The sequence below is a fragment of the Notolepis coatsorum genome (genome assembly GCF_963971535.1).
Source record: "Notolepis coatsorum genome assembly, chromosome: 13".
NCBI classification, from domain to species: Eukaryota; Metazoa; Chordata; class Actinopteri; order Aulopiformes; family Paralepididae; genus Notolepis; species Notolepis coatsorum.
This window is the reverse complement of record NC_140177.1, coordinates 101,569,069-101,641,157: the sequence shown is the minus strand read 5'-3', so window position 1 is coordinate 101,641,157 and position 72,089 is coordinate 101,569,069.

Here is a 72,089-nt window from a genome sequence, read left to right as displayed (position 1 = left end):
ACTCGACGAGACTGGAGCTGTCACTTATATACACAGGTCCGTAGCGTCATATAGTAAGCACAGAAAAACACTCCTCCTTCCAACTTGTATCTTTGCCATTGGCTCCTGTCTACTCCACCAGCCAATTAACACACAATTCAGCAAGGATGAACTCTCCTCCCCTTCTAGTTGTTACAGTAACTGGGAAAGTTATAGATTCCTTGTGGCTGTGGAAAGCCCCTATTACGTCATGTTTTATGCATATTTGCAATGATCTAAATTTTACAGAAAGCAGATATAGCATATATATACATGTACAATTCAATACTCATATACTTAAACACTGATTGATATGTTCACACATCATATATGTATTTTGTAGTTTAAAGTGTATAATAGCTCTCTGCCCCATAACTGCAGTGGTTAAAACCATGCAGCATTCCCTCCTCTGCTCCTCTGCTCAGAGCCGTTTTCAAGGCCAGATTCCTGGCTTTACTAACAGTAAGATAAGAGGCCTCTTCTCTTTCCATTCTTCAGGATTACACAAGATATGGTAAAAGTGGTAAAAAAAAGTGGTAAAAAAAGTTACTGTTTTTAGAGTCTATAGTTATAGTTCTTACAGTTTTACACAAGTAGGAGGAAGAATATTCAAAGACATTCTTCATAATCACTGACGCTTAAGTCATCTCTTAACATATGCTTAGATTTAAAACAGATATATACAATAAACATATGCTTAATCCTTTACATCCTACAAGTGACAGAGCGAACAGGATGTCATAATAAAAAGTGTCACTAGTTGTTTGTGGGACTTCAACACCCCCTCTGTCATCCTGGTCGGTCACTTTCCACTGTCCTAATAGCGTCTGTACGGGGGGACGAGATGACAATTGCGGGGTCACGATGGCTGTGACTCTCAACACCCCCTCTGTCATCTTGGTTCCCTGGTACCCTGGCTGGACGGCCCGACAGGATAGGGGCCACGTCGTTGCTTGGTAGCCGGCGGGAAGACTTGCATCTGTTGTTCCCTGGCTGGACGGCCCGACAGGATAGGGGCCACGTCGTTGCTTGGTAGCCGGCGGGAAGACTTGCATCTGTTGTTCCCGGCCAATGCACCCAGTTGTTGCCGTCTGAAGAACACAATGTCATAGTTCTTATGGTCAACCCCTCTCTCCCGTAATTTGAGGTAGGTCGAATTGTCACTTCTCGGGCGACCCCACGGGTCCCTGAGAATTGTAGCAGCAGTCCTCTATTGAAGCGTGGTTGGCCTGGTCATGTGACCCTGTCCGTAGGCCACGCAGGACATCACAGATACAGGCCACAGAGGACTCATCTCTTTTCTATCTTCCAGGCCCATTCTGGGCTCTCGTCGCCGTTTAACTTGGGTCCAGGCCGATGTCTCTCTGTCTCCATGTCACAGGATATGCGGGCATAATATCCCCTGTTTCATCGCCTGCCCATTCTCCTTCACCTTCGTCAGAGACGTCCTCCAATCCTGAGCTCCTGGTCGAGCCCGAGAGTGACTGAAAGGTGGTGCCTTTCAGAGAAGGCCACTTGCTGATAAGTCTCAGTTTGGCCGGTTTAGCTCTCTCGTTCCGAGGTCTAGGAGGTTCGCCCCTTGGGTACTGAACTCTCTCCCTAGATCTTGACCTAGATGAGGACCTTGAGGATGCTCTGGAGCTTGACCTATCCCGGTCTTCCTCCATTTCTGAGTTCTGATCTGGATCAGTATACTCCTGTTTGCTACTTGCTGCGTCGTCCACCGACTCCGGGGGACAGCCCCCCCGTCTAAGAATGCTCCTGGCCTGAGATAGGGCAGGTTCTGATCCTTCAGGTCCGAACTGTACTGTCGGTGTCGTTGTGTTCTGACGTAAGCACTACAACAGTGAGGTCTCTCCTCTCGCGGATGAAACTCCCAATCCATCATCCGAGGGTGAATCCTCGTCCTCGGTGACGTGGGAATGATTGTGAGACATCCTTAGGCTGCTATTAGCTCTGGCTCGTTAGCCTGCTGTGAGCTCTTATTAGCTCTGGCTATTTAGCCTGTTGTGAGCTCTTGTTAGCCCTTGGCTATTTAGCCTGTTGTGAGCTCTTGTTAGCTCTCGGCTAGTTAGCCTGATGTTAGCTCTGGCTAGTTAGCCTGATGTTAGCTCGGGCTAGTTAGCCTCCAATTAGCTCTGGCTAGTTAGCCTGATGTTAGCTCTGGCTAGTTAGCCTGCTGTATACTCAGGCTATGTAGCCTCTTGTAGACTCAGGCTATGTAGCCTCTTGTAGACTCAGGCTATGTAGCCTCTTGTAGACTCAGGCTATGTAGCCTCTTGTAGACTCAGGCTATGTAGCCTCTTGTAGACTCAGGCTATGTAGCCTCTTGTAGACTCGGCTCCTGCCGACAACGTGAGAACAGTGTCTCCTTGTGTACTGGTCTCTCCTTGTTGAGAAGGTCTCTTCTTTTGTACCGATGTGCTACAAGACGGAGGTCTCCTCTTGTGTTCTGACGTAAGCACTACAACAGTGAGGTCTCTTCTCTTGTACCGACGTGCTACAACACGGAGGTCTCCTCTTGTGTTCTGACGTAAGCACTACAACAGTGAGGTCTCTTCTCTTGTACCGACGTGCTACAACACGGAGGTCTCCTCTTGTGTTCTGACGTAAGCACTACAACAGTGAGGTCTCTTCTCTTGTACCGACATGCTACAACACAGAGGTCTCCTCTTGTGTTCTGACGTAAGCACTACAACAGTGAGGTCTCTTCTCTTGTACCGACGTGCTACAACACAGAGGTCTCCTCTTGTGTTCTGACGTAAGCACTACAACAGTGAGGTCTCTTCTCTTGTACCGACGTGCTACAACACGGAGGTCTCCTCTTGTGTTCTGTGAATTGCTCCTGTTAGCACTGGCTGGTTAGCCTGCTATTAGCTCCTGTTAGCAATGGCTAGTTAGCCTGCTATTAGCTCCTGTTAGCAATAGCTAGTTAGCCTGCTATTAGCTCCTGTTTAGCAATGGCTAGTTAGCCTGCTATTAGCTCCTGTTAGCAATGCCTGGTTAGCCTGCTATTAGCTCCTGTTAGCAATGGCTAGTTAGCCTGCTATTAGCTCCTGTTAGCAATGGCTAGTTAGCCTGCTATTAGCTCCTGTTAGCAATGGCTAGTTAGCCTGCTGTAGACTCATAGAGTTTAATCACAAAGTAGAGCTTTCTACTGAAGTGTGAGAGACTGATCCTTCCGTAGGGTGATAATCACAAAGTAGAGCTTTCTACTGAAGTGTGATATTCCCAAGTAGAGCTTTCTACTCGAGTGTGACTTTAAGCCTTTTTTTTTTAGGTTGCTAGTCGCTAGTAGAGCTTTCTACTTAGGTTTTGACTTTAGGTAAACATTACGTTACCTTTTAGTCGCGAGTAAACGTTACTTCAATCACAAAAATAGAGCTTTCTACTGAAGTGTGATATTCCCGAGTAGAGCTTTCTACTTGAGTATGACTTTAAGCCTTTTTTTAGGTTGCTAGTCGTGAGTAGAGCTTTCTACTTAGGTTTTGACTTTAGGTAAACATTACGTTACCTTTTAGTCGCGAGTAAACGTTACTCCAATCACAAAAATAGAGCTTTCTACTGAAGTGTGATATTCCCGAATAGAGCTTTCTACTCGAGTGTGACTTTAAGACTTTTTTTTAGGTTGCTAGTCGCTAGTAGAGCTTTCTACTTAGATTTTGACTTTAGGTAAACATTACGTTACCTTTTAGTCGCTAGTAAACGTTACTTCAATCACAAAAATAGAGCTTTCTACTGAAGTGTGATATTCCCGAGTAGAGCTTTCTACTCGAGTATGACTTTAGGCCTTTTTTTAGGTTGCTAGTCGTGAGTAGAGCTTTCTACTTAATTTTTGACTTCAGGTAAACATTACGTTACCTTTTAGTCGCAAGTAAACGTTACTTCAATCACAAAAATAGAGCTTTCTACTGAAGTGTGATAATCCCGAGTAGAGCTTTCTACTCGAGTATGACTTTAAGCCTTTTTTTAGGTTGCTAGTCGTGAGTAGAGCTTTCTACTTAGGTTTTGACTTTAGGTAAACATTACGTTACCTTTTAGTCGCGAGTAAATGTTACTTCAATCACAAAAATAGAGCTTTCTACTGAAGTGTGATATTCCCGAATAGAGCTTTCTACTCGAGTATGACTTTAAGCCTTTTTTTAGGTTGCTAGTCGTGAGTAGAGCTTTCTACTTAGGTTTTGACTCAAATCTGTAAAAAAATGTACTCCAGAGGCACCTGACAGCAGTCATTTAAGTTCATATTCTCTTGGCTGTTAATACCTATTCAATTAGTATAAAGCCCAACTCACGGATGTTCTAAGCCCCAGAACCTCCGATCCGTTTTGACAGACCTATAAACCAGTGACTTGGCCGCCTAAGCACCACAGCGTCCTGTATGCTGAAGCTTCCAAGTCCCCACAAATCTGATAGGCCCGTCGGATATAGAGACCCTGATGCTTGCTCTGTCCCCCCGCGTCAAGGTGCTAAGCTTGATGAGAGTTTGCAGAGTCTCAATTTTTATCCATAGGCGCTGGTGAGTGTACATCTCATGCAGCTGATATGGTTGGTACGGGTGTAACCTACCAAATGGTTACTGTCAGGAAATCCCCTTTGCCTTGAATGAAATAGATTACAAATTCTTTCGTCCTCTTTACTCTGGTTTACAGAAAAGACAGACATCTTTACATAGTATACCTAAAATCTATATATTATTCCTCTCGAAAGATGAGCTGAATGTCAAGTGCCGTTATGTAAAACTAACGTTTAAAAAATGACAGACTACCATCGTACATAACTGGTCTCGTGACCATGCTGCGCATCTGGCTGCCAGTAGGTTACCGCTGCCTTTTGTCAGGTATATTCCTGAACTTAGTTTGACTTCTGCATGGTCTTTGCATTTGGCCAGAGCATAGCCCAGCCATGAGCATCCGCACCTGGACGCTAACTGTGTACTCATAGGAGGGTACGCTGCCAGCACTATACGGGGTCCGTATTTGATATAACATGCCTGGCAGATGATGGCTCTGCATCCCCTCGGGCCCTCCTTCGGCCCAAGGGTGTAGGTGTCATCGCCGGGGCGATACAGAGGTCTGTGATCCGTAGGGACCCGTTCGGGGTGATTCCGTGACAGTCCGTGCCACAGTAGGTTAGTCACCTGGACGAGGCACCGGGTGCTTTTATCCAGGTTGTGTCCCCCTTACCAGCGCACATTGTTCACAGGCCTTTTGGAAGCTTGTTTGCAAAACCTTTTGGACTGCGTTAAATAGTGGTATTTTGGTGAAGATGTTGAGTAATCAGAACTGTGTTCAGTTTCAGAGGTACTTAGCTCCCCATCATCTTCAGGCTCAGACTTAGTTTCACCTGAAGGTGTCATTTGTGGCCTCGGGTTCTGATCCCCGATCTGAATGTCGCCATCCTCCTCCTCTGGGCCAAAGAGAATGGGATCATCCCGCGTCGATTCCAGCTCGTCCCAGGTAGTGTGTCGAAGTGTTCTTGAGCGAGACACATAACCCCTGACTGCTCCCGTTAAGCAGGTTGGCACCTTGCATGGCTGTTTCCGCCATCTGTGTTTTTTAAGTTCCGACTTTCTCTTGAAGCTCATGTAACACTGGTCACAGTAGTAAGGTTTCTCTTCTGTGTGAACCATGTGGTGTTGTTTAAGGTATGCCTTTCTCTTGAAGCTATTCCCACACTGGTCACAGCGGTAAGGTTTCTCTCCTGTGTGTACCACGTGGTGTCTTTTAAGCTCTGTCCTCGTCTTGAAGCTCTTCCCACACTGGTCACAGCAGTAAGGTTTCTATCCTGTGTGTACCATGTGGTGACTTTCAAGAGATTCCTTTACCTTGAAGGTCGTCCCACACTGGGCACAGCAGTACAGTTTCTCTTCTGTGTGCACCCTGTGGTGTCGTCCAAGTTTTGCCTTATTCTTACTCCTCCTGAGCTAGCATCTCCTGTGCTAGCTTCTCTTGAGCTAGCATCTGCTGCGCCAGCTCCTCCTGAGCTAGCATCTCCTGTGCTAGCTTCTCTTGAGCTAGCATCTCCTGCGCCAGCTCCTCCTGAGCTAGCGTCGGTTGCACTAGCATCTGCTGTGCTAGCATCCTCTGTGCTAGCATCTCTTGTGCTAGCTTCTGCTGCGCGAGCTCCTCCTGAGCTAGCATCTCCTGTGCTAGCTTCTCTTGAGCTAGCATCTGCTGCGCCAGCTCCTCCTGAGCTAGCATCGGTTGCACTAGCATCTGCTGTGCTAGCATCCTCTGTGCTAGCATCTCTTGTGCTAGCTTTTCTTGTGCTAGCTTCTCCTGAGCTAGCGTCTGTTGCATTAGCATCTGCTGTGCTAGCATATTTTGTGCTAGCATCTCTTGTGCTAGCTTCTCTTGTGCTAACTTCTCCTGAGCTAGCGTTGGTTGCGCCAGCATCTGCTGTGCTAGCATCCTCTGTGCTAGCATCTCTTGTGCTAGCTTCTCTTGTGCTAGCTTCTCCTGAGCTAGCGTCTGTTGCACTAGCATCTGCTGTGCTAGCATCTTCTGTGCTAGCATCTCTTGTGCTAGCTTCTCTTGTGCTAGCTCCTCCTGAGCTAGCGTCTGTTGCACTAGCATCTGCTGTGCTAGCATCTTCTGTGCTAGCATCTCTTGTGCTAGCTTCTCTTGTGCTAGCTCCTCTTGAGCTAGCATCTCTTGTGCCAGCTTCTCTTGAGCTAGCCTCTCATGGGCTAGAATCTTCTGTGCTGGCGTCTCTTGTGCTAGCTTCTTTTGGGCTAGCTTCTCTTGAGCTAGCATCTCTTGTGCTAGCATCTCTTGAGCTAGCATCTCTTGTGCTAGCTTATCCTGAGCTAGCGTCTCTTGTGCTAGCTTCTCCTGAGCTAGCGTCTCTTGTGCTAGCTTCTCCTGAGCTAGCGTCTCATGTGCCAGCTTCTCATGAGCTAGCGTCTGCTGTTAGCTCCGGCTATTTTAGCCTGCTGTTAGCTCGGGCTAGTTAGCCTTCAATTAGCTCTGGCTAGGGCCAGTTCACTTCCAGTTAGCTCTGGCTCATTAGCCGGCTGTTAGCTTCTGTTAGCTCTGGCTTGGTAGCCGGCTGTTAGCTTCTGTTAGCTCTGGCTTGGTAGCCGGCTGTTAGCTTCTGTTAGCTCTGGCTTGGTAGCCGGCTGTTAGCTTCTGTTAACTCTGCGATGCAGCTGGAGCACGGCTTGGTGGCCTGGATCAAGGACTACCTCACTGAGAGGCCACAGTACGTCAGACTAAAGGACAGTCAGTCTGACGTACTGGTGAGCAACACCGGCGCCCCCCAGGGAACTGTGCTGTCACCCTTCCTCTTCACCCTCTACACCTCAGACTTCTGCCGCAACTCCAGCGGGTGCCACCTGCAGAAGTTCTCAGACGACTCCTCCATCGTAAGCTACATCACCGACGATGATGAGGAGGAGTACAGAGCCCTGGTGGAGAGCTTGGTGGGGTGGAGCGACAGCAACCACCTCCAACTCAACACCAGTAAGACCAAGGAGCTGGTGGTGGACTTCCGGAGGGGCAAGAAGAGGCCCCCCCCGATTCCCATCTCCATCCGAGGGGTGGATGTGGAGATGGTGGACTCATACAAGTTCCTTGGGGTACACCTGAACAATAAACTGGACTGGTCGGACAACACAGAGGCCCTCTACAGGAAGGGACAGAGCAGGCTGTTCTTCCTGAGGAGACTCAGGTCCTTCAATGTGTGCAACAAACTGCTGCAGTCTTTTTACCAGTCTGTTGTGGCCAGCATCCTCTTCTATGCTGTAGCATGCTGGGGAGGCTACATCAACTCAAGGGACACCAACAAGCTCAACAAGCTGGTGAGGAAGGCTAGCTCCGTGGTGGGAGTCAAGCTACCTAGACTTGAGGTGATGGGAGAGAGGGGGATGATAAGGAAGCTGGATGCCATCATGGAGAACCCCTACCACCCCCTCTACGACGAGCTAGTCAAGATGAGAAGCTCGTTCAGCCACAGACTCATCCCCCCCCGACACTCAACTAACCGCCTCGGACAGTCCTTCATACCAGCGGCCATCAGGCTCCACAACAGTGGGCAGCGACTAGCAGCCTCCAGGCCCCACAACAGGGGGCAGCGACAGCGACTGCTACCAGACATTGACCTGGGACTTATAGGAACCCAAGGGGGACAAAGTAGACTACCCTGGTACTTTGATTAATGTACACTCAGTAGATAGTAAATTATAACACTACCTCTTGCATACTGCACCTCATGTGACACTGTGAATAATGTGAATATTCCTCAGCTAGTCAGATAGTAAATTATATTGACCATATTGATCAAATTGTTTACACTGCCTGTGTTGTCTTTTACTACCTGTATACTGTGTTGTTTTACTACCTGTACCCCTCCCCCCCCCCCCCCCATGCTGCTATGATGCCTGAATTTCCCCAAGGGGATCAATAAAGGAATATCTTATCTTATCTTATCTGGCTTGGTAGCCGGCTGTTAGCTTCTGTTAGCTCTGGCTTGGTAGCCGGCTGTTAGCTTCTGTTAGCTCTGGCTTGGTAGCCGGCTGTTAGCTTCTGTTATCTCTGGCTTGATAGCCGGCTGTTAGCTTCTGTTAGCTCTGGCTTGGTAGCCGGCTGTTAGCTTCTGTTAGCTCTGGCTTGGTAGCCGGCTGTTAGCTTCTGTTAGCTCTGGCTTGGTAGCCGGCTGTTAGCTTCTGTTAGCTCTGGCTTGGTAGCCGGCTGTTAGCTTCTGTTAGCTCTGGCTTGGTAGCCGGCTGTTAGCTTCTGTTAGCTCTGGCTTGTTAGCCGACAATGCCAGCCTGTATGGCTGCGCTGATGTCTCTTTAAGCCGTCTCCAGACATTAGAGAGAGTTCTCTTGTCTGTCTCCAGTGTCATTAGAGAGAGTTCTCTTGTCTGTCTCCAGTGTCATTAGAGAGGATTCTCTTGTCTGTCTCCAGTGTCATTAGAGAGAGTTCTCTTGTCTGTCTCCAGTGTCATTAGAGAGAGTTCTCTTGTCTGTCTCCAGTGTCATTAGAGAAGGTTCTCTTTTTCTTTAATCCAACTTTGCGCCCTTAACCGCTCCACCAGCAATGCCCACAAAAACGCAGATGCCTTTTAATTTGCCACTGCTTTCCACTGAGGGCCATACAGATCAATATCCTTTGTCTGGCGCATTCTAAAGTGGAAGGTTATGGCTTCCTAGTGCTGATAAGAGCACATTCAAGTAAGGTTTAAACTCACTTTTGTAATCTGTTCATTTCAGGGTTCTCCGTTATCAATATTCTAGTTTATTTTATTTGGCTGTATCTCATACCGATCTCAGCCCGAACTCAGGGACGCCATGTTGAGAGCCGACGGGTGTCTCTTATCTATCTCAAATCACCTACTCGAGATAGACCCCTGTGGCCGCCCGATATCCCCCAGCGAGGTGCTAAACTCGCTAAGTTCTCGGGTCAATTACTATTCCTAATCACGCTTACTTCATAGTCACTAGTTAGTTATATCCAGTTGATATGAAATATAAGCGTAGAAGAGTTGTTAATCTCGTCTTTGTTTGTAATAAACCGAATGTATGTCTGGGAGAACTCCCTTGCCTATGGGGTCCACAAAGACGACTTCAAACTTGAAATGGTAACAACCGATGAGGTACTCAAAAAATTGAGCGCCCTCCAACCTAACAAGGCCACTGGCCATGACAACATCCCCTCCAAATTCCTCAGAGACGCAGCAGCCGCCATCACCCCAGTCATCACACACATAATAAACCTCTCTATAAGACAGGGGCACGTCCCCAAGGACTTCAAAATTGCGAGAGTGACCCCTCTACACAAAAAGGGCAGCAAATTAGACCCAGGCAACTACCGCCCTGTTTCTATTCTTACCTCCATCTCGAAAGTCTTGGAGAAAATAGTCTACGAACAGGTCGAAAAGTACCTGGCGGAAAAAAACCTAATCTACGAATTCCAATCTGGCTTCAGAACGTCCCACTCCACTGACACATGCCTCCTCTATTTGAACGACCACATCAAACAAGAGGTGGACGCTGGCAAATACTGCGGCATGGTCATGCTGGACCTACAAAAGGCCTTCGACACTGTCAATCACTCCATTCTAATGGACAAGCTAAAAGCAATTGGTTTTGATAGCCTATCAGTGAGCTGGATGCAATCCTACCTGGAGGGGAGAGAACAGATGGTAGAGGTAAACGGTACTCTATCCCCCCCCCTCACAGTGAGCTGTGGTGTTCCACAAGGAAGCATACTAGGACCGCTACTCTTCCTAATTTATGCAAATGACATGTTGTCAGCCTGTGACTGCAACTTGTTCCTGTTTGCGGACGACTCAGCCCTGCTGGTCTCTGACAAGAACAAATTGCAGGTTGAAAAAACCCTCAGCACGGAACTACGCAAAATCTGCATATGGCTCGCTGATAACAAACTATCATTACACATGGGCAAAACAGAGTCCATTCTCTTCGGTTCAAATAACAAACTCAGCAAGACCGACGGCTTCTCAGTTACAGTGGGTGACAATATTGTCACAAGGAAAGACGAAATTACCTACCTGGGTTCCATCCTAGAGGCAAATCTTTCCTGTGACGAAATGGCATCCAATGTAATAAAAAAAGTCAACCAACGAACTAGATTCTTGTACCGGATCTCCTCTCTGGTAAACAAGAATACCCTGAAGACTCTGGCAGGAGCACTCATTCAAGGGTACTATGACTATGCGTGCACCTCATGGTACCAAAGCACCTCAAAGGCGCTTAAAACAAAATTACAAACATCACAAAACAAACTGGTCAGACTACTACTTGACCTGAACCCCAGAACCCACCTCACCCCTGCCCACTTTGCCAACCTAGGATGGCTTAGAGTAGACGACAGAGTACAGCAACTTGCAATGGGCCTGGTCTACAAGATACACTATATGACCGGGGTGCCCATGTACATGTCAAAATACTTCCCAAAGGTCAGTGAATACCACAACCACTACACCAGAGGAAGCTCAACAAATCATGTTAAACCCAGATTCGGCTCAAACAAGGGACTAAACACGTTTCGCAATTATGCCACAACAATGTGGAACGCCCTACCCAAAGCTGTAAAGGAATGTGAATCCCTGCCCACATTCAAAACCGCCCTTAAAGAGCACCTACGGGAGGCTGCAATTCGAAACTGGCCACCGTAAATGCCCAAAACCCCCACCACCTCCTAATAGACAGTCTCCTCCCCACCGCATGTATATATTCCCTCCCCGCCGTATGTATATTTCCCTCCCACCCACCCACCCCCTCCTAATGTACAGTCCCCTCCCCATCATATGTATATACTCTGTCAGGATCTAGGGGTAACAGTACTGTATATTTGAATACCGCCTATGTCACAAATGTATCAGTACTAAATACCTATATGTCCCTATGCCATAAATGTCATGTATGTTGTGTATGTCATAAATGTCTATATGAATTGAAAATGGGGGACCCTGATGGAAACAAGACAAACGTCTTTCTCAGATCTGCATCCCCTTAACAATTGTATGTATTGAGCCGTACTGTATTGTACCCATTCTGCAATCTGTTAAATAAAGTTTTCATTCATTCATTCATTCATTCATAATAATAATAATATTATTATCATTATCATCATCATTATCATCATTTTAGGAAAGGCCTGTAATGCTAATCATTTGAAAGCCTGATGATATTACTACTCTTTTAATAAGTATTTACTACTGCTAATAGTGTAATATTAGCGTACTAACACTAATAATCATTTGCAAGCCCCATAACCTCTTATCAGTTCGACAGGTCCATCAATCCGTGGCCCGATCGTCATGCCCTGCAGTGGCTAGACTCTCAGTTTCCCACAAACCCAATGGAGCCCGTCGAACACAGTTGTTACCGGCGCTTGCAAACAACAAACAGTGATATATATTTATATATATTATATCCTTTATTTAACTTTAGCTAAAAGCAGTAACCAGCAATTGATTCGATCTGCATGGATTCCAGAATATAGCTATACCGAGTTACCTCAGATGAGAGCAGAGCGAGGCCAGCGTCGTGACACATTGTGATAGAACGGCACGAAGGAAAGCAGTCCACGAATTGGTAATAGTATTTTAACAAAGTTGCTTTAATTAGAAAAAGTAAGTTACAAAGAGACTGCATTGGAAATGTCCAATCCAGGAATAATAAGTATAAAACAAAGCATCTCTCTCTAGCATAGTATAGCAAAAACTCTCTTGGTCGCTATCATTTAAAAGATTTAGCTAAGAGCTTGGCATAGCTCTTAAAAATCTAAAGAGTATTCTTCCTAGGGAGGTTTACTCAAAAATTCCCAGGCTATGTCCCATACACCGCTCGACATTGCCTGGGGCTATAAAAACTCTTCTCAAAGTGAAAAATTTAAAATCTCACTCGACGAGACTGGAGCTGTCACTTATATACACAGGTCCGTAGCGTCATATAGTAAGCACAGAAAAACACTCCTCCTTCCAACTTGTATCTTTGCCATTGGCTCCTGTCTACTCCACCAGCCAATCAACACACAATTCAGCAAGGATGAACTCCCCTTCTAGTTGTTACAGTAACTGGGAAAGTAATAGATTCCTTGTGGCTGTGGAAAGCCCCTATTACGTCATGTTTTATGCATATTTGCAATGATCTAAATTTGACAGAAAGCAGATATAGCATATATATACATGTACAATTCAATACTCATATACTTAAACACTGATTGATATGTTCACACATCATATATGTATTTTTTTGTTTAAAGTGTATAATAGCTCTCTGCCCCATAACTGCAGTGGTTAAAACCATGCAGCATTCCCTCCTCTGCTCCTCTGCTCGGAGCCGTTTTCAAGGCCACATTCCTGGCTTTACTAACAGTAAGATAAGAGGCCTCTTCTCTTTCCATTCTTCAGGACTACACAAGATATGGTAGTTTACACAAGTTACTGTTTTTAGAGTCTATAGTTATAGTTCTTACAGTTTTACACAAGTAGGAGGAAGAATATTCAAAGACATTCTTCATAATCACTGACGCTTAAGTCATCTCTTAACATATGCTTAGATTTAAAACAGATATATACAATAAACATATGCTTAATCCTTTACATCCTACAAGTGACAGAGAGAACAGGATGTCATAATAAAAAGTGTCACTAGTTGTTTGTGGGACTTCAACAGTTATGTAGTGTGGTAGTGAAAGGGTTAACATGTAGTGTGGTAGTGAAAGGGTTAACGTTATGTAGTGTGGTAGTGAAAGGGTTAACATGTAGTGTGGTAGTGAAAGGTTAACCTTCTGTAGTGTGGTGGTGAAAGGGTTAACCTTCTGTAGTGTGGTCGTGAAAGGTTAACCGTCTGTAGTGTGGTAGTGAAAGATTAACAGTCTGTAGTGTGGTAGTGAAAGGTTAACCTTCTGTATTGTGGTAGTGATTTCTGAAGTGTGATAGGGAAAGGGTTAACATTCTGTAGTGTGGTAGTGAGAGGTTAACCTTTTGAAGTGTGATAGGGAAAGGGTTAACATTTTGTAGTGTGGTAGTGAAAGGTTAACCTTCTGAAGTGTGATAGGGAATGGGTTACATTCTGTAGTGTGGTAGTGAAAGGGTTAACCTTCTGTAGTGTGGTAGTGAAAGGGTTAACCATCTGTAGTGCGGTAGTGTTAACCTTCTGTAGTGTGGTAGTGAAAGGTTAACATTATGTAGTGTGGTAGTGAGAGGTTAACCTTCTGTAGTGTGGTAGTGAAAGGTTAACGATAGGTTATGTACTGGCTGAGCGTCTTGCTCTTCGCCATCGAGATGTACCTCATCTCCAGTACCTACTGTACTTCATTAACGAAAAACAAATGCACCCAGCATCTGACCAGGCCCCGCCCCAGTGCCGTACTATAAGGCAGCAGGCGTGGTCACCACTCGCCCTTCCTCGGAAAAAGTTTCCATCAGAAAACCCCTCCCAAGGGACCTCAGGGCGCACTAAGAGCAAGACGCTCAGCCAGTACTCATATAACTAGGTTATATACATAACCTATTGTTATATAGTCGTACTGGAGAATCGCGTCTTGCTCTTCACCATCGAGATATGGGGACAGAGCAGACGCGAGGACCGACAAATGCACCCCCTGAGGACCCGTACGCCCACATCAGGAGGGAGGGGAGTCCCGTCACCCCTCCTTCCTAGTGAAGAGGGGGCGGCAGTCAACTCCACCCAAGTGCGAAAAAGAGGGAACTAGAAACCTCTAAACGCACAGCACAGGCGGGACCACGTGTGACACAACACCTTGTGGTCGACACCCACACATCCCTGCTAACCCACCGAAGGTGGGAAGCAGGGGAGGTTCCAGACCTCAGAACCGCCTGGGAGACAGAACCCCCGGTCATGTCCACGAGGTAAAACCTTACGAAGGGACCCGGGGAGGACCATGAGGCCGCAGCACAGATGTCCTCCACCGAGGCCCCTCCTCACGAGGCCCCTCCTCCTCCTCACACCCCCAGGGGGGCCAGCCCAGCCAACGTGTAGCAAAGGGCAATGCCCTCGCACAACCAATGGGACAGGCGCTGTTTCGACAGTGCCTTACCAGCGCGAGAGCCACCGCAACAGACAAAAAGTTCATCGGTAGCCCTGAGGCCCTGAGTACGGCTGAGGTAAATCCCCAAGCCCGGACCGGACATGACAGGTGAAGGCTCGCCTCTAACTCACTATCGTGAGGAGGCGGATGAAAACGCCTGAACCACAATATCCCCGGAGCAAAAGAGCTTCGGATATTTTTTGGCACGAAGACTGGGTTAGGCCTCAGAGTGGCACCGCTATCGAAACGAATAGACAGACACTCAGGCCGCACCGTGAGAGCACAGAGCTCACTCACACGCTTAGCGGAGGTGATGGCCAGCAGGAACGCAGTCTTGAACGACAGCTGTTCCAAAGGCGCTTGCTCAAGAGGCTCAAACGGGGCCTCAGACAACCAACCGAGGACCAATTGAAGATCCCAACTCAGAGCCAGAGAACGTTTCACCGGCTTAAGGCGCAGAGCACCAAGCAGGAAACGCTTCACAAGAGGGTGGCCTTACACCACTCTTGGAAAATACGCCACCTACCCGCGTAACCCGTGATAGTGGAGGGAGCATGCACGTTCCGGATGGTACCAACCACAGAAGGATCCATCCTCTCCAGACTCACCCTCTCACCAGCCAAACCATCAGCGGCTGGCCCAGCACAGGGAACTAACACAGAGACCCGTGCGCTTGAGAGAGGGCCCGCGATGACCAAGGAACAGGCCACGACGGGGCTACCAAGAGCTGGATCAGGACCGGGAACCACACAGCTGCGCCCCGGTCCGGCGCAATCAGGATCAAGGACCTGCGCTCCTCAACGTACCCGCCCCAACAACTGACCTAACAGATGTATGGGGGGAAAGAATCCCAGGCGGCACGGCATCGGTCCCAGACCTGCCTGACTATGTCCGGACGTTATCCCCACCCATCAGGGTGAGGACCGCCCCGCGACATCACACCTGTACCCACATTCACCCTGCCGGGGATGTGGAGAGCCCTCAGGCTGCGCAGATGGAGAACGCCCATAGCCAGCCGCCTGCCGCCCGGTGCAGACGGGGGGAGCGTACTCCTCCCTGTCTGTTGATATACGACGCTGACGTCGTATTGTCCGTCCTGATCAAACACCGTTTGAGGACCAGAAGGACCGCCTTCAATACCAACACATTGAACGTAGCGCAGACCGGGCAGCATGGCTTGCCAGCTGCCCCCTACTGCGTTGGCCCGACGCGTCTCCAGCGAGGGAGGCGTCGGTGAAAAACGTGATGTGTGACAGCCTACTGCCCATGGGGACCCCCCTGGTGAGGACCCCAGGCCCTCCCCAGGGGGTGAGGTCCCCCAGTACTGACACGGGAACCGTAGCCGCTTCCACTTGCCTCTCACCGGGTCTATTTCCATACTGGAAAAAAACCACCTCCGTAACCTCCTCCTGGGGTGAAGAGGAGGCCAAGAGGGACCATGGAATGAGCAGATGCCATCATACAGAGCAGGCGTATCACGGACAGCGCCGTAACCGTCCTAGGACGGAACCTCCCGAGCGTGTCGACAACACGCTCTGAGAGGGATGCCCATAGCACTCCACCCGTTGACTGGGAAGAGGAGTACTCTACTTCCAGTCTACAGCAAACCCCAGGCTGGTAGGAATTCCATCACCTGCCTGGTATGAGACCTGACGATCCACCTTGACCGCCAAGGACCAGAACGTCATCAGGGCAGAATACACTCCGTAACCCCTGACGTGCGGCCTCCACGCACTTTGTGAAGATGCGGGGAGCCAGAGAAAAGCCGAACGGCAGCCTCTGGTACTCATACGCTAAACCCTGCAAAGGAAGTGTAGGTAAGGCCTAGGATGGAAGATTGGGGATGCGAATACGCATCCTACAGGTCTATTGAGGAGAACCAGGCCCCCACCTGACAGTGTTCAACAGGTAGGAGATGATCCACAAAATGCTGAACTTTCCCATGGGACAGGACCAGCATGGGTCTGACACCCCCCCCTCCCGATTTCTCGGGCACCAGAGAATACCGGGAGGAAAACACCACGATGATGGCTTGCTTCGTCCACAGAGATTGGATCTCGTTGACCAGAGCTGTCACTGCTGGTGACCCTGACAATAGGGTCTGTAGCAAACCCGAAAACGGGTGGGGTTGTGTAAATACAAGTCCCCGCCACAGCGTTCTCTCCATCCACCTCGACATATGGTACTGCTGTAGCCATATGTGATGATACTCCCAACGCACCCGCCTCCATTTGGCGCAGGTCCGCTAGGAACTGTAGATAGGCGGCCCGGTCCCACCCGCTGTGCGTAGCCAACCCTGGACCCGTGCGAGCAGAGCGTTCCGTGGAGTCGGGTCGGACCCTGACACTACCCACGAGGCAATCGCACCCAAGGGGGGGACTCCGATAGAAAGGGCCGGTTTGATACGGGGGAAGCTGACATCAGTCTAGGTGACAAAAGCTCCCCCACTGGAGTTGTTCTGCAGCTGGACATGCAAGGTGTGAGGCCCCCATGGGTTCCTACACACCGTAGCCCTGCAGTGATATTACTACAACCCAAATCACGCGCGCCTGCGAGACCACTGCCAATCTTTCAGGAGTGGGAGGCACCAACATGATACCCGGCCTGGCGAAGGCGAGGTCGGGGAAGCCCGCACTGTGTGCCTCAAAAAGGTCTTGAGCCCCCCTGCTGACAACACTTGTAGTTGACAGACTTAACACCAGGCTCAACCAAACACAGCTTATGGTGTGGGAGCCGCTTGACAGCACAACATTCTCACGGACAGACCCAGGCTCAGCCATCAACTGGGTGTCAGCCTCTGTCCCCATGAGAAGCGAAACGTGGGGCCGCATGCGCTTCAACGAAGGCTTGCGGCCCGCAGCCAAAGGAAACAAATCAGAGCCCCTTTTCTGCTGGTGTTGGGAGAGGGAGCGGGCTGCTCGTGGCAGGACTACGATGGTTTCTCAGGCCGTGCTCATCCAACATGGCCGATCCCTCGGCCGCCAAGGCTGTTGGCCTTGTGGACACCTGTTGACTCAACGCCCAGGATACCTCTGGCGGGGGAAACATGGCCGCCTGTCGAGGGCCCCGCCATAGTCGCTGACGAGGCCGTGCTCTCACCTCTGGCTGCGCGGCGTGAGGCGGTGTGGGGCCTAGGACAAATACCGCCCGCGCTCCAGCGGAAGACCAAGATCCTCTGCGGAGAGGGGAGCCCTGAGGAGGGAACATCCCTGCGGTTATAGCTTGCAGCTAGGTCAAAGCTAATAACGTCAACAACCTCGCGCGATGTTCCGACGTCGGCTGGCCCTCAAGGCCCCGGCACCAGACACCATTTTTGACAAAAAAAAAAACAGCAATTCGAACACAGTTACTAATCGCTGCCAATTCCATACCGTGGCGGTACAGGCTTTAACAGCCCACCAGCCACTCGCCGGGCCGACCCACCTCATGCCGTCGGCCGGGCGGGGCACTGTTCCAACATGTCAAAAGCAAAGGACTGATGCTAAACAGGGAGCACCAGTAGTGGTTGCAACCAGCAACCTCCACTGTGGTGTGCACCATGAAGGGGTTAATGAATAAATTAACTAAACACCACCAATATACTGTAGAATGGGCTAGCCCATACACACAACGTTAAGGGGATGCGGACCAAAGAACCAGTCCCGCATTCATTCATAATATTCACAAACAGCACACCAGCCCTAGACCTCAGCCCATTTACCTGTAACGTTCCTAGGGCCGGCCCTGGCTGGGCCGGTTATGAAAGGAACAGTGAACATTTCCTCCCTCCTAACATTGGTCTCCTACCTCCTAGTGGTCAGCATCAGATGGGCCAGATGAGACAAGCCACCATTTTGTGTTTCTTTGTTATTGTTGATTTGATTGCTTCATGTTTGCTGTCCTTGCATTTTCCTTTCCTTGTGTAATGGTCTTCCCCTTGTCTGGTTGTGGTTTGTGATATTGCCTTTGTTATTGTTGTGTATTGATTTAGTCTAGTTTGTGGTTTATTGTTTCTGTATGTTTGGACTGGCCTCACCAGGTGTTGTCACTTAAAATTAGCATAGTATTTAAGTAGGTCGTCTTCCTCTGTTCTGTGTGGCGACATACTTCCTGTTCCTCCCCGTTCCTGCCCTCGTCATGTTGCACTGTGTTGTCATTCTGAGTAAGTGTAGTGTTTTGTTGTTTACTGTTATTTTCCGTATTCTCAAGTTCTGTTTCACTAGTACCAGCACTGCTGCACCGTTTATGTTCTTTTGTTATTTGTAGTTTAGTCTTGCCTTCTCTGTTCTGAAATAAATAGAACACCACCTTTGTGAAGAGCAACCACCGTCTCGTTCTCTGTCATATTGTAGTTCTGGGGTTCCTCCATCCTTCTGCTTACTGGGTTCTGTTCTCCCCCTATTCGTAACAGAATGTCGCCACCAATACTGAACCCAGCAGAAAGAGTAAAGGGGACAATGAGAGTTATCCTCAAGTTAATGGAGGGGGATCTGTCCACCTATGCCCCAGCTAAATGGTTTTTTTTACTTAAGACGATCCGGTCCGTAGCAGACCAGGATCCGGATCAGGAGGCAGAGATGGGGGTGTTGGCCAACAAGGTCGCAGTCCTCATGGAGAGGTATAATTTCCCTTCACCCTCTGATCTGTCTCTTGTTCGTGGCCCTGCAGCTAACCCGGCCTCCCTAGCTAGCATTGTACCTACAGCTAGCGAGGTCTTCCCTACTGCCATTAACCTCACTGTTAGCCTAGCTCCTAGGGCTAACAGGATCTTCCCAGCTAACATTTCCCCTACAGCCAATCCAGGCCCCACTGTTAGCCCAGCCCCCGCAGCTCGCAGACCTCTGAGAGCTGGCAAGACACGGAGGGCTAGCGTGGCTAGTGCAGCAGACAAGGCCTCCACAGCTGACCCGGCCGTCGCTGCCAGCCTGGTTCCGCTCGGTGTAGCCCCGGCTGTCATCACTCCCCCTCCGGCTTCCACGCCCAGCCCAGCCTCTACGCCATGCCTCGCCGCCGAGACCGGACCGGTCTCCACGCCCAGCCCAGCCCAGCCTCTACGACTGGTCCGGCTGCAACGCCAGGTCTCGGTTCCTCATCTCCGGCCTCTACACCACGCCTCGCCGCCGAGACCGGACCGGTCTCCACGCCCATCCCAGTCTCTACGAATGGTCCGGCTGCAACGCCGGTTCCCGGCTCCTCGACTGGTCCTGGATCTGGTCTTCGCCGTGGTCTACGGTGGGTCCTGCTCCGGGGGTCGCCGCCGCCGCACCTCCGTTCCGGCTCTCCTGGACCGGTCCCTGGTCCGGTGGTTGGAGGGGCTCCCGTCCGGGACCCTGCTCCGAGGCCCAGCCTCCCTCCCCGGGTTTTGGTGCCCATCCCCACCCCCCCTCGTCAGGCCGCTGTTCCCGGGTCTAGCCCTCCTCCCCGGGTTTTGGTGCCCGTCCCCACCCCCCCTCGTCGGGCCGCTGCTCCCGGGTCTAGCTTCCCTCTCCAGTAGTGTTTTGTTGTTTACTGTTATTTTCCGTATTCTCAAGTTCTGTTTCACTAGTACCAGCACTGCTGCACCGTTTATGTTCTTTTGTTATTTGTAGTTTAGTCTTGCCTTCTCTGTTCTGAAATAAATAGAACACCACCTTTGTGAAGAGCAACCACCGTCTCGTTCTCTGTCATATTGTAGTTCTGGGGTTCCTCCATCCTTCTGCTTACTGGGTTCTGTTCTCCCCCTATTCGTAACATTTACCCATGAAAAGGTAAACAAAGCCCCCCCGCAGGGCGGCTACGTGGCGTAGTGGGCAAGGCGCTCACCACGAAATCTGGAGACGCAGCGCTCCACATTTGCTTTCAGTTTAGCTGGTCGTCCGTACTTTTTTATTTGTATTTTTTTTTTGGCCCGGGCTAGACGCGATAGCGCTCTGAGTGCGCGTCACGGTTTGATCGCTGTATCCGTCGCAGCCAATCAGTGCGTAACGCGGTGTGCGTTGAAATATGACTATTATGTTGGAATCCGGGCGCGATTTGAAGCGGTCTAGGCAGCAGCGTCAAGAATTTCTGTAGCCGCATTTCGCGGAGACGCTCTCTGATTGGCCGACGCCAGTATTTTTTTCCGTAGCAGAATTTCGTGGAGACGATCTCTGATTGGCCGTATCCAATTTCTAATGTTCCAATTCTAGCTTATTCCTAGGTTGGTGGTAGAGATACTAGTTGTGTTGTTGTGAGATGCAGCTGTTTGTCTTAGAGCGTGACTGCAAGTTCTTTAGACGGTTAAGCTTAGGCACTCTTTCAAAGTTGGTTAAGGTTAGAGTTTGTCTTAGAGCATGGCGATAGAACGCCAGGTAGTTTGCAGTCTGTTCGACGCGGAAATGGACAAAGAAATGTACTTGTGTTGTGTGGTGCTAACTGCAGTGCTAACAAGCTAACACTTGGCTAACAAGCTATATGGCGGATGCAGTCTGGACACAGTGGACAGTGGTCTGGAATACATCAACAGTGGATTATACACTTTATCAAGCGAAGCCCTCCTGCCCTGGACGTTTCAACTAAACAGTGAGTCTCTCTCTCTCTCTCTCTCTCTCTCTCTCTCTCGCTCTCTCTCTCTCGCTATACACAGCTGTCTCCGCGAAATGCAGCTACGGAAAAAAGTATTGACTGTGCTTGCTGAGACGATAATAGGCTAGCGATTCAAAACGCGCTGCTGTGTTGTGAACTATAACATTAATTTAGCTGCTGCTGATGCATAATGAATGAATGGTGAGTTGTTTAAAATGACAACATACATGTGTTAATTATTTGATTTGATTGATCCGAGAGACAGAGAGAGAGATTGCTCCAGAGCATCTCAGAGCATTACATTTTCAACTCGACCTCCTAACGTGAACTGCGACCCACAAGGCACCAGCGGCACCAGCCGCTACTGGTGCCTGCGCAGTAGAATCAGGAAGTGTCGGGGGCAGCGTGAGCCTCCCACGCGTTACTCCTCGCCACTGAGAGATCGAGCTGCGCAGGTGAAAACATGCGACTGCTGTTACCTCAAGTACCGGAGGGGACTTGTGCTATGTATGACTTAGTCCACATTGCAGCCGGCTTGTGGGAGGCAAGAAACGGTGTTCGCGACAGGGGAGGGTTGAATTGGATGATACGAAATTGGGATGGGAGAAAATATAGAAAAATGGGAGAAAAAGTGGATACAAAAAAAAAAAAAAAAAAAAAAACTGCAATACTCCCCAGTAGACACCGATTGACCGTCAGCATGAATGGTTAAGAGGAGGGAAGACTGTAGACAGAAATCCCGCAGCGGGGAGACAAAACAGAAACAGTAGCCCAGCATAGCATAGCGTTAGCCGCGCGCTCCAGGGTAACGGGGAAAACAACAGCGTTTACCCAGACATCCTGCCCCTGGCGCCGATACACAACTCGGTTGTCTCCCGGGACAACCCGAGCAACATCACCAACGCCAGCATTGTTATGCATCCCACAGCGGGGAACATTAGAACAGTGACCCAGCATTATAGCATTTAGTATTAGCAGCGCGCTCCAGGGCAGCCTGGAAAACGTCCAACTCAGGCCATGGTTAGACTAGTGTTTTTGTGGCTCGTTTTTATACGTTTTTGAATACGTTTGATGTCCCTATTACACAGAAATGCGTTTTTTGGCGGATACGGCTAAATTGTGTTTGCGTTTTGGAGAACCCCTAAAAAACGTGCCGACAACAGCCGTGTAGTCAGCACGGAGCCGTTGTTGCGAAAACGCCCATGCGCAGTAGATACCATCTGCGTGCCCTTCCGGTGACAGCAGAGCTGTCCCAAACCAAATAGCTGCAGCTACTATGTGTTGTCAAGTTATTGTTATAAGGACCCCAGTCCAAGCTACAACAGTCTGCATTCCCTTAACAATTGTTTGTATTGAGCCGTATTGTATTGTACCCATATGCAATATGTTAAATAAAGTTTACATCCATTCATTCTGCTAGCATTACCGATTGGCACTGCCACTGGATAACATGAGCTAGTGTTAGCTATCAAACCCTGTTAGCTCAAAGCTCCTCTTTCAACTTAACAAGCATTAAACAAAATGGCCCAGTCATCTATTCACCTTTGTTTAATACACACAGCGTTGTCTCTAATGTTATCTAACTACTGATAGCTCCCGATATCATCAGTTTGGTGCTGGCTAAGTAGCGTGAGCTAACGTTAGCTTCTAGCCACAATGCTATACTGTTATAATGGCAAATTCCATTGACGTTAGCATGCAGCTAACAATGCTACCGATCTTTTTTTAGACTAAACTATCCGCTCTTGGTGGTCACTTGTGTTGATGTTAGTTTTGTTTCATCAACAAATGACAGGCAGAACACACAGTGAATGTATCCGTTTTGTTTATTGCACTTTTATTAGGCTTTGCTGAAAAAGAATTGCTGCATTGAGTAAATAGGCAAGATGGTGGCGCGGCATAGGCGCCTGCCTTGTTGACATTTTCTTTGTTGTAGCTTCCAGGAAGTGTATTGGCACATTCAAGTTATGATTGGTTGAAATTGCCTTCATGTTCGCCACCTACTGCCACCTACTGCTTTGGCAGTGTACTACATCACTGTGCCCAGGTGACAAAAACGAAAGTGTGACTCGAGGCTGCCGCGTCGCGGCGAAACTCGTATGACAATGAAACGAAAATGAAACGAAAGGTGTAACCGCCGCCTCAGAGGGACGTTCATCCAGACATCCTGCCCCTTGCGCCGATACACAACTCGGTTGTCCAACAGACAACAAGCAGCATTACTAACACCAGCGTTAATGCCTGATGGCACAGAGCCTACCTGGTGCAAGTTAGCTCGATAGCTAAACATCGCACGCTGTCCCTCAAACCGCAGCCAAGAGACGAGGAACACCAGGACAGACCCGACGTGCCATTGGAACATGCCGAGAAGATTCCAGGGGCTGGCAAATCTTCGGCGAATACCCAACATTGCGCAATTTCTCTTATACTTTTCATAACGCTAGTTCACAGGGTGCAAGCATCCGCCATGATGGAAACGAAATAGAGGAAGGGCGAGTGGTGACCACGCCTGCTGCCTTATAGTACGGCACTGGGGCGGGGCCTGGTCAGATGCTGGGTGCATTTGTTTTTCGTTAATGAAGTACAGTAGGTACTGGAGATGAGGTACATCTCGATGGCGAAGAGCAAGACGCGATTCGCCAGTACGACTATATAACCTTCTGTAGTGTGGTAGTGAAAGGGTTAACATTATGCAGTGTGGTAGTGAAAGGGTTAGAAATTTACAAATGAGGGGCACTGGCGCCCTCACACCTCTGAAGTCTGAACTCCTTCCTTTACCATTAAAAAGGAAAAATCAATCAAAAGATTATCTTAAATAAATGATGATGATCAGAATTCAAACCAGATACCTCACTCTCCCTATTTAACCAAAAACGAAAGAAACTCATTTTAAAATGATAAATGAAATGTATCCATGTAACTATCCATGACTTTCTGAGACAAAGATTCCACATTGATAAAAGGTCGGGGGTCAAGGACTACAGCCCCCTCAGCATCGACGGGGCACCGGTTGAGAGAGTGAACAGTTTCAAGTACCTCGGAGCCCACATATCCGAGGACTTGACATGGACCACACACATTGACAGTGTTGTGAAGAAGGCACGACAACGCCTCTACTTCCTCAGGCGCCTAAGGAAGTTCCAAGTCAGTCAGAAGATCCTTAAGAACTTCTACTCATGTACAATAGAGAGCATCCTGACTGGCAACATCACCTCCTGGTTTGGGAATAGCACTGCACAAGACCGAAGCAGACTACAAAGAGTGACACGTTCAGTGGAACGCACAATTGGAGGGGGGCTTCCCACCCTCCAGAACATTTACAACAAGCGGTGCAGGGGCAAGGCTAAGAGAATCATCAAGGACTCCAGCCACCCGAACAACTGCCTCTTTGAACTGCTGCGGTCAGGCAAGCGATACCGGAGTCTCAAGGCGAGCACAGAAAGACTCAGAAGAAGCTTCTATCCCCAGGCCATCAGGCTGCTCAACGAACAATAAACACTATGCAACAACCATCAAATGCACACAGCACACACATCCACACGCACACACTCACTTTAAACAAACAACACACTGCAGCACCCACTCTCCACACTTTAGATCACCTAAACACACTTTATATTTATTGGTAAAGGATTTACACTACAACTCGTACACCTTACTGTAAATTGTACCTAAATTGTACCTCATCCCATTTCTGCTTTGCACTATATAGTATTGTATATTAGTATATTGCATATTGTATGGTAACTCAGTTACTTCTAGTCTGCATCGAACATTGTACATATGTCTATACTGAACACTGTGACCTCTATTTTTACTTCTTTTTACATGCTACTTTATTTTATTTCATGCTTATCTTGTCTAGCACAGTCTCTGGAGCGTAACAGTAAGAAGCATTTTGTATAAAAGTATTCTGTACTTCTGTATGACAACTAATAAAGAAACTTGAAAATAATATATTGAAACTTTAGACAGTAGTCCCCAAACTACGGCCCGCGGGCCGAATACGGCCCGCCTCCACATTTGGCCCGGCCCCCTAGAGCCCCGGACCTATATATATATTTTTTTAGATGGCAGCATCCCCATTGTCTGTGCTGAATGTTTGTTAGTGTTTGATATTTTTTGTTGGTTTTTAGTACTTTTAAACATCCATTTTTAGTAAGTAGTAGTTTTCATTTGATCCTATAATTTTTTCATTCACCGATTTGTGTCCTGAAAGGCGCCTTATAAATAAAATGCAATTATTATTATTATTATTATTATTATTATTATTATTATTATTATTATTATTATTATTATTATTATTATTATTATTATTATTATTATTATTATTATTATTATTATTATTATTATTATTATTATTATTATTATTATTATTATTATTATTATTATTATTATTATTATTATTATTATTATTATTATTATTATTATTATTATTATTATTATTATTATTATTATTATTATTATTATTATTATTATTATTATTATTATTATTATTATTATTATTATTATTATTATTATTATTATTATTATTATTATTATTATTATTATTATTATTATTATTATTATTATTATTATTATTATTATTATCATCCAGGAGGGAAAAGACACTTTGGATAGTAGGGACTGCATCTCTGCATGCCCTGGCCAGGAAACACTTTGCAACTGTGATCTCCTCTGGCAGTAGTTGGATATTGTAATGTGTGGCGAGCAGTGATGCCAGTAACTAGATACTAAGTAACTAGTTACTCTAATCTGATTACTTATTTCAGTAAATAGTAATCTAATTTGTTACTTTTTACAAGCCAGTAATCTGATTACAGTTACTTTTCCAAGTGGCTGTGCGTTACTATTTAGTTACTATCTCATAATGCTGATGATAAGAGAGCCAGCGGTACAGTCAGCTAGACCGGAGATGGGACGTACGCTCGCGCACACACGCACACAGCCACACACACATGAGAATAACAAACTATAATACATGTTTTATATTACACAACGGTTTTACAATTGAATTTTTTATTAAAATTATATTATATACATTTTCTATTTTATTTCGTTTGGGAACCACTGTCCTAGAGTGCCTGAGCAGTGGACAGCTGTGACCTTATATGGCCTGATGGCTGATGACGTCTCATGATGACCTGTCTGAGCAGCCAATCATGATTTATGACATTATGCACTTTCAATAAAGCATTATTTTAAAAAAAAAACTGTTGTCATTCTTATGTTGTGGCAGCAGCAGGGGGGACAACGACGACTTCGTAACCTAGTTACTTTCAAAGTAACTAAGTTACTTTGATAATCAAGTAATCAGTAAAGTAACTAGATTACTTTTTAAAGGAGTAATCAGTAATCAGATTATTTTTACAAGTAATCTGTGGCATCACGGGTGGCGAGGGGTTGTAGCAATTCCACTGAGAGAAACTGGTCTGAGGCTGGATAACATGCCTGTATGCCTCTCATAAATTGTTCTCCAACTCATGAGAACCTGCTCTCAAGCTCTTGCAGCATTCTGTCGAGGACTGGATAGAACACTCTCTGTCTCAGCTGATCTCCTGAGCTGAGGTCTGAGCTTGTGCCACAAGATGACTCAACTACATACTCGTCCATCCTTTTCTGCTTCCTCCTTTGGCTGGTAGTATGTTCCTCAATCCCAAGGCCATTACATATGGCCTTTGTCCTGTCATACATGTCCACTGCCATCTCTGAGGTGCGATAACCTTTGAGTGTGTCCTGCACTGTGCTTTTAAATAGTACAGGGCTAGAGCTAATTGGTCTGTAGGTACTGTATATTTATTTCATAAATAGTGTTATTTATTTCATTAATAGTGTTATTATTTATTTCCTGACTTTTATTTCTGTGAAGATCCCGGAAAGGGTTATTAATATTTGGTTATGTGTGGCTTTCTGGAAAACAATAAATGTTTACGTTTAGGCACTCCTGCGATCATCACACTTTTTCTGTTACAAACTGACCCCGGCCCCCACCAGAGAAGGGAAAAGTTATGTTAGTCCGGTGGCTTAGTGCCAGATTTGAGAAGGATGTGGACGCGCCGGATAAAAGCACCACATTTTTCCCACATGTTCCCGATCATCATAGCTTTCATTTTGGGGTAGGGGCCACGTCATCATGATGGATTTCAAGATGGCCGCCATGTAAAATCAAGGCTGAGGAAGATTCCGACCAGGATCAAAGCCAGCGTGCCATGGTTCCCAGTGCCAGACCGTGGCCACCTATATGGTAGGCTACAGTCTAGTTCTCTAGTCTATTCTATTAAGCTTCTTTATTGTTTTGTATTTTGTTCTGCCTTACATTCACTACAACCCTGCGCTTACCAGTGTTTGCTTTTGCTCCTCAGTGATTCACCTGGACCTGTTACAACACCTTGTGACCCCTCTCAAGCCTCACGTTCCCCCAGACGTTCCCTGGACCTCTCCCTCATGCTTCCTGGACTCCAGCCTTCCTACTGCCTGCCCGCTGATGAGGATGCTGACCAGGATCAAGGCCAGCATGCCATGGGTCTCAGTGCCAGAACCTAGACACCTATATACGGTACAGTCTTGATTCTATTAAGCTTTTCCAGTGTTTTGTATTTTGTGGTGCCTCGCATTCGCTACAAGCTCGTACTTACTCATGTTTCCTCTCGCTCCCCAGTGACGCCTCTCGAGCCTCATGTTCCAACCAACTTTCCCTGGACCACTCCCTTGTGCTTGACAGACCCCAGCCTTCCTTCTGGACTCTTGCACACACACATGCACACACACTGGACTCTTGCACACACTCTTGTGTGTGTGACTCTTGCACACACCTACGCATATTGGTCATACGCAACATCATTCCCACACATAGTCTTTGCACCATATACTTAGTTCCACACTCCATAACAGTTAAATACGCCTATACGGGCTAAAGAGTTATGATAATAGTAATAATAAATGTAATTGTATTGAAGTTCCTATGTCTCTGTGCCGCCTCCCTCCCCCATAACTTTACAAGATAATTTGTTCTTATAGTAACGAGTGATCCTAATAAAATGTCTATTCGATTCATGCATGTCTGACTGTTAAACAAGTAAAAAATTATGTAAATATGTTGTTAGAATGGTACAAATATTCATCTGGTGACATTCTTTATAGCATTAATGTGAGGGCTGGCCCAGTACTGCGCGCTTCGAGGTGCCAATTACCATCACGCACCTGAGAGGAGTTCCAATCAGCTCGACGGGAGTCCTCTTATACACGGTTTGCTGAACATTCAGTGTCGGGTCGTTTTGGTCACCACCAGCTACTGCTTGTTCCTCTTGTGTGTTTCTCCTGTACGCCCTTGGAAGTTGCTGCTGTTTCCTCTCTCTGCCTCCATGGACCCGTGCCTCGTATTTACACTTTGCCCTTGGTGAGTTTTTGGAAATCTATTTTTGATGAACTGATATCCTCATTTTATCCTGGACTCTATACCTTCATCTGTTTTTGTGTGTTCCTTAACACTGAAGAATTGTCGCTTTGTTTTGTTGGACTCAATACCTTCATCTGTTTTTGTGTGTTCCTTAACACTGAAGAATTGTCGCTTTGTTTTGTTACCGGACTCTGCCTTGTTACTGGACTCTGCCTCGTAATTTCTACGTTTCTATTAATGACATTCTCAGTTTTCTTTTTCTCCACGAGTGGATTATTATCAAGCTGCAGAGCCGCAGAGCCCTACTCGGCTAAAGGATTATCTAGCTGCAGGGCCGCAGAGCCGTACTCGACTAAAGGATTCCCCTCGGATGCATTTACTTTATTGTTGCTCATTTCTGTTTGTGAAATAAATACGGCCATCGTTTTTGGCTAACTCTGAACTACCTGTCTGTGTCGTGCTGTTGGGGTTGTTTACAAACCATAACAATTAACACATTTCTTGACCCGGACCATTTATAGTTTGACACCAAAATTGATCTTCTATGTTCAACATTCTAACAACAAACCCTAACCCAACATTAAAATCTTTGGCAGTTGTTAGAATGTTCGACACGTTTGTACCACATGCACAAACCTGCTTGATTATTGCAAGTTGGACAAATTGGGTATGTCTGGAAAGAAGAGGCTTGTGGGTACCTATATAACCAATGCTCACTCTGATATATTCATGTGAACGGCCAAGGGACCTTTTAGAAGATGAGGATGGCAGTTTTTTCTAGGTGAACATTTTACATAATTTTGAATCATTGCCTATTAAAACCCCGTTCCCAACAGTTGGGCTTAATGAAAATGGTACCAATGGAAAGCTTAGCTTCTCTAATTTACAGGGATACCAATACCTTTGTGTTCACTCAAATATTGAGCGCGCTACGACCAAGATATTTATTAATTGGCAGAACGAAATGTATATAACCTAGTTATATGAGTATTGGCTGAGCGTCCCGCTCAAGCCTATTGAGATACCCCTTATATCCTTGTACCTACTGTACACCACCACGAACACAACTTATACAACCACACCTGACCGGGTCCCGCCTCTATGGAGGCGTAGCCTATAAGACCATGGTCATGGTCACCAAACACCCTTCCTCGCCAAAATCCTGTTCCAGTAAAAGATCCCTCAAAAGGGAACTCAGGGCCGCTTAGAGCGGGACACTCAGCCAATACTCATGTAACTAGGTTATATACATAACCTATCGTTATATTTCATATGGCTTATCGCGTCCCGCTCAAGCCTATTGAGATATGGGTTAGAGCGGACGCGAGACCCGACAGATGTACCCCCTGAGGACCCGTAAGCCCACATCAAGGGGTGCGGGGAGCCCTGTCACCCCATCCTTCCTAACGAAGGGGGGGCGCAGTCAACTCCACCTGAGTGAGAACAAGAGGGAACTAGAACCCCTTGAACACACAGCACACTAACACACTGTGGCCCATACCCACACACTCCTGCTACCAAAGGACGGGAAGCAGGAAAGGCCACAGACCCCAGAACCGCCTGGGAGACAGAACCCCCGGTCATGTCCATGAGGTAAAACCTTACAAAGGGGCCCGGGGAGGACCATGATCCTCCACCGAAGCCCCACCCAGGAGAGCGACAGAGGCAGCCACGCCACGAGTGGAGTGCGCCCTGACGCCCCCAGGGGGATCCTGCCCAGCCAACGTGTAGCAGAGGGCAATGCCCTCGCACAACCAATGGGACAGGCGTTGTTCGATAGTGCCTCACCGGCATGAGAACCACCGTGACAGACAAAAAGCTGAATGGTGACCCCGAGGTCCTGAGTACGGCTGAGGTAATTCCCAAAGCACGGACCGGACATGACAGGTGAAGGCCCGCATCTAACTCACTACCGTGAGGAGGCGGATGAAACGCCTGAACCACAATATCCCTGGAGCGGAAGAACTCCGGATATTTACAGGCACGAAGGCAGGATTAGGCCGCAGAGTGGCACCGCATCGGACGAAAGACAGGCACTCTGGACGTACCGAGAGAGCACAAAGCACACCCACGCGTCAGCGGAGGTGACGGCCAGCAAGAACGCGGTCTTGAACGACAGCTGTTCCAACCGCGCCTGCTCGAGCGGCTCAAACGGGGCCAAGGACAACCGACCGAGGACCAATTGAAGATCCCAAGTCGGAGCCAAGGAGCGTTGCACCGGCTTAACGCGTCGAGCGCCAAGCAGGAAACGCTTCACAAGAGGGTGGCTGAACAAGACATCCCCTCAAATCCCTCATGATAGGAGGATATAGCTGCTGCATATACCCTCACCGTCGAAGCCGACAGTCTATCAAGGAGAGACTGGAGGTAACTAAGGACAGCATCCAGGGGGCAGGAGACTGGGTCCCGGCCCCCCGCCTTACACCACACTTGGAACATACGTCATCTGCCCGCGTAAGCGCGACAGTGGAGGGAGCATGCGCATTCCGGATGGTAACACCATCAGGATCAAGAACCTGCGCCCCTCAACGTACCCGTCCCAACAACTGACCTAACAGATGTATGGGGAAGAATCCCAGGCGGCACGGCATCGGTCCCAGACCTGCCTGGCTATGTCCGGACGTAATCCCCACCCGTCAGGATGAGGACCGCCCTGCGACAGTACACCTGTACCCACATTCTCCCTGCCGGGGATGTGGGGAGCCCTCAGGCCGCGCAGATGGAGGACGCCCATAGCCAGCCACCCGCCGCCTGTTGCAGACGCCCAGCGTACTCCTCCCTGTCTGTCGATACACGACATTGACATCGTCGTATCGTCCGTCCTGATCAACACCTTTTGAGGACCAGAAGGACCGCTTTCAACACCAACACATTGAACGTAGCGCAGACCGGGCAGCATGGTTTGCGAGCTGCCCCCTACTGCGTTGGCCCGACGCGTCACCAGCGAGGGAGGCGTCGGTGAAAAACGTGACGTGAGACAGCGCCGTAACCGTCCTAGGACGGAACCTCCCGAGCGTGTTGACAACACGCTCTGAGAGGGATGCCCATAGCCCTCCATCCGTTGACTGGGAAGAGGAGAACTCTACTTCCAGTCTACAGCAACCCCAGGCTGGTAGGGACCTGCCTGGTACGAGACCTGACGATCCACCTTGACCGCGAAGGACCAGAACGTTGTCAGGGCGCGAGCAGAGCGTTCCGTGTCGGGACATCTGACCCTGACACCACCCATGAGGCAATCGCACCCAAGGGGGGACCCCGACAGAAAGGGCCGGTTTGATACGGGGGGCTTTCTAGGTGAAAAAAGACCCCCCACTGAACACCCCTCCAGAACATGCTGAGGAGTTGTTCTGCAGCCGGACATGCAAGGTGTAAGGACCCCATGGGTTCCTACACACCGTAGCCCTGCAGTGATATTACTACCACCCAAATCACGCGTGCCTGCGAGACCACTGCCAATCTTTCACGAGTGGGAGGCACCAACATGATACCTGGCCTGGCGAAGGCGAGGCTGGGGAAGCCCGCACTGTGTGCCTCAAAAGGTTTCGAGCCCCCCTGCTGACAACACTTATAGTTGACAGACGTAACACCAGGCTCAACCAACACAGCTTATGGTGTGGGAGCCGCTTGACAGCACAACAATCTCACGGACAGACCCAGGCTCAGCCATCAACTGGGTGTCAGCCCCTGTCCCCATGAGAAGCGAAAAGCTTCAACGAAGGCACGCGGCCCGCAGCCAAAGGAAACAATCAGAGCCCACTTTTTCCGCTGGTGTTGGGGAAGGGAGTGATCGGAGAGCGGGCTGCTCGCGGCAGGACGGTGACGGCTTGTTGTTCAAGCCGAACCCATCCAACATGGCCGATCCCTCGGCCGGCAAGGCTGTCGGCCTTGTGGACACCTGTCGATTCAACGCCCAGGATACCTCCGGCGGGGGAAAACATGGCCGCCTGTCGAGGGCCTCGCCATCGCCGCTGACGAGGCCGTGCTCTCTCTTCTTCTGGCTGCGTGGTGTGAGGCCGTGTGGGGCCTAGGACTATACCGCCCGCGCTCCAGCAGAAGACCAAAATCCCCTCCGGAGAGGGGAACCCTGAGCGGTTATAGCTTGCGGCTGGGTCAAAGCTAATAACGTCAACAACCTCGCACGATGTGTCGAAGTCGGCTGGCCCTCAAGGCCCCGCCACCAGACTCCTTTTTTTTTATAGAAAAAACAGCAATTCGAACACAGTTCTAATCGCTGCCAATTCCATACCGTGGCGGTACAGGCTTTAGCAGCCCACCAGCCACTCGCCAGGCCGACCCACCCATGGCGTCGGCCGGGCGGAGCACTGTTTCAATATGTCAAAAGCAAAGGACTGATGTTAACACGGAGCACCATTGGTGGTTGCAAACAGCAACCTCCACTGTGGTGTGCACCATGAAAGGGTTAAATGAATAAAAGAACTAAACCACAAAATACTGTAGAATGAGCAAACCCATATACACAACGTTTAAGGCAGTGCTTCTCAAACTTTTTCTGTCAGGCCCCCCTTTGGCGGACTAAAATATTTTGGGCCCCCCCCCCCCCCCCCCCCCCCCCTCGCCCCAAAAAAATTAATAGTCATGAAATGGGCCATGTTTAAATTGATTGAAATAACACCAATATCGTGACCTTTCAAATTGGCCCTATATTTTGTTTTCAGAGCAGATACTGTATGTGGTGCTGAATGGTATCAACACCTTAACTGCTGCATCATGAGATACTTGGTACTCAGCACCACACTCTGAAACTAGCTCTCTAGGTGGTATCAGATGAGATTTCAAAGAGTTCTTCCAAGAGTTTGGATGGAGATGTGTCAGGAAGCTTTGTCTCAATGTTGTCTGTAAAGGTTTTTTTTATCCAGAGTAACTTGGTGATCCTTTTCTGTGTTTTATTAAATAATGATTTTCAGATTTTGAGAAATGGTATTTTCATGGAGATCAGTGCAGCTGCAACAGATAGCACTTTAGTGATAATTTTCTGTAAAACACTTGAGAAACACTGGTTTAAGGGGAGGCGGACCAGAGCGAACTAGTCCCGCCTTCATTCAAAATATTCACAACAGCACACCAGCCCTAGCTTAGCCCATTTACCAAAAAGGTAAACAAAGCCCCCCCCTGCATACTCCCCCAATAGACACCGATTGACCGTCAGCATGAATGGTTGAGAGGAGAGAAAGCTGTAGCATAGACAGACCTTCTCATAGCAGAGTGACAGAACAAAACAGTAGCCCACTACACTACTACAGCCTAGCGTGAGGCGATGTGGAACCCAGATCAACAACCGCCTGCGCACAACATGCAACATGTTTACAATGTCGGCTGGACCCATAGCCCCACTACCCGACGCCAATGTGGATAGGAACTAGCCAGCTGAGCCCTAACCCGCCGTTAAGTCCCATCCTACAGTAGTATAGCTCTACTGCTACACCGCCGAGCTCGCGCATCGGCTCCCAGATGGGGACACCGTTCAACAGACCCCGCCGGAACACAAAGGTAACGTACCTGGCTAGGCTACCTAGCCACGGCCTACCCTGTTGTCAACCCATTTACCCGTAAAAAGGTAAATAGGACTCAGCAAAACCCCCACATCAGCTACCGACTGACCTTCATTGATGAACCGGGCAAGAGGAGGGAGAAGTGACAACATCTCACGGCGGAGACATTAGAACAGCGTAGCAGTAGAGTTCAGCATGTAGCATTAGTATTAGCATGTAGCTAGCATTAGTTGTTTAACAGCACGCTTGCAGGACCGTTTGGAACCCGTTCATCGCAGTGAACGTTCACTAAACCATCCCCCCCTGGCGCCAACACACAACATGGTTGTGTAACAACAACCCAGCATTACTAACACTAATACCCGTTCCTAATGACACAGGGCTCACCGTTGTACAACCCGGCTCGATAGCCAACGTTGTACGCTGCACCTTGATCTGGCTAACGACAGATGAGGAACATCAACATAGGCCCGTCGTGTCGCTGAAACATGCCTCGAAGATGCCAGGGGCACGCAACCCTCCGGTAAGCTTTCAACATTACGCAATTCCTCCAATCTTTTTCATACTACTAGTTACATAAGGTGCATTGCATCCAATATGATGGAACGAAAATAGAGGAAGGGTGTTTGGTGACCATGACCATGGTCTTATAGGCTACGCCTCCATAGAGGCGGGACCTGGTCAGGTGTGGGTGTATAAGTTGTGTTCGTGGTGGTGTACAGTAGGTACAAGGAGATAAGGGGTATCTCAATAGGCTTGAGCGGGACGCGATAAGCCATACGAAATATAACCTTGATTTTACATGGCGGCAGTGGGGCAGTGGTGGTCCCACGCGGTACCACGCCGACCCAGCAGTTTTCTGAGCAGAAGTACGCGCACGGATGTGCATGCACGCGCACACAAAAATGCGTTCACAACTTTCACTCGACTCGTCGCGCCGTGCGCCAAGTACCCGGCACTTATCTATCACCTAGTCTTTGCATAATAATAGGATACCAATAGCATAACAAAGAACGAGAAGTGCAAAACCAAAATACAGGACCTGTACCAATTGGTGGGGGTTTGCTTGAGCTGTGGAACCAAATGATCCCGACTGGAAATACTGTATGAGACATTTCGTTGTGCTTCAGAAGGAAACTGTAACCGGCCGCCTTTCTGTTAGCTCCGTCGAGACTGTGCTTACTTTTGTTAATTTTTATAGTTTTAAGAGTTTTATTTGCACCAACTGTTGGTGCATTATATGTGTATGACCGTCAGTCAATCATTGACATTGGATTAAGGAAAACGTACCGATTGGATTGCTCTCTGGACCGGATTGCTGAACAGCAGCAGTGGCCCGCCGAAATCCTTTGTTGTGGCCGAGGCAAGGAGAAGGCACGACGACGTGGAAGAAGAGCCGGGGTCCGGAATAGATTGAGGTCCAAACGACACAGAACCACATTGCCCAGCATATTGTTGGCCAATGTGCAATCGATAGGAAATAAACTGGACGACATCAGAGCACGGATCCAATTCCAGAGGGACATTCGGGATTGCAATGTCCTCTGTTTCACAGAAACTTGGCTGTCTCCAGACATCCCGAATCATGCAATAGAACCGGCAGACCACTTCTTCGTTCTCCGCAAGGACCGGACGGCAGAAGTCACAAAAGACGAAAGGAGGCGGCATTGCCTTCATGATAAACAAGGAGTGGTGCGATTTAGGCAACGCAAAGGAATTGTCTAACCACTGCTCCCCAGACCTGGAGTTTATCACGATCAAATGTCGACCCTTCTTTCTCCCGAGGGAGTTAACGTCCATCATCCTCATCGGAGTGTACATTCCACCACACGCGAACACTGGGGCCGCACTTTCAAAGTTACACGACGAGGTAAACAAACTACAGATAGCTAGCGCTGACGCTGCCATTTTGGTTCTGGGCGATTTCAACAGCGCGCGTCTTAAAAAGGTGTTGCCGAATTTCTATCAGCATGTGACCTGTCCCACCAGAGGCGAGAACATATTAGACCATGTATACTCGCAATTTAAGAATGGGTACAAGTCACAGGCTCTTAGTCCATTCGGTAAGTCCGATCACGCCGCCATCTTTCTTTTGCCAAAGTATAAACAAAGTCTCAAGCGAACGCCGGTAGTATCGCGAGAGGTTAAGCGTTGGACCGTGACGTCAGAGGAGACACTCCAAGCTGCGCTTGAATGCACAGACTGGAGTGTATTCCGTGATAACACAGCCAATATTAATGAATACACTGAAACGGTGCTTGACTTTGTCTGTACTCTGGTAGAAGAAACAATCCCCTCTACCACAATTAGAATATACCCAAATAAAAAGCCCTGGGTAGATAAATCCGTCCGTGAGGCTCTGAAAGTGCGCACATCAGCCTACAACACCGGGCTGGTGACAGGCAACATGGAAGAACACAAGACGGCAAGATACAACGTCAGGAGAGCAGTAATAGAGGCAAAACGGCGTTACAGGGATAAAGTTGAACTTCAGTTTGAACAGGCTGACTCTAGAGGTATGTGGCAGGGCCTCAGAACAATGACAGACTACAAAGGCACCTCCCTCAAACTGAACAGTGACTACTTTTCTTTTATACAGAATTATGTTATGTGAACCGTTCCGTTGTGTGAACTCAAATTATGATATGGCTATAACGTTCTACAATACCTTCATGTTACAAAAAATACAAAGCCACTTGTATTTGTCAATGAATGATGCCTGAAAAAATAAACATAAAAAAAAAGCTTTAAGTGGCCGCAATGTCTATCCCATGTCACTTTATTATTGATTTAGGGGAGTGGGCGGGGCCCCATGGTCCGACCTGCGGGGGAGCCCCGAAATATTGTGCAACGCCACTGCTACAGCATACACATGACGGGGATGGGGTGCCTAGCAACATAGCAGGGAGGGGGGGGCCCCGCTATCTGCGCCCTGTTCCCGCATTACAAAATCTAAGAGGATAGCCTACAGTGGGTGCGGGGGCCTCCCCTACGCCACTGATGTGGCGTCATTTAAACAGCGTACAGGCAGTTCTGATATTACGACTGCACCCCTGCATGGCGGCCATCTTGAAATCCATCATGATGACGTGGGCCCCTACCCCAAAATGAAAGCTATGATGATGGGGAACACGTGGGAAAAATTTGGTGCTTTTATCCGGCGTGTCCACATAATTTTGCTAAGCCACCGGACTATGTGGCCCTCACAGGAAAACGTTTGGGGACCCCTAAATCTTTTTGGGAATTGTTTAAAGAGAGAGATTTAGGATGCGGTATGTGTCACATTATGCAAAACACGCCCATTTTAGTTTGATTGATTGTAGCCACGACCCCCTAGGGCTTCTCTGATTGGTCTAGGATGTAAGGAGGCGGGACATCCGGTTTTGAGGGCGGGACATCCGGTTTTCGGAAGGGGAGGAGATTTTTTTCAAAATAAAAGTTTTATTTTTTTCAAAAAAAAAAAGTCCTTCAAAATAAAAGATTCACATTTTTTTTAGATTCAAACGTTTTTTTTATTTTTTTTCAAAAAGAGTGTATTCCATGGTTTTCACAATATGTATTTCTGTATTTCCAAACGTTTTCAGAATATATCTTCACAATTAAGTTTTACAAGGTTGAATACATTATGTGTATTCCAAAGTCTTAAGAATATATCTTCAGAATTAAGTTTTACAAGGTTGAATACATTATGTGTATTCCAAAGTCTTAAGAATATATCTTCAGAAAGTGCATTTATTTCAAATGCTAAATGTAAAATACATTTAGTGTGTTTTCTTCAGAAAGTGCATTTATTTCAAATGGTGAGTGTATCTTCAGAAAGTGCATTTATTTCAAATGGTGAGTGTATCTTAAGAAAGTGCATTTTCTTCCAAATGATGTTTGTATCTTAAGAAATACCCTCTCTCTGTCTGTTTGCTGTTGGTGTGTGTCTCCACTCTGTAGGCTGTGTGTTCTCTCAAATGTCTCTCAGTAGACTGAATATTTCTCCCTCTGTCTAACTGCAGCTTCTCTGAAAATTCTGATAGTGACAAACCCCGTAGATGTCATACGAGGCTGGAGAATGACTAGGACCAATGAGATGACTCAAAACCATCTGCCAAAAGCAGATTTATGACTCTGCGACTTCCCGTTTCTGTAGACCACACCGTCCCCCCAAGGTGTCTGTGTGTGTTTTCTTAATGCCAGATGCCAATTGTCACAATCTTTAGATAAGTGTATTCCAAATTACAAATGTAATGTGTCTAATGTGTTTAAGCAAAAGTCTAAATAAATGTAAAATAAATTTTTTTGTATTCCAAATTACAAATGTATGTATGTATATTAGTTTCATGGATAAAGACATAATCTTTATACACTTGTGTTTAAGCAAAAAGAAAATTACAAATGTAAAAAATTAAAAGTGCACCATTACATTAGCATGCAAGGGTCTAGGGTTTGAATATTTCGTTAATACAGGTGTTTTATATTATGCACATTAATTATTTTAGAGTTATTATTAAAAGAGTTGGGCTAAAAATATAAAGTACAGAAAAGATCTATGTGTGTCTGTGAGGTGTGTGTCTCTGATCGGGGTGTGAACAGGGCCCTCTTAGGTGTTAAAACACAGCATGGGAGGCTTGAAGATTAGGGGACAACTCAATACACATTTACAGTCATCATTCAAATGGTTTATATCTTTTGTAACATGTACAAGTAATGTACAACATTATACTCATAGCATATTTTAGTTCACACAATGTTTTCACACATATTTTAAAAGATTTCCCATAAACATGCATTATGTCCTAATAAACTAACCTACACTATAACATACAACACTTTGATGAATATTGTTACACCGCTGACAGAGATGTATTATAATTATAATTTGGATAAAAACGTCAACTAATTGACTAAATGTAAAAGTAATACCAACTAATTGACAGTTTGGGTGGTAATTCTTATTTTCTTATTTCGTAAAACTAAAATTAAAAGGCTACAGATCATAAGACTTATGTCTTGTTTACATCAGAGTCCCCCTTTTTTCAATACATCCAGACATTTAGGACATAGCAGATTTACAAATACAACACTGTTTGTGAAAACAGTCCTGAAAATATCTGTCCAAGCTGTTTTAACTGTTTCAACCATCTTTAATTAAGACTTATTTTGGATATAGATCGCCTCAAGGCCTGAATGTCCATACACTGTAGCAATGCTAAGCCTGCATTTTCAGGTCAACTTCCCCTTTTTAGCACGGTTCAGACATAGCCACCCCCTCTTTTAATGTCACAGTAACCTGAAATAGCACAGAGTGTGGGGAAAAGGCCTTATTCAAAATAAAAAACTTTGAAACTGTACCCATTCTCCAATCTGTTAATAAACTTTTCAATCAATCAATCAATATATGATTAGGTATAAAAGTTAAAGACATGATAGATTAGAGTTGGGGCGAAAATATAAAGTGCTGTAAATATCTATCTTTTTGAGGATCTGGGTGTGAAGAGGGGGCTGTTAGGTGTCAAAATGCTGCAAGGAGGTGTGAAAGATTAGGGACCAAACAACCTCTGTATATTTGCTTGTAATACTCTGCATTTACTCTAAACAAAACTAATAAAGTCTGTATTACAGCTAACTCTTTAAGTTTCAATAGTTTGGATTTAATACATAATTCATTGGTATGTTCTCTTGAATCTACATTGTGAACTATTCTTACTGCTCTCTTCTGTAATATAAATAAGGGCTTTATGTTGCTTTCATACGTGTTACCCCACACTTCCACACAGTAACTCAAATATGGTAGGATGAGTGAACAATATAATATTCGCATAGAATTATAATCAAACACATTCTTTGCCTTGTTCAAAACAAAACACTCTTGGCTACCTTATTTTTTTATGTACATTATATGTGGCTTCCATGTCATTTTCTCATCCAACATAATCCTTGGATTCCTTTGTCAATACATAATGCCACATTGTCCTTCTTTCGATTAGTAAATATCATACATTTCGTTTTTCCAAATTTAGGGATAGCTTATTGTTATTAAACCATATCTTAAGTTTACACATTTCATTTGTAATTTGGAATACAGAAATTTGTATCGACAGCAAATAAAACAAATTGCAATATGTTTGACACTTCACATATATCATTAATATATATAAAATAAAAAGTATGGGCCCCAGGACCGAACCTTGAGGGACAACACATTCAATATAGTTGGCTCCACCTAAAATGTAATGTTCAGAAAATGTGTATTTTTAGGTCTTTGCTGTTGCTGTCATTTTGACCATCTAGCTAAAAGAGGGGTCAATGATCGCAAATGAATACATGGTAAAAAGGTCTACCAATTGTCAGGCAAGAATGCACTTCTAATATGTTACACACTAGTAATACAGCCATAATATTTCCAAATAGTATTGTTCTAAACAGTGTATTACAAATACAGTGTATTTGTAGCTAATGTAGACAATAGGCAATTATATAATTGTCACCTGAAAACATATTGTTGTCTATTTTCAAGATAGCCACTTAACCAGTTAATAGCCACCCCTCTCACACTGCATGTTTGTAATTTAGAAATTAAAATGTGATGATCAATCGTATCAAATGCTTTTTTAAGTGTATTTCCTATTCCTATTGTGTAATTCCTTTCATCTACGGTTGTGGTTATTTCTTCATATATATTCATTAAGGCTAAGGCTGTTGATCGATTTGCCCTGAATCCATACTGACTCTCACTCAGAATCTAAGAATCTAAGAATCATGAATCAAGAATCTTGAAAAATTGTGAAAGCAAAGACACTGGTCTGTAGTTGGTAAAACTGTGTTTGTCCCCAGATTTAAATAGAGGAATAATAATTATTTGAAAAAATAGCCGTGGTGTGGGCCTTCAGCTTCCTCGACATCCTCATTCGGGTCCTGCTGCTGTTGAACGTAAGGATCGAGGGTTTGCACAGTCAGAAGATGAGGGACTTTTGCAGCATGCAATCCTTGCTCCTTACGGCGGTTTCCTATGATTATGCCAGAGCCTACACGTGCATTGTCTTTGTATCAGTGGGCGTGACGGTCATTTACTCCTATATCGGTGTGATATTTGCGGCCAGATCGGCCGCCTCCTCCTCGGACAAGGCTTCGGTCAGAAAGGCACGTAAAACACTCACACTGCACATGCTACAGCTGGGCCTGAGTCTGTTCTCCACCCTGCAAAACCCAATCCTCGCAGTCATGGCAAGATCGCTAGAGAGAATAGTGGTCGTGCGCACCATGAACGTCCTTTACGTGTGCATGTTCATCCTGCCCCGCTGTCTGAGTGCTCTCATCTACGGCCTCAGAGACCAAACGATCAGACCCGTCCTGATGTACCACCTCCGCTGGCAGCTGAGAAGCTCAGTTGTGGCGCCCAGGAAAACACCACTGATTGCTCATAACAAATGACTGGCTAATCTGTATGCCGGTGATCAGTTGTATTTGTCTAAACTGTATGTAATTAACCCCCCCCCCCCCCCCCCCTGATTATATAGTGAATATGGCTGGAGAGTGAATAGATGATCTCATTTGAAGTTAGCTGCATTTCTTGCAAATATGCATTGTGTTGCTTTCTATCGGATAATGTGACTATTCTGTAGTAGCCTACTTGCATGTCTATGGTGTCTGTGTTACTCAGACCATAGTCTTTTAGTTTAATTCAAATATTATTTTCTGAGCAAACATCAGACGGAAATGTAGATGGCTGTATACATACAGTATACCACTCTTCTAACCATCAAAGTCTTCTTTCCTTTATTTTCTGCCATCTTGTTACAAAAAAAAAGTTAATTACCTACAGCTTTAAAGGGGCAGTTCACCCAAAATTAAAATAAAAAAGCATACTGTATTGCCCCGAATATAGGATGACCTTGATTATAAAAAGATTTTAAGATCAAATCTTGTTTTTATAAAGAGAAATACACCATGAAATTATGTAGATGAAAAAATTGTAATACCTTGTCTTATAGGGACTGCTACCTTATTATTTAAATAAGCTGTAATCAACACAACACAAGGATAAACCTTAAAACTAAACTAGTGTGCAGAACTGTTCTTGGATGTGTGTGACATTAAACCAGAATTGCTTTTTTGGTGAAATGCCTGTTTAAGATAATATCATCCCTTATATCCAGTTTGTTTTATATCCATTACAAAGTAAATGTGATGTTTCGAGCGCAATGCCCTTCTTCAGATGACATGCTGTTTTTTTATTGGTCCAGCGCCTGCTTTGAAAGGGGATTGGATGTGTGCACTCTCTATGTTTTGGTGACTTCGAGAAGAAAATAGTTCCTACATGAAACTGCTCACATAAAGTTCTGTGTATTATCTTAAGTAACTGGGTCGTGATTTCTGAAAGGAGACTTTGCTTTTGAGTTTTATCAAATGTTTTAACCAAATGCCATTCAGCTCCATTATATTGTAGTGATAGATACATCACACCGAAACTATCTGGATGGATAAATAGCAGGATAAACTTTAAATTGTTAAATTATTTATTTTGTTATACATCAGCCCGGCAATAAGTCAGTTAAGTTAATTTTATACAGACCGAATACAATGGCGGCCAATAGGCATGGTTGTCAATCGGCTGTGAAAAAAGCCAAAGACATTTATCACCCAGTCCCGTGATCACATCACTCCTGTCCTCCACTCTCTCCACTGGCTCCCGATTAAGGAATGCATTAACTTCAAATGACTATTCCTCACCTTCAAAGCCCTCCATAGCCAGGCGGCTGGGTGGCGCAGCGGACTAAGCGCACGTCACCAACGCGAGAGACACTGGTATCGAATCCGGCTGTCAGCGTTGCCTCCGGCTTGGCCGGCCGTCATACTGGCTCAATTGGCAGCGGGAGGGAAGCCGGTGGGGTGGTATTCTGGTCGTTGTAAACAGCGACTCCTACAGGTCGGTCAGGGCGCCTGCACAGCAAGGGAGGGAGATGGCGAGGGTAGTGTGTCCCCCCACACGTTACACCTCGCCAATGAGAGTCCGCGCTAGCAGGTGAAAAGATGCTGCTGGCTGTCTCCTATGTCTCGGAGGAAGCATCTGATAGACTTCAGGGCTCCCAAGACCGACCAGTGGGGGGCACATGCGAGCAACGACCAGGAAGGGGAGGGGGGAATTGGCATAACGACTAGAAATTGGGATGGGAGAAAAACACAGAAAAACAGGAGGAGAAAAAGTGGATAAGAAAATAATAAAAGCCCCCCATAACATAACTGCTTATTGTCAGCGTCTTTGGGTTCTAGGGAGGTGTAGTCTGACCAGTGTTGTGCTAGTTACTGAAAAATAGTAACTCAGTTACTTTACTAGTTACTCATTTCAAAAGTAACTCCGTTACGTTACTAGTTACTTACACCCAAAAGTAATGCGTTACTGTGAAAAGTAACTATTTAGTTACTTGAAGAAGAAAAAAATTGCTCCCATGCAGATAGATACTCAAAATCGGTTGATCAACTTGACAGTTTCCATTCACATCACTGAACTCTGCTAAGCAATGTGGTCTAGATACAAACACAGATCTGACACAAACACAAATGTCCCGACGTAATAAGAAATGCACCGTGCCTAATTGCTCAGGGAGGTTGAGCGCAGGCACGTTTAGGTTGCGCGCATGCACGTTTAGGTTGCACGTTTAGGTTCTAGGTTGAAAATAAGTGCTTGAGGAACAGCCGTCTTGCAACGTTGTTTAAGATATCAATCGTGCATTGCAACGTTAGAATAGTTAGGATATCAATTGTGCATGAAAGGACTATATTTATATTGTTTGATTAGTATTGATGAGATTCCCTGGCAGATTTGTAGTCAAAATGCGTTGATCAACTTGAGTTTCCATTCATTTACATTCACATCACTGCACTCACCAGTGTCTGTCGAGATGTAACCTTAGTCCAGCAGCCGCTTAAACATTTTCTTTATCTCATTTCCATGTTGTACTGTATATTCTCTCTCCAAGTAGTAGTCCAAAAAGTTTTCCGTCCCATTTGCTGTGTGTCGCCTGGTATCATTCTACACGGGTGGCGAGTGGATTTGGATGAGTCCTGGTAGTTAACGTTAGACTCCAGTATCTTTGAGCCAAAACACAAATGACATAACTAAAACGTTATTTTCTTTTCGCTCGACAAAAGAGAAATACGCGAGTAGCTGGGGCTGCTGGGCGCTGCCATTATCAGTCAGGAATAGTAAACAAAACACGCCCCCAGCATAGCGTTTCCCCATAGCCAGACAGGATATGAGGATAATAATAATAATAATAATAATAATAATCACTACCGCTCGCTATCAATCTACACCGTATATAACGCAAATAACGCAGTGACGAACCATTCAGTAACGTAAGTAGCGTTACTGAATTTCAAAAGTAATGCGCTAGAGTACTAGTTATCGCCAAAAGTAACTTCGTTACTGTAACGCGTTACTTTGTAACGCGTTAGTCCCAACACTGAGTCTGACGTCACTGGTTGTTCCACGGCCAGGGTGCGAATCATGGGGGAGCCATGGCTGCCCTATATGAGACATCAGCCCCCCTGAAAACATGATTTGTGAATTTTTGGGGGGTCTCTAAAATACTGACAATAAATGCCATTTTTGCCATGCATTTCAAATGTTTCTGTAATTTTCTGTATCGTCATCATCGTGTATAATAATACAATTAGGCTATTTTGATGTATGATTAATGATTTGCGCACTAATTCACCATAATAGACAATAGCATAACTCTATGGGGTTGCGGCACTGCAGATATACCCTACTCGTAATAGATGGCTATTCTTGCGTTTACCATTCAGAGCGTGGCGTCTGCAGGCACAAATAAAACTTCACCTGCCGTTTAAAAAAAAAATACAGGTATTCAGGTCAGATAATGTCGAAAGTTAAACGAAATATCAAAGAAGTAAGCCTTCTAACCAATTTTGGTTTTACAAAGAAGGCGAAGCAGCCTGCTGCTGGGACTACTTCTGTGACATGCAGATTTTGAGAATTGGGCAGATCTTCACCATCAGGTGGGTGGCGATAATGTTGCATATGCCTGCCTACTATAATAATATTAGATCGATGTGTTTGGTCGTGGACTTGTTGTTCGGTATTGGTTCATCCGTGTGTTTATGTGTAAATAGGACTGTTGTGTGTCACCATCAGGTGGGTGGCGATAATGTTGCATATGCCTACTATAATAATGTTAGACTCGATGTGTTTGGTCGTGGACTTGTATGATTAATGATTTGCGCACTAATTCACCATAATAGACAATAGCATAACTCTATGGGGTTGCGGCACTGCAGATATACCCTACTCGTAATAGATGGCTATTCTTGCGTTTACCATTCAGAGCGTGGCGTCTGCAGGCACAAATAAAACTTCACCTGCCGTTTAAAAAAAAAATACAGGTATTCAGGTCAGATAATGTCGAAAGTTAAACGAAATATCAAAGAAGTAAGCCTTCTAACCAATTTTGGTTTTACAAAGAAGGCGAAGCAGCCTGCTGCTGGGACTACTTCTGTGACATGCAGATTTTGAGAATTGGGCAGATCTTCACCATCAGGTGGGTGGCGATAATGTTGCATATGCCTGCCTACTATAATAATATTAGATCGATGTGTTTGGTCGTGGACTTGTTGTTCGGTATTGGTTCATCCGTGTGTTTATGTGTAAATAGGACTGTTGTGTGTCACCATCAGGTGGGTGGCGATAATGTTGCATATGCCTACTATAATAATGTTAGACTCGATGTGTTTGGTCGTGGACTTGTTGTTCGGTATTGGTTCATCCGTGTTTTTATGTGTAAATAGGACGGTTGTGTGTGAATTTTAGTGTTGGATCAGAGGGGTTAATCTGAGCATGTGTATGTCAATAATGTGCGTCTTCATCATGCAGACACCTGTGTGGTGTGGACTATGTGTGGTTCTGTAATGTTACTCCTATACAAAGAGGAGAGAACCATTTTAAATCAGGGCATGTAGAGGAGTTTCGGGAATGCTGGCTAGCAAGTTAGCTAGCTACTAACGTTACATAAAAAACAATAACGTTATAAACTATACACAATATGTACAACGAAACAATGATTTACATTAGTATTTACAGTGATTTAATATGCAGCAAAATAACGTTATATGATTTAAAATATAAATACAAATAGGTAACGTGGTTGTTGCTTTTAAAAATGGTGGTTGGCTTTAGAGATTAATGGTTATGATCGCCAGAGAGATACTAACCACAGATTCAGGGTCAGTTATTTTCCCATTGTACGAATTGTTAAGCTTATGGAATGTAAGTGAAATCTGATCCTAGGTCTGCGACTAAAGCCAGGAGTCTACGCTGTGGTGACGCCAGTCAGCAGCGCCAAATGGTAACGTAGTTTCTCAGTGAACAAAAACATAAACGTTGTTATTTTGCTACCTTTGTGATTAATTGCGAATATTTTCATGTTGAGCTATAGATTGTGGATGAATACGCACAGAAAGGTACACCATGCAAAGGTCCATGCTTTATTTGTTTTAAAAGAGACAATTTAGAAATGGACAGAGGGTGGAACAGCAATGACGTAACCACTACACCTCCCTATTGAAAAGCGCTATATAAATAAAAAAATTTTTTATTATTATTATTATTATTATTATTATTATTATTATTATTATTATTATTATTATTATTATTATTATTATTATTATTATTATTATTATTATTATTATTATTATTATTATTATTATTATTATTATTATTATTATTATTATTATTATTATTATTATTATTATCACGCTGTACCGAAGATCATTGGCTGTACATGGCTTAACGGCAGCACACACATTCAAATCACATAAGGAAGTGCGTCATTATGACTCATCTAGGACCCTGACCAGCCGACCATATCCTGTACCTACACCGGTCTATTGTTGCCAATATAAATTATACAAAATATACAAATTAGTACTACTTAGCACTAAACTCAGTAGTACTCATTTGTATTCATTTGTACTCATTCTTTACCCAATTTAAGGACCTATACATTGTATATTGCTGTTGCACTTTACTGCTACATTTGCACTCTGGTTGGATGCCAAAATTATTTTTGTTGTACTGTACTTGTGCTGTATGATGACAATACATGTTAATCTAATCTAATCTATTGGTGTAACACTTTGTATTGTTCTCTTATATGTTCTTTTTTCAATAACCTTTATTAACTAAATCTGGCATTACAATAATACATTGGTTATATACATATTACAGACTGAGCAATTACACTTATTATTTAAATGTTTTACATTTCTCATAGTGTATTAACCCATTCATGAAGACTAAGAACAGGTATGGTATTAATGTCTGTCCTCCATTATAACTCCAGATTGAATGTATTTATATTCTAATTTGGGTGATTGAAAATCCTTTTCAGATATCCAATTTTTAAACAGAGAGAGATTTAGGATGCAGTATGTGTCACATTATGCAAAACACGCCCCTTTTAGTTTGATTGATTGTAGCCACGCCCCTTTTTGGAGCGTTCTGATTGGCCGAGAGGTTTAAGGGGGCGGGACTTAGGGTAGGTTATTTTGAGATGATTTATGACCCCCTAGGGCTTCTCTGATTGGTCTAGGATGTAAGGAGGCGGGACATCCGGTTTTGAGGGCGGGACATCCGGTTTTCGGAAGGGGAGGAGATTTTTTTTCAAAATAAAAGTTTTATTTTTTTCAAAAAAAAAAAGTCCTTCAAAATAAAAGATTCACATTTTTTTTAGATTCAAACGTTTTTTTTATTTTTTTTCAAAAAGAGTGTATTCCATGGTTTTCACAATATGTATTTCTGTATTTCCAAACGTTTTCAGAATATATCTTCACAATTAAGTTTTACAAGGTTGAATACATTATGTGTATTCCAAAGTCTTAAGAATATATCTTCAGAATTAAGTTTTACAAGGTTGAATACATTATGTGTATTCCAAAGTCTTAAGAATATATCTTCAGAAAGTGCATTTATTTCAAATGCTAAATGTAAAATACATTTAGTGTGTTTTCTTCAGAAAGTGCATTTATTTCAAATGGTGAGTGTATCTTCAGAAAGTGCATTTATTTCAAATGGTGAGTGTATCTTAAGAAAGTGCATTTTCTTCCAAATGATGTTTGTATCTTAAGAAATACCCTCTCTCTGTCTGTTTGCTGTTGGTGTGTGTCTCCACTCTGTAGGCTGTGTGTTCTCTCAAATGTCTCTCAGTAGACTGAATATTTCTCCCTCTGTCTAACTGCAGCTTCTCTGAAAATTCTGATAGTGACAAACCCCGTAGATGTCATACGAGGCTGGAGAATGACTAGGACCAATGAGATGACTCAAAACCATCTGCCAAAAGCAGATTTATGACTCTGCGACTTCCCGTTTCTGTAGACCACACCGTCCCCCCAAGGTGTCTGTGTGTGTTTTCTTAATGCCAGATGCCAATTGTCACAATCTTTAGATAAGTGTATTCCAAATTACAAATGTAATGTGTCTAATGTGTTTAAGCAAAAGTCTAAATAAATGTAAAATACATTTTTTTGTATTCCAAATTACAAATGTATGTATGTATATTAGTTTCATGGATAAAGACATAATCTTTATACACTTGTGTTTAAGCAAAAAGAAAATTACAAATGTAAAAAATTAAAAGTGCACCATTACATTAGCATGCAAGGGTCTAGGGTTTGAATATTTCGTTAATACAGGTGTTTTATATTATGCACATTAATTATTTTAGAGTTATTATTAAAAGAGTTGGGCTAAAAATATAAAGTACAGAAAAGATCTATGTGTGTCTGTGAGGTGTGTGTCTCTGATCGGGGTGTGAACAGGGCCCTCTTAGGTGTTAAAACACAGCATGGGAGGCTTGAAGATTAGGGGACAACTCAATACACATTTACAGTCATCATTCAAATGGTTTATATCTTTTGTAACATGTACAAGTAATGTACAACATTATACTCATAGCATATTTTAGTTCACACAATGTTTTCACACATATTTTAAAAGATTTCCCATAAACATGCATTATGTCCTAATAAACTAACCTACACTATAACATACAACACTTTGATGAATATTGTTACACCGCTGACAGAGATGTATTATAATTATAATTTGGATAAAAACGTCAACTAATTGACTAAATGTAAAAGTAATACCAACTAATTGACAGTTTGGGTGGTAATTCTTATTTTCTTATTTCGTAAAACTAAAATTAAAAGGCTACAGATCATAAGACTTATGTCTTGTTTACATCAGAGTCCCCCTTTTTTCAATACATCCAGACATTTAGGACATAGCAGATTTACAAATACAACACTGTTTGTGAAAACAGTCCTGAAAATATCTGTCCAAGCTGTTTTAACTGTTTCAACCATCTTTAATTAAGACTTATTTTGGATATAGATCGCCTCAAGGCCTGAATGTCCATACACTGTAGCAATGCTAAGCCTGCATTTTCAGGTCAACTTCCCCTTTTTAGCACGGTTCAGACATAGCCACCCCCTCTTTTAATGTCACAGTAACCTGAAATAGCACAGAGTGTGGGGAAAAGGCCTTATTCAAAATAAAAAACTTTGAAACTGTACCCATTCTCCAATCTGTTAATAAACTTTTCAATCAATCAATCAATATATGATTAGGTATAAAAGTTAAAGACATGATAGATTAGAGTTGGGGCGAAAATATAAAGTGCTGTAAATATCTATCTTTTTGAGGATCTGGGTGTGAAGAGGGGGCTGTTAGGTGTCAAAATGCTGCAAGGAGGTGTGAAAGATTAGGGACCAAACAACCTCTGTATATTTGCTTGTAATACTCTGCATTTACTCTAAACAAAACTAATAAAGTCTGTATTACAGCTAACTCTTTAAGTTTCAATAGTTTGGATTTAATACATAATTCATTGGTATGTTCTCTTGAATCTACATTGTGAACTATTCTTACTGCTCTCTTCTGTAATATAAATAAGGGCTTTATGTTGCTTTCATACGTGTTACCCCACACTTCCACACAGTAACTCAAATATGGTAGGATGAGTGAACAATATAATATTCGCATAGAATTATAATCAAACACATTCTTTGCCTTGTTCAAAACAAAACACTCTTGGCTACCTTATTTTTTTATGTACATTATATGTGGCTTCCATGTCATTTTCTCATCCAACATAATCCTTGGATTCCTTTGTCAATACATAATGCCACATTGTCCTTCTTTCGATTAGTAAATATCATACATTTCGTTTTTCCAAATTTAGGGATAGCTTATTGTTATTAAACCATATCTTAAGTTTACACATTTCATTTGTAATTTGGAATACAGAAATTTGTATCGACAGCAAATAAAACAAATTGCAATATGTTTGACACTTCACATATATCATTAATATATATAAAATAAAAAGTATGGGCCCCAGGACCGAACCTTGAGGGACAACACATTCAATATAGTTGGCTCCACCTAAAATGTAATGTTCAGAAAATGTGTATTTTTAGGTCTTTGCTGTTGCTGTCATTTTGACCATCTAGCTAAAAGAGGGGTCAATGATCGCAAATGAATACATGGTAAAAAGGTCTACCAATTGTCAGGCAAGAATGCACTTCTAATATGTTACACACTAGTAATACAGCCATAATATTTCCAAATAGTATTGTTCTAAACAGTGTATTACAAATACAGTGTATTTGTAGCTAATGTAGACAATAGGCAATTATATAATTGTCACCTGAAAACATATTGTTGTCTATTTTCAAGATAGCCACTTAACCAGTTAATAGCCACCCCTCTCACACTGCATGTTTGTAATTTAGAAATTAAAATGTGATGATCAATCGTATCAAATGCTTTTTTAAGTGTATTTCCTATTCCTATTGTGTAATTCCTTTCATCTACGGTTGTGGTTATTTCTTCATATATATTCATTAAGGCTAAGGCTGTTGATCGATTTGCCCTGAATCCATACTGACTCTCACTCAGAATCTAAGAATCTAAGAATCATGAATCAAGAATCTTGAAAAATTGTGAAAGCAAAGACACTGGTCTGTAGTTGGTAAAACTGTGTTTGTCCCCAGATTTAAATAGAGGAATAATAATTATTTGAAAAAATTAATAGAAATTTCCCACAGGGATAAGGTTTATCTTATCTAAGTGTGCTAGTGTTTAATAGTGTATAGGGACATAGTGTGTAATAGTGTAATATTGTCATAGGGTAGTCCTAGTATGTAATAGTGTTATATAGTGTAATATTGTGCAAATGTGTAATAATGCAATAGTGTAATAGTGTGTAATAGTGTAATAGTTTAATACATTATTTTGTTTCCTCAAACAGACATGTTCATGTAACTTGCATCAATCCAGTTTTCAGTCACCTTTTCAGTCACCTTTCAGCCAACTGTGTTGAAGATTTGTAGCATGGTCCTAGGATAAACATAAATTATAGACATCTAAAATCATGAAACAGGTCGATTTTTAGTAGATTTAATCAATAGTCAGAAGGATAATGCTATTTTAGTCAAGGGTTGAGATATATCACCCCCATGACACATCCCTATTTTGTAAGACAAACAGTTTGATGTTGTAATTTCAGTGATTAGGCTCGCTTGCCTGTATACATTTTTATCAATCTGCTTTTGGTGTATTTTTTAGGTGTTTGGTTATGTTTTTATCTGTCATTTTGATCAGGTCTAGCTAAAAGAGGGGATTTATGATCTCAAATGACTAAGGTTTACCAATTGTCATGCATGAATTTCAACTCTAACGTGTTACATAAGTAAAACAGACTATTTGCAAACAACATTGTTCTAAAACAGTGTATCTACTACAGTGTGTATTTATATTTTAGCTAAATGTAAAAAAACATGAGAACACAATCCTAGTGAATTCTGAATTTGATGTTTATTGGTTGAATAAACATAAATTATAAAACATCTAAAACCATGAAACTGACTGATGCACTTAAAACAGACATGTCAACATAGTTTTTTTTACCTGTTTGCATAATGATAAGGTATAAAAACAAAGTGCTTCAATACAAATGTATTTTTAGAAGTTTAGTAATATCAAGCCCCAAATGTATTTTCTTTAACCTGATCTAAGCTACATTATACAACTCATGTATGAATTACTTTGCAACGTCTAGTTTTTTAGCCCCCCAGAGTTTTATGCTCTCAATATTATGGATATGCATTAAATCACACACGATAGGAAATATTCAATCAACTCAAAGATGATGGTTCTAAGGTAAATAAAATGTAATTCAGTCAACATAGTTAGTGTATAGTATGGCTAACATGTATGAAAGTTGTTGATACAATATTATAATTCATAATTCAATTCAAAATAATTACCGGCGAGGTTGTTTGATTTTTGTCCCGATGATTGAAGGAAATTCATTTTTAAGAACCATTTAGCATGAAATATCTTAAAGATGTATTTTATTCATTATAACCATGAAAATAATGCAATGTTAGGTTTTACCGTGATTTTAGTGTTCACAGATAGGAATGTATCATTCACATTCAATTATCCAAATGTACTCTGAACAGACTTGTGAAGTTAGAGATAGGAATGTATTATTCACATTCAATTATCCAAATGTACTCTGAGCAATATGCAGGGTTTTACATAGACTAGCAAAAACAATTCATATTGTTTCAGTGATGGCCTGGTTGATAGCTACATTGTCGACATGTCTTATTTTTTATTCTTATTTCAGTGTATAGTGAATCCAGGGGTATAGTGGAGCGATTATATTTTGTTTTTATAATATTTTATAATATCAAAACATGTCTTATGTTCTATAACATGTTCTTATATATCTACAAGTCTTATATAGAATGCTGTAAAAAGAGTCCTACTAATATATTTCACTTAAAAAACTTGTACAGAAAGATAAATATCTGACCCCCGGAGCCCTGTCAGAGTGTATACAGGTTCTGTACAGTATACCATATGCAAATCCCATATGGTCTAGCGGTAATGATGCCCTGCTTTCATCAGGGAGACGCGGGTTCGACTCCTGCTATGGGAATAACACTTTTTTTCTATACATAACAAATGTGTTGGTATGGTTTATTGTAACTGTTTGACTGTTTTTAGTGCAACACTACTGACACCAACATCTAGGTCGGAGATGCATTTAAGTCCTATTGATAGGTTTTTCCATACTTTTGCAAGGATATGTATGACTGTGTTGCATTCAGTTATTTTTAAATTTGGTGGACTTTATGGTATTTTATGGTTTATTTATGATTGTGATACTTCTTATTGAATTGTTTAAAGAATATGTGTTTAACCAGCGTATAGTAGGACCTTACAAATATGATTTGATCCCAACAAGTGGTGACATTTCGAAGTCTTTAAGGGATCACATTCACATAGCTGAATATAGTTAGACAACAGGATAATATTTGTATTATTACTAGGATGAACTTAAAATCATTCAAAACAATTATTACATAACAATTATTACAATGAAACGCAGATGGTTATATTATAAATGTTTTATTAAAGAATATTACAAATCATGCTGCAACCTTTTTTATCAATAATATAAGCGTGTATAACATCAATAATGTGATTAATATCTAAAGTTTCTAAACACTTATGATTTTTCAGCTTAAAAGCCGTAACATCCACTATTACGGTGTATAAACACAACAGGTGTGCTCTGTTAAAATGACCATTCATATGATCTAAAATAGTAACTAAGCCGTTTTCAGATAGAAGACTTTCATCCTCTGAGAGTGTCTCTATCATATATTGCCAATTATTTAACAAGCCTTTCTCTCTCACCAGCTTCAACATATTTTCAAAAAGCCTTAAGCGCAGGCTATTGACATTCCCGTTTACAGTGTACAAGTGGGCATCGTTGACTTTATTAGCTATAGCATGCTTTAAAAGCAATGCGATATCATAGTTTATAGAGGTCGTAATACAGCTGGTAGTCCTACTGAAGAAATTCCCCATTTCCTATGCTACGATCCTGATACTTTAAACAACAGGTGATATAGGGTGTGTATTTCTGTATGGGGGTGGGGATGAACCTGCGGACGGGTCTGTATGACGCTATAGATGTGTAGGATAGAAACCTATATATTTAGAGAGTTACCTCTTAGAGAGACCCTAAAAAATAAAATGGCGAGCAGTCTAGTTACAACGGTTGGCCATGTTACGGACAAAGCTACCAGGATTAAAACCATGTTACTTGCACCTTGCAGATATGGTAGAGAGATCTTTAACGAACTATGCCCGGTCCTAGGGGGTGTCCTAGGATTTGAATACGATGCTAGAGCTGAGAGAATACTGTTCTACAAGATGACCGTGGAGGATTTCCAGGGCTTTGCAAGCAGGCCTGAGATGTATCTAAAGGAGACGGAATTTTGGGCAATGAAAAAGGCTTCTTTTAAGTCTATGGATGGATTAGTGGGTAAAACGCTTAAGGACGGACAGCTAATCACTCTGTTAATAGGCCATAGCCGGCTAGGGTACGGGTATGTGCATTACGTGGCTAGGATATCTATAAAAAGTACTCCGACACTTGATGTAGAGCCTGATCTAGCCATCTCCAGGCGGTATAATTCAACTCTTGAGTATTTCATCTTCTCACTTCCGGTAACCAAATGGCTGCAATGTCTCCAGACATGCGGGGAGGTCCTTCAAGAGGTGTTCGAGGCTAGACGGCTCTTACAGAGCGAATCAGGGGACCTGGAGTACGATTGACCCATCGAGGGGGCGCCGGAGGGGGCGTGTCAACCCTAAATCCTCCTTTAAAAAGACTTACAGTGCATTTGTAGTTTTAGATAGCAATCATGGCTTTGTATGTCGCACATGAGGCTGATCCTGCTAACTCTGCATTGGATACATTAGATAGCCTGTCTCCACTAAACACGCCTGACGATGTTGAGACAATACCCGCTGGCGGTTATAGATTCATGGACCCTCCTTCAACGCGATCAAACTTTGTTTGGTATGAGGCTGATCCTTCTAAGCATGCCTCGGATACACTAGATAGCCTGTCTCCACTATACGCTCCAGACGAGGAAGTTGAGACATTACCCTTACCCCTGTATGGTTCAACTAAAACTCCTTCATTGCAAAGCCTCCTAGACAGCTTTAGGACTAGATACAGCCCTCTTTCAACGATTTGGGAGACTTCATCGCCGGATTCACCACCGTCAAACCCCGTCAGGTGTACGAATCCTAATAGCCCCTGGTACACGGGTCCTTGGGAGACTTTGTCGCCGGTTTCATCACCGCCAAACCCCGTCAGGCATATGGATGTCCCTCCTAATAGCCCCTGCTACACCCCTCCTAATAGCCCCTGCTACACCCCTCCTACATCAGAATCTGATGTATTCCATCCTGACCCCGAAGAAATACCTATCGTTGATGTAACCAACATAGCATCAGGACTGCCATCCCCAACCGGGGGTACGGTTAAGAGACTGTGTCCTACTAGAAGAAAAACCTTCCACTTCCCAATCAAAGTATCTACTCTTAAAGCCTTAGTGACAGCCGCGGAGCTGTCAGGACAATTGTACATCGATGGGTAACCGGGAATGTCAATAGCCTGCGCTTAAGGCTTTTTGAAAATATGTTGAAGCTGGTGAGAGAGAAAGGCTTGTTAAATAATTGGCAATATATGATAGAGACACTCTCAGAGGATGAAAGTCTTCTATCTGAAAACGGCTTAGTTACTATTTTAGATCATATGAATGGTAATTTTAACAGAGCACACCTGTTGTGTTTATACACCGTAATAGTGGATGTTACGGCTTTTAAGCTGAAAAATCATAAGTGTTTAGAAACTTTAGATATTAATCACATTATTGATGTTATACACGCTTATATTATTGATAAAAAAGGTTGCAGCATGATTTGTAATATTCTTTAATAAAACATTTATAATATAACCATCTGCGTTTCATTGTAATAATTGTTATGTAATAATTGTTTTGAATGATTTTAAGTTCATCCTAGTAATAATACAAATATTATCCTGTTGTCTAACTATATTCAGCTATGTGAATGTGATCCCTTAAAGACTTCGAAATGTCACCACTTGTTGGGATCAAATCATATTTGTAAGGTCCTACTATACGCTGGTTAAACACATATTCTTTAAACAATTCAATAAGAAGTATCACAATCATAAATAAACCATAAAATACCATAAAGTCCACCAAATTTAAAAATAACTGAATGCAACACAGTCATACATATCCTTGCAAAAGTATGGAAAAACCTATCAATAGGACTTAAATGCATCTCCGACCTAGATGTTGGTGTCAGTAGTGTTGCACTAAAAACAGTCAAACAGTTACAATAAACCATACCAACACATTTGTTATGTATAGAAAAAAAGTGTTATTCCCATAGCAGGAGTCGAACCCGCGTCTCCCTGATGAAAGCAGGGCATCATTACCGCTAGACCATATGGGATTTGCATATGGTATACTGTACAGAACCTGTATACACTCTGACAGGGCTCCGGGGGTCAGATATTTATCTTTCTGTACAAGTTTTTTAAGTGAAATATATTAGTAGGACTCTTTTTACAGCATTCTATATAAGACTTGTAGATATATAAGAACATGTTATAGAACATAAGACATGTTTTGATATTATAAAATATTATAAAAACAAAATATAATCGCTCCACTATACCCCTGGATTCACTATACACTGAAATAAGAATAAAAAATAAGACATGTCGACAATGTAGCTATCAACCAGGCCATCACTGAAACAATATGAATTGTTTTTGCTAGTCTATGTAAAACCCTGCATATTGCTCAGAGTACATTTGGATAATTGAATGTGAATAATACATTCCTATCTCTAACTTCACAAGTCTGTTCAGAGTACATTTGGATAATTGAATGTGAATGATACATTCCTATCTGTGAACACTAAAATCACGGTAAAACCTAACATTGCATTATTTTCATGGTTATAATGAATAAAATACATCTTTAAGATATTTCATGCTAAATGGTTCTTAAAAATGAATTTCCTTCAATCATCGGGACAAAAATCAAACAACCTCGCCGGTAATTATTTTGAATTGAATTATGAATTATAATATTGTATCAACAACTTTCATACATGTTAGCCATACTATACACTAACTATGTTGACTGAATTACATTTTATTTACCTTAGAACCATCATCTTTGAGTTGATTGAATATTTCCTATCGTGTGTGATTTAATGCATATCCATAATATTGAGAGCATAAAACTCTGGGGGGCTAAAAAACTAGACGTTGCAAAGTAATTCATACATGAGTTGTATAATGTAGCTTAGATCAGGTTAAAGAAAATACATTTGGGGCTTGATATTACTAAACTTCTAAAAATACATTTGTATTGAAGCACTTTGTTTTTATACCTTATCATTATGCAAACAGGTAAAAAAAACTATGTTGACATGTCTGTTATACTTCGTATGGCATCGCTCCCGCTCTGAGCCTTACGAGATACTCCATATCGCCTGTGATACCTAATGTATCTCCCACGAACAAAACACATGCACCCCACCTGTATGGGGCCCCGCCCCTTATGGTGGTACCACCCATATAATCATGACTCTGGTCATGACACACCCTTCCTCTATTTTCGTCCCAGCGCACTGGATGCTATGCACTATGCGAGCTAGTGGAAATGAAAAGATTAAGGAAGATTAATAATGTTGAGGGCTTACCGGAGGATTGTGTTTCCCTGGATTCTCCGGAGCTTGTTTTGACGACGCAGACCTGTGCTGGTGGTTCCTCGGCTGACGGCGACGGACCGAGGAGCAGCGTGCAAGGTTTGGCTATCGGGTCGGCTTGTACAAAGGTGAGGTCTGTGTCGGTAGGCGTCGATGTCGGTGTTGGTCGTGCTGTGGAGTATGTTTCGGCACCAGGGCCGGGGCGGCTTGGCGATCGTTCCACTGTAGTGGGCGATGTCTTGGCGATCCTGGAACATGCTGTTGACGCTAATGCTACTGCTACTGCTAATGCTAATGCTACTGCTGCTTCTTCTGCTAACACTGATGTTGACGCTGGAATGTCTAATAATCCCCGCCGCGGGATTCCGCTTTTCCCTCCTCTTGCCACCTTCATTGATGAAGGTCAGTCGGTGGTGGGTGTGGGGGGGTTCGCTGAGCTCTATTTACCTTTTTTGCGGGTGAAGGGGCTGACGACGGGGTGCAGCCCGGGGGTACCTTGGCTAAGTAGCCAGGTAGCTTCTTTGTTGTGCCCAGGCGGGGATGAACGACGTTCCGCCCGGCCGTTGCTTGATAGCATGTCGGCTCGGAGGGTGGCAGTATGGACGGATGAGTGGTATACTGCTGCAGGATGGCATTTAGCGGCGGCCAGTGTTGTGGCTCAGCTGGCTACTTTCCTATCCAAGATGGCGTCGGGTTGTAGGTCTTTGAGTCCAACCGACACTATGAACGTGATTCATGTTTGTGGTGTTATAGAGATCTTGACTCAGTCGCAAGCTATAACTGCGGGGAGGATTCGGATGCTATCGACTTTGGTTGTTAGGCATCTTTGGTTGGAGCAGTCTCCTCTTGGGGAAGAGGATAGGTTTTCTCTCCTCACGACTCCTTTTTCCACAGATAGTCTTTTTGGGCGTTCTGTGGAGGCGCAGGCGGTTTTTGATTCGGGTCCTACACCGCCTCACGCTGTGCAGCCAGGGGTGGGAGCACGGTCTCGTCAACGACTGTGGCGAGATCCTCGACAGGCGGCCATGTTTCCCCCGCCAGTGGTGCCCTGGTTGGAGAATCGACAGGGTTTCGCAAGGCCGACAGTCTTGGCGGCCGAGGGATCGGCCATTTTTGGTGATTTCGGGGTTGGTAAACCACCCCGTCGTCATTTTGCCGCGAGCAGCCCGCTCCCCGTTCGGTCCCCTCTCTGGTATCCCCAGAAACGCGGCTTTGAGCGTTCTCCTTTGGCTGCGGGCCGCGAACCTTCTTTGAAGCGTATGCGGCCCCATTCTTCGCTTCTCATGGAGACAGGGGCTGACACCCAGTTGATGGCTGAGCCTGGGTCTGTCCGTGAGAATGTTCCGTCGTCGCGTGGTTCCTACACCGCAGGTTGTGGGTGGGTGGAACCTGGTGTTGCAGCTGCCACTAGCTTCAGTGGTCAGCAGGGGGACTCGGTGCCTCTTCTGTTGAATGCTCAGCAGGGGTTACCCCGGCTTCGCCCTCGCCAGGCGGGGTATCGCGCTGTTGCCTCCCACTCCCGTCAAACCGGCAGTGGTCTGCAAAGGAGAGGCTGGCGTGATTTGAGTGGTAGTAATATCACTGCAGGGCTTCGGCGTGTAGGAGCCCATGGGGTCCTCAGGCCTTGCGTGTCTGGCTGCGGAACGGCTCCTCAGCGTGTGCTGGAGGGGTGTTCAGGGGGTGAGTGTGTGTCCACAAGTTTGATGACCGCTCCTCCCGTATCAAACCGGCCCTTTCTGTCGGAGTCCCCCCTTGGGTGCTTTGCACGACGGGGGGGACCGGGCCAATTATCTGCTGTTCCTTGCGGCCCAGCGTCAGTTGACGGCGGGGGCGCTGTGGGATTATATTCACATATGGCGACGGGAATGTCCCTTGAATCGGTGGATGAGGAGAACGTTAGAGGCGGGGCTGGTTTTGCAGTTTGCGCGGCCCCATCCTCCGTTCTCAGGTTTGGTGCCGACCCTGTTGTCAGGGTCGGGCGCGGTGACAGCCCTGGCCGCCGAGATTCGATCTCTGTTGGCGAAGCAGGCCGTCGTTGTGGTCCCGAGAGAGGACGCAATGTCAGGCGTCTACTCCCGTTATTTTCTGGTGCCCAAGAAAACTGGGGGGGTCAGACCTATACTGAATCTGTCCATGTTCAATCGGTTGATTGTAGTGAGACCATTCAGGATGTTGACCGTCCGACTCCTTCTGCTTGCTGTCAGGAGGGGGGACTGGTTCACCTCCATAGACCTGAAGGATGCGTATTTTCACATACCCATTTTCCCTCCTCACAGGAAGTTCCTACGGTTCCTGTTTCAGGGCGTGGCGTACGAGTACCACAGAATGCCGTTCGGTTATTCTCTGGCTCCCCGCACATTCACCAAGTGCGTGGCGGCTGCTCTGGGGCCTTTACGTCGTCGGGGGATACGAGTTTTGTTCTATCTCGACGACATTCTGCTCCTCAGCCGTTCAGAGGAGGTTGCCAGGTCTCATACTCGACTGGTGGTGGAATTCCTCACCAGCCTGGGTTTTGCTGTGAATTGGAAGAAGAGTACCCCTCTTCCCAGTCAACAGGTGGAGTACTTGGGCTTGACATTGAGGTCGAAGCCCATGCTTGCGACCCTCTCGGAGCAGCGTCGGGGGGATCTCCATCACGCGCTCGGGGGTTTCCGTCTGGGAGGGACGGTTACGGCGCTGCAGGTGATGCGTCTGCTGGGCCTTATGTCGGCGGCCCACGCGGTGGTTCCTCTTGGCCTCCTCTTTATGAGGCGGATACAGAGGTGGTTTCTCTCTTTGAGAATAGATCCGGTGTGGGGCAAAGGGAGACGGTTGACGGTTCCTTTGTCGATATGGGGGGATCTCGCCCACTGGGGGAGGCTGGGTATCCTCTCCGCTGGGGTCCCCATGGGCAGCAGAGGCTCCCACGTCACGGTTTTCACCGACGCCTCTCTCACAGGTTGGGGAGGGGCGTTTCGGACCCACGCAGTGGGGGGCAGCTGGACGGGTCATGCTGACCCAGCTGTCCTGCATATCAATGTGTTGGAGTTGAAGGCGGTCCTCCTGGTCCTCAAACGGCTCGGCCACCTGGTGGTAGGCCAGCATGTTTTGATCAGGACAGACAATGTGACGGCGGCGGCGTATATCAACAGGCAGGGTGGGACTCGTTCCGCCCGCCTGCTCCGGGTGGCGCGCGAACTGTTGCTATGGGCATCCCGCAGGCTGCGCAGTCTGCGGGCGCTCCACGTTCCTGGTACGGAAAATGTGGCGGCGGATATAATGTCTCGGGGCGGTCCTCGTCACGACGAGTGGGAACTCCGCCCCGACATAGTCAGACAGATCTGGGATCGGTTCGGGGAGGCCTCGGTAGATCTGTTTGCGTGCCGACGTTCTCACAAGTGCCCCTTGTGGTTCTCGCTCAGTCGAGCGGATCATCCCCCCTTGGGGGTGGATGCCTTCTCGACCTTTCCATGGCCGCCCGGTCTTCTGTACGCCTTCCCTCCTGTACAGCTGTTGAGTCAGCTGTTGGAGCGGATACGGAGGGAGCGCAGGACGGTGATCCTGGTCGCACCGGACCGGGGCACGTCAGTGTGGTTCCCGGTCTTAATCCAGCTTCTGGTCGCTCCTCCTTGGGTCATTCCGTGGTCAGCGACGGCCCTCTCGCAGCACAACGGAGTGCTTGTCCAGCCTCCGGTGTTGGGTCAACGCCTGGTGGTGTGGCTGGTGGGAGGGTGAGTCTGGAGAGGATGGATCCCGCAGTGGTTGATACCATCCGGTGTGCGCATGCTCCCTCCACTGTCGCGGTTTACGCGGGCAGGTGGCGTGCGTTCCAAGAATGGTGTAAGGGGGGGGGCTGGGACCCAGTCTCCTGCCCCCTGGATGCTGTTCTGGGTTATCTCCAGTCTCTCCTTGATAGTCTGTCGGCTTCGACAGTGAGGGTATATGCAGCAGCTATATCCTCCTATCATGAGGGATTTGAGGGGAATGTCTTGTTCAGCCACCCTCTTGTGAAGCGTTTCCTGCTTGGCGCTCGACGCGTTAAGCCGGTGCAACGCTCCTTGGCTCCGACTTGGGATCTTCAATTGGTCCTCGGTCGGTTGTCCTTGGCCCCGTTTGAGCCGCTCGAGCAGGCGCCGTTGGGACAGCTGTCTTTCAAGACCGCGTTCCTACTGGCTGTCACTTCCGCTAAACGCGTGGGTGAGCTCTGTGCTCTCTCGGTACGTCCAGAGTGCCTGTCTTTTCGGACCGATTGCGGTGCCACTCTGCGACCTAATCCTGCTTTCGTGCCTAAGAATATCCGGAGTTCCTTCCGCTCCCGGGATATTGTGGTTCAGGCTTTTCGTCCTCCTCCTCACACTAGTGAGTTAGATGCGGGCCTTCACCTGTCATGTCCAGTCCGTGCTTTGGGGTTTTACCTCAGCCGTACTCAGGACTTCAGGGTTACCGATCAGCTTTTTGTCTGTTACGGTGGGGCTCGTGCTGGTAAGGCACTGTCGAAGCAGCGCCTGTCCCATTGGTTGTGCGAGGGTATTGCCCTATGCTACACGTTGGCTGGGCAGGATCCCCCTGGGGGCGTCAGGGCGCACTCCACTCGTGGGGTGGCTGCCTCTGCCGCTCTCCTGGGTGGGGCCTCGGTGGAGGACATCTGTGCTGCAGCTTCATGGTCCTCACCGGGCCCCTTTGTAAGGTTTTACCTCATGGACATGACCGGGGGTTCTGTCTCCCAGGCGGTTCTGGGGTCTGTGGCCTTTCCTGCTTCCCGTCCTTTGGTCGGGTAGCGGGAGTGTATGGGTATGGGCCGCAGTGTGTTGAGTCACACGTGGTTCCGCCTGTACGGTGTGTTCAAGGGGTTCTGGCTCCCTCTTGTTCGCATTCAGGTGGAGTTGACTGCGCCCCCCCTTCGTTAGGAAGGATGGGGTGACAGGGCTCCCCGCACCCCTTGATGTGGGCTTACGGGTCCTCAGGGGGTACATCTGTCGGGTCTCGCACCCGCTCTTCCCCATTATCTCGTAAGGCTCAGAGCGGGAGCGATGCCATACGAAGTATAACGATTATGTAGATAACCTAGTTATATTAGTATAGGCTAAGCTCCCGCTCTGCGCGCCCTGAGTTCCCTCTTGAGGGATCTTTTCCTGGGACGGGTTTTTGGCGAGGAAGGGTGTGTCATGACCAGAGTCATGATTATATGGGTGGTACCACCATAAGGGGCGGGGCCCCATACAGGTGGGGTGCATGTGTTTTGTTCGTGGGAGATACATTAGGTATCACAGGCGATATGGAGTATCTCGTAAGGCTCAGAGCGGGAGCTTAGCCTATACTAATATAACTAGGTTATCTACATAACCTATCGTTTTAAGTGCATCAGTCAGTTTCATGGTTTTAGATGTTTTATAATTTATGTTTATTCAACCAATAAACATCAAATTCAGAATTCACTAGGATTGTGTTCTCATGTTTTTTTACATTTAGCTAAAATATAAATACACACTGTAGTAGATACACTGTTTTAGAACAATGTTGTTTGCAAATAGTCTGTTTTACTTATGTAACACGTTAGAGTTGAAATTCATGCATGACAATTGGTAAACCTTAGTCATTTGAGATCATAAATCCCCTCTTTTAGCTAGACCTGATCAAAATGACAGATAAAAACATAACCAAACACCTAAAAAATACACCAAAAGCAGATTGATAAAAATGTATACAGGCAAGCGAGCCTAATCACTGAAATTACAACATCAAACTGTTTGTCTTACAAAATAGGGATGTGTCATGGGGGTGATATATCTCAACCCTTGACTAAAATAGCATTATCCTTCTGACTATTGATTAAATCTACTAAAAATCGACCTGTTTCATGATTTTAGATGTCTATAATTTATGTTTATCCTAGGACCATGCTACAAATCTTCAACACAGTTGGCTGAAAGGTGACTGAAAAGGTGACTGAAAACTGGATTGATGCAAGTTACATGAACATGTCTGTTTGAGGAAACAAAATAATGTATTAAACTATTACACTATTACACACTATTACACTATTGCATTATTACACATTTGCACAATATTACACTATATAACACTATTACATACTAGGACTACCCTATGACAATATTACACTATTACGCACTATGTCCCTATACACTATTAAACACTAGCACACTTAGATAAGATAAACCTTATCCCTGTGGGAAATTTCTATTAATTTTTTCAAATAATTATTATTCCTCTATTTAAATCTGGGGACAAACACAGTTTTACCAACTACAGACCAGTGTCTTTGCTTTCACAATTTTTCAAGATTCTTGATTCATGATTCTTAGATTCTTAGATTCTGAGTGAGAGTCAGTATGGATTCAGGGCAAATCGATCAACAGCCTTAGCCTTAATGAATATATATGAAGAAATAACCACAACCGTAGATGAAAGGAATTACACAATAGGAATAGGAAATACACTTAAAAAAGCATTTGATACGATTGATCATCACATTTTAATTTCTAAATTACAAACATGCAGTGTGAGAGGGGTGGCTATTAACTGGTTAAGTGGCTATCTTGAAAATAGACAACAATATGTTTTCAGGTGACAATTATATAATTGCCTATTGTCTACATTAGCTACAAATACACTGTATTTGTAATACACTGTTTAGAACAATACTATTTGGAAATATTATGGCTGTATTACTAGTGTGTAACATATTAGAAGTGCATTCTTGCCTGACAATTGGTAGACCTTTTTACCATGTATTAATTTGCGATCATTGACCCCTCTTTTAGCTAGATGGTCAAAATGACAGCAACAGCAAAGACCTAAAAATACACATTTTCTGAACATTACATTTTAGGTGGAGCCAACTATATTGAATGTGTTGTCCCTCAAGGTTCGGTCCTGGGGCCCATACTTTTTATTTTATATATATTAATGATATATGTGAAGTGTCAAACATATTGCAATTTGTTTTATTTGCTGTCGATACAAATTTCTGTATTCCAAATTACAAATGAAATGTGTAAACTTAAGATATGGTTTAATAACAATAAGCTATCCCTAAATTTGGAAAAACGAAATGTATGATATTTACTAATCGAAAGAAGGACAATGTGGCATTATGTATTGACAAAGGAATCCAAGGATTATGTTGGATGAGAAAATGACATGGAAGCCACATATAATGTACATAAAAAAATAAGGTAGCCAAGAGTGTTTTGTTTTGAACAAGGCAAAGAATGTGTTTGATTATAATTCTATGCGAATATTATATTGTTCACTCATCCTACCATATTTGAGTTACTGTGTGGAAGTGTGGGGTAACACGTATGAAAGCAACATAAAGCCCTTATTTATATTACAGAAGAGAGCAGTAAGAATAGTTCACAATGTAGATTCAAGAGAACATACCAATGAATTATGTATTAAATCCAAACTATTGAAACTTAAAGAGTTAGCTGTAATACAGACTTTATTAGTTTTGTTTAGAGTAAATGCAGAGTATTACAAGCAAATATACAGAGGTTGTTTGGTCCCTAATCTTTCACACCTCCTTGCAGCATTTTGACACCTAACAGCCCCCTCTTCACACCCAGATCCTCAAAAAGATAGATATTTACAGCACTTTATATTTTCGCCCCAACTCTAATCTATCATGTCTTTAACTTTTATACCTAATCATATATTGATTGATTGATTGAAAAGTTTATTAACAGATTGGAGAATGGGTACAGTTTCAAAGTTTTTTATTTTGAATAAGGCCTTTTCCCCACACTCTGTGCTATTTCAGGTTACTGTGACATTAAAAGAGGGGGTGGCTATGTCTGAACCGTGCTAAAAAGGGGAAGTTGACCTGAAAATGCAGGCTTAGCATTGCTACAGTGTATGGACATTCAGGCCTTGAGGCAATCTATATCCAAAATAAGTCTTAATTAAAGATGGTTGAAACAGTTAAAACAGCTTGGACAGATATTTTCAGGACTGTTTTCACAAACAGTGTTGTATTTGTAAATCTGCTATGTCCTAAATGTCTGGATGTATTGAAAAAAGGGGGACTCTGATGTAAACAAGACATAAGTCTTATGATCTGTAGCCTTTTAATTTTAGTTTTACGAAATAAGAAAATAAGAATTACCACCCAAACTGTCAATTAGTTGGTATTACTTTTACATTTAGTCAATTAGTTGACGTTTTTATCCAAATTATAATTATAATACATCTCTGTCAGCGGTGTAACAATATTCATCAAAGTGTTGTATGTTATAGTGTAGGTTAGTTTATTAGGACATAATGCATGTTTATGGGAAATCTTTTAAAATATGTGTGAAAACATTGTGTGAACTAAAATATGCTATGAGTATAATGTTGTACATTACTTGTACATGTTACAAAAGATATAAACCATTTGAATGATGACTGTAAATGTGTATTGAGTTGTCCCCTAATCTTCAAGCCTCCCATGCTGTGTTTTAACACCTAAGAGGGCCCTGTTCACACCCCGATCAGAGACACACACCTCACAGACACACATAGATCTTTTCTGTACTTTATATTTTTAGCCCAACTCTTTTAATAATAACTCTAAAATAATTAATGTGCATAATATAAAACACCTGTATTAACGAAATATTCAAACCCTAGACCCTTGCATGCTAATGTAATGGTGCACTTTTAATTTTTTACATTTGTAATTTTCTTTTTGCTTAAACACAAGTGTATAAAGATTATGTCTTTATCCATGAAACTAATATACATACATACATTTGTAATTTGGAATACAAAAAAATGTATTTTACATTTATTTAGACTTTTGCTTAAACACATTAGACACATTACATTTGTAATTTGGAATACACTTATCTAAAGATTGTGACAATTGGCATCTGGCATTAAGAAAACACACACAGACACCTTGGGGGGACGGTGTGGTCTACAGAAACGGGAAGTCGCAGAGTCATAAATCTGCTTTTGGCAGATGGTTTTGAGTCATCTCATTGGTCCTAGTCATTCTCCAGCCTCGTATGACATCTACGGGGTTTGTCACTATCAGAATTTTCAGAGAAGCTGCAGTTAGACAGAGGGAGAAATATTCAGTCTACTGAGAGACATTTGAGAGAACACACAGCCTACAGAGTGGAGACACACACCAACAGCAAACAGACAGAGAGAGGGTATTTCTTAAGATACAAACATCATTTGGAAGAAAATGCACTTTCTTAAGATACACTCACCATTTGAAATAAATGCACTTTCTGAAGATACACTCACCATTTGAAATAAATGCACTTTCTGAAGAAAACACACTAAATGTATTTTACATTTAGCATTTGAAATAAATGCACTTTCTGAAGATATATTCTTAAGACTTTGGAATACACATAATGTATTCAACCTTGTAAAACTTAATTCTGAAGATATATTCTTAAGACTTTGGAATACACATAATGTATTCAACCTTGTAAAACTTAATTGTGAAGATATATTCTGAAAACGTTTGGAAATACAGAAATACATATTGTGAAAACCATGGAATACACTCTTTTTGAAAAAAAATAAAAAAAAACGTTTGAATCTAAAAAAAATGTGAATCTTTTATTTTGAAGGACTTTTTTTTTTTGAAAAAAATAAAACTTTTATTTTGAAAAAAATCTCCTCCCCTTCCGAAAACCGGATGTCCCGCCCTCAAAACCGGATGTCCCGCCTCCTTACATCCTAGACCAATCAGAGAAGCCCTAGGGGGTCATAAATCATCTCAAAATAACCTACCCTAAGTCCCGCCCCCTTAAACCTCTCGGCCAATCAGAACGCTCCAAAAAGGGGCGTGGCTACAATCAATCAAACTAAAAGGGGCGTGTTTTGCATAATGTGACACATACCGCATCCTAAATCTCTCTCTGTTTAAAAATTGGATATCTGAAAAGGATTTTCAATCACCCAAATTAGAATATAAATACATTCAATCTGGAGTTATAATGGAGGACAGACATTAATACCATACCTGTTCTTAGTCTTCATGAATGGGTTAATACACTATGAGAAATGTAAAACATTTAAATAATAAGTGTAATTGCTCAGTCTGTAATATGTATATAACCAATGTATTATTGTAATGCCAGATTTAGTTAATAAAGGTTATTGAAAAAAGAACATATAAGAGAACAATACAAAGTGTTACACCAATAGATTAGATTAGATTAACATGTATTGTCATCATACAGCACAAGTACAGTACAACAAAAATAATTTTGGCATCCAACCAGAGTGCAAATGTAGCAGTAAAGTGCAACAGCAATATACAATGTATAGGTCCTTAAATTGGGTAAAGAATGAGTACAAATGAATACAAATGAGTACTACTGAGTTTAGTGCTAAGTAGTACTAATTTGTATATTTTGTATAATTTATATTGGCAACAATAGACCGGTGTAGGTACAGGATATGGTCGGCTGGTCAGGGTCCTAGATGAGTCATAATGACGCACTTCCTTATGTGATTTGAATGTGTGTGCTGCCGTTAAGCCATGTACAGCCAATGATCTTCGGTACAGCGTGATAATAATAATAATAATAATAATAATAATAATAATAATAATAATAATAATAATAATAATAATAATAATAATAATAATAATAATAATAATAATAATAATAATAATAATAATAATAATAATAATAATAATAATAATAATAATAATAATAATAATAATAAAAAAATTTTTTATTTATATAGCGCTTTTCAATAGGGAGGTGTAGTGGTTACGTCATTGCTGTTCCACCCTCTGTCCATTTCTAAATTGTCTCGTTTAAAACAAATAAAGCATGGACCTTTGCATGGTGTACCTTTCTGTGCGTATTCATCCACAATCTATAGCTCAACATGAAAATATTCGCAATTAATCACAAAGGTAGCAAAATAACAACGTTTATGTTTTTGTTCACTGAGAAACTACGTTACCATTTGGCGCTGCTGACTGGCGTCACCACAGCGTAGACTCCTGGCTTTAGTCGCAGACCTAGGATCAGATTTCACTTACATTCCATAAGCTTAACAATTCGTACAATGGGAAAATAACTGACCCTGAATCTGTGGTTAGTATCTCTCTGGCGATCATAACCATTAATCTCTAAAGCCAACCACCATTTTTAAAAGCAACAACCACGTTACCTATTTGTATTTATATTTTAAATCATATAACGTTATTTTGCTGCATATTAAATCACTGTAAATACTAATGTAAATCATTGTTTCGTTGTACATATTGTGTATAGTTTATAACGTTATTGTTTTTTATGTAACGTTAGTAGCTAGCTAACTTGCTAGCCAGCATTCCCGAAACTCCTCTACATGCCCTGATTTAAAATGGTTCTCTCCTCTTTGTATAGGAGTAACATTACAGAACCACACATAGTCCACACCACACAGGTGTCTGCATGATGAAGACGCACATTATTGACATACACATGCTCAGATTAACCCCTCTGATCCAACACTAAAATTCACACACAACCGTCCTATTTACACATAAAAACACGGATGAACCAATACCGAACAACAAGTCCACGACCAAACACATCGAGTCTAACATTATTATAGTAGGCATATGCAACATTATCGCCACCCACCTGATGGTGACACACAACAGTCCTATTTACACATAAACACACGGATGAACCAATACCGAACAACAAGTCCACGACCAAACACATCGATCTAATATTATTATAGTAGGCAGGCATATGCAACATTATCGCCACCCACCTGATGGTGAAGATCTGCCCAATTCTCAAAATCTGCATGTCACAGAAGTAGTCCCAGCAGCAGGCTGCTTCGCCTTCTTTGTAAAACCAAAATTGGTTAGAAGGCTTACTTCTTTGATATTTCGTTTAACTTTCGACATTATCTGACCTGAATACCTGTATTTTTTTTTTAAACGGCAGGTGAAGTTTTATTTGTGCCTGCAGACGCCACGCTCTGAATGGTAAACGCAAGAATAGCCATCTATTACGAGTAGGGTATATCTGCAGTGCCGCAACCCCATAGAGTTATGCTATTGTCTATTATGGTGAATTAGTGCGCAAATCATTAATCATACATCAAAATAGCCTAATTGTATTATTATACACGATGATGACGATACAGAAAATTACAGAAACATTTGAAATGCATGGCAAAAATGGCATTTATTGTCAGTATTTTAGAGACCCCCCAAAAATTCACAAATCATGTTTTCAGGGGGGCTGATGTCTCATATAGGGCAGCCATGGCTCCCCCATGATTCGCACCCTGGCCGTGGAACAACCAGTGACGTCAGACTCAGTGTTGGGACTAACGCGTTACAAAGTAACGCGTTACAGTAACGAAGTTACTTTTGGCGATAACTAGTACTCTAGCGCATTACTTTTGAAATTCAGTAACGCTACTTACGTTACTGAATGGTTCGTCACTGCGTTATTTGCGTTATATACGGTGTAGATTGATAGCGAGCGGTAGTGATTATTATTATTATTATTATTATTATTATCCTCATATCCTGTCTGGCTATGGGGAAACGCTATGCTGGGGGCGTGTTTTGTTTACTATTCCTGACTGATAATGGCAGCGCCCAGCAGCCCCAGCTACTCGCGTATTTCTCTTTTGTCGAGCGAAAAGAAAATAACGTTTTAGTTATGTCATTTGTGTTTTGGCTCAAAGATACTGGAGTCTAACGTTAACTACCAGGACTCATCCAAATCCACTCGCCACCCGTGTAGAATGATACCAGGCGACACACAGCAAATGGGACGGAAAACTTTTTGGACTACTACTTGGAGAGAGAATATACAGTACAACATGGAAATGAGATAAAGAAAATGTTTAAGCGGCTGCTGGACTAAGGTTACATCTCGACAGACACTGGTGAGTGCAGTGATGTGAATGTAAATGAATGGAAACTCAAGTTGATCAACGCATTTTGACTACAAATCTGCCAGGGAATCTCATCAATACTAATCAAACAATATAAATATAGTCCTTTCATGCACAATTGATATCCTAACTATTCTAACGTTGCAATGCACGATTGATATCTTAAACAACGTTGCAAGACGGCTGTTCCTCAAGCACTTATTTTCAACCTAGAACCTAAACGTGCAACCTAAACGTGCATGCGCGCAACCTAAACGTGCCTGCGCTCAACCTCCCTGAGCAATTAGGCACGGTGCATTTCTTATTACGTCGGGACATTTGTGTTTGTGTCAGATCTGTGTTTGTATCTAGACCACATTGCTTAGCAGAGTTCAGTGATGTGAATGGAAACTGTCAAGTTGATCAACCGATTTTGAGTATCTATCTGCATGGGAGCAATTTTTTTCTTCTTCAAGTAACTAAATAGTTACTTTTCACAGTAACGCATTACTTTTGGGTGTAAGTAACTAGTAACGTAACGGAGTTACTTTTGAAATGAGTAACTAGTAAAGTAACTGAGTTACTATTTTTCAGTAACTAGCACAACACTGGTCAGACTACACCTCCCTAGAACCCAAAGACGCTGACAATAAGCAGTTATGTTATGGGGGGCTTTTATTATTTTCTTATCCACTTTTTCTCCTCCTGTTTTTCTGTGTTTTTCTCCCATCCCAATTTCTAGTCGTTATGCCAATTCCCCCCTCCCCTTCCTGGTCGTTGCTCGCATGTGCCCCCCACTGGTCGGTCTTGGGAGCCCTGAAGTCTATCAGATGCTTCCTCCGAGACATAGGAGACAGCCAGCAGCATCTTTTCACCTGCTAGCGCGGACTCTCATTGGCGAGGTGTAACGTGTGGGGGGACACACTACCCTCGCCATCTCCCTCCCTTGCTGTGCAGGCGCCCTGACCGACCTGTAGGAGTCGCTGTTTACAACGACCAGAATACCACCCCACCGGCTTCCCTCCCGCTGCCAATTGAGCCAGTATGACGGCCGGCCAAGCCGGAGGCAACGCTGACAGCCGGATTCGATACCAGTGTCTCTCGCGTTGGTGACGTGCGCTTAGTCCGCTGCGCCACCCAGCCGCCTGGCTATGGAGGGCTTTGAAGGTGAGGAATAGTCATTTGAAGTTAATGCATTCCTTAATCGGGAGCCAGTGGAGAGAGTGGAGGACAGGAGTGATGTGATCACGGGACTGGGTGATAAATGTCTTTGGCTTTTTTCACAGCCGATTGACAACCATGCCTATTGGCCGCCATTGTATTCGGTCTGTATAAAATTAACTTAACTGACTTATTGCCGGGCTGATGTATAACAAAATAAATAATTTAACAATTTAAAGTTTATCCTGCTATTTATCCATCCAGATAGTTTCGGTGTGATGTATCTATCACTACAATATAATGGAGCTGAATGGCATTTGGTTAAAACATTTGATAAAACTCAAAAGCAAAGTCTCCTTTCAGAAATCACGACCCAGTTACTTAAGATAATACACAGA